This window comes from Mytilus edulis, chromosome 10, assembly GCF_963676685.1.
Source record: "Mytilus edulis chromosome 10, xbMytEdul2.2, whole genome shotgun sequence".
In the NCBI taxonomy this organism is placed as follows: Eukaryota; Metazoa; Mollusca; class Bivalvia; order Mytilida; family Mytilidae; genus Mytilus; species Mytilus edulis.
In genome coordinates, this window is record NC_092353.1 from 15,820,994 (window position 1) to 15,892,421 (window position 71,428).

General features: G+C 32.4%; 1 protein-coding gene and 2 long non-coding RNA genes across 3 annotated transcripts; 2 read left to right on the forward strand and 1 right to left on the reverse strand.

Annotated features, from left to right (window-relative positions):
- Positions 1–382: 382 nt before the first annotated feature.
- LOC139493509 (3'-5' exoribonuclease HELZ2-like) lies at positions 383–54,359 on the reverse strand. The gene is made up of 21 exons (XM_071281990.1): positions 54,216–54,359; positions 50,436–51,451; positions 41,009–41,288; positions 24,645–24,797; positions 24,035–24,091; positions 21,128–21,280; positions 20,573–20,662; positions 18,489–18,607; positions 16,131–16,173; positions 14,762–15,046; positions 14,153–14,304; positions 13,611–13,659; positions 8,735–12,557; positions 8,365–8,453; positions 7,553–7,678; positions 6,319–6,459; positions 5,257–5,858; positions 4,446–4,682; positions 3,606–3,777; positions 2,207–2,374; positions 383–662 (listed from the first exon to the last, which is right to left on the reverse strand). Exons 2-21 carry the CDS (start codon positions 51,399–51,401, stop codon positions 514–516), a joined length of 7,854 nt encoding a protein of 2,617 aa, XP_071138091.1. The 5' UTR covers positions 51,402–51,451; positions 54,216–54,359; the 3' UTR covers positions 383–513.
- LOC139493506 (uncharacterized) lies at positions 29,690–30,974 on the forward strand. Its single transcript, XR_011657018.1, has 2 exons — positions 29,690–29,822; positions 30,264–30,974. It is a non-coding gene; the product is annotated as an uncharacterized lncRNA (long non-coding RNA).
- On the forward strand, positions 35,622–39,104 carry LOC139492359 (uncharacterized). Its single transcript, XR_011656804.1, has 3 exons — positions 35,622–35,709; positions 36,663–36,758; positions 38,746–39,104. It is a non-coding gene; the product is annotated as an uncharacterized lncRNA (long non-coding RNA).
- Positions 54,360–71,428: the final 17,069 nt, after the last annotated feature.

The window sequence follows — 71,428 nt, forward strand, 5'->3', positions numbered from 1 at the left end:
TTTATCATTGCACACAAAGCAGACTCTTTCATTTACTTTTTTTTTATAGCGACCTGTTTCTATTCGCAAATGCACGTCTGTATCGTATTGAAATATTCCTCCTCAAATACATCTCTGTTTTAAAAATATCTTTTAACAATTTATAAGAACGTAATTTTTTTCCAACATTTTGTGACAATATTCTATTATGCTAATTTATCTTATACTCATATCTAACCATAAGTATAATCAAAACTAGAAAACTTATTTTCTAGTATACAGAAAAACAAGGACGTGAACTCCTGGAATGATTTGTATTTTATATAAAGAAAATGTAACAATTTAAGATTAAAATTCTCGAATTCATAAATGTAAACTCTCCTAATGAATTAGGAGTTCTGTTAATCAAAATGTGTATCCATTAATGCTTCATTCATACACCTTTTCAGTTGGATATAAACTGCACTCTAAGGGTGGATGAAATTATTTGAAAATGGTTGAAGTAAATTGTTTGGCAATGATTCCTTGTCCACCTCAAGGTTTTTTCTTACTAGCTTTCTTCTTTTTATTGGCAGACAAGACTTCTTTGGGAAAGTTGGCTCCATCTATAACGCAACCTTTAGATTCATATTCAGTAATTAGGTTTTTCCATACCTGATCACATGTCAACAGATGCTTGTTTCCTGTGAAAATGAAATCGTGTTCATTTCAGAAACAGAAATATGTTTCCTTTTTATGCATACTGATTTTAAGTCTTCATTTAAAACAATTACAACAATACATGTTTAGAATTCACAAAATAGTTGTTAGCGCCAATCCTCCCCTAAGCTGGGTCAATGGTACAAAGGCACCACACCTCAGAACAAACTATACAGAGCAATAAACGATATTTGTCTTTAGCATCACGGACTAAATATTTATCCAGTCGTCGGAACGCACATATGGAGAAATTGATACCTTTATTCAGTAACAAATACTAGGCCGATTTTCCTTGTCGCAGACTGTAAGACACCGAGGGTATTACCATTCCTGTAAGATGTTCTTTGGTACTTACATGAAAATACGGATATTGTCTTACACAATTTTTGGTTCCTTTCCAGGATTTTGTATTAAGTGTCATTTTGTTGTGTGATAGTGAAGTACCCTGCCATGTCCATGTGTTTTTGTTTCATGTCCTCTTTTATGAGTATCCATCTGATGAGGTAGGCCTTTTTCAACTGATTTTTTTTGTTTCTCATTTTGTACTGTTAAAGCTCTGTCCCATGATAATTTGTTCTGAAGTGTGGTTTTTACATCATTTGCCAAGCTTAGGGGAGGATGAGCACTAACAAACTAGTTAAAACCCTCCATATTATTTTTCTACTGATACACAAATATTAAAATATGACTATTTCTCCTATTCTAATATGTAATATCTTTTTTTCTCTTTTTGTCCTTCCAACTCAACATATATTGAAGGTGTGCATGTGGTCAGGGTTTTTATTTTTATTTATATTTGCTCTTTTGGGAGATGATTGAACTTTGTCATTTTTGGGGTATAAGCAGCTAAATGCTATAGATATTGTTTTAAATAACACTTTGCAAAAAGTAAAATAATAATACTGAACTTCGAGGAAATTCAAAACGGAAAGTCCCTAATCAAATGGCAAAATCAAATGCTAAAACACATCAGCGAATGGGCAACAACTGTCATATTCCTGGCTTCGTACAGGCATTTTCACATGTAGAAAATGGTGGACTGAACCTGGTTTTATAGCGCTGAACCTCTCACTTGTATGACAGTCGCATCATATTCCATTATATTTATAACGATGCGTGAACAAAACAGACATAATAGGTAAAGCTGTCAACTTCGGGGCATCAATTCAGTTGTGACTCCAATTCACAATAATATCTCAAAGAAAGTCCTACATTGACTTTGTTATAATACAGTTACTTCAGAGTGAAGTGCGGGGGCATCATTTTGTCCTAGTTTTTCTTTAAAGATATTTTGATAAAAAAAATTATAAGACGATAATTATATATGTATAAGATATTCTCTTTTTTTACCAAAATCTATTATCCTTTTAAAATATACATAATCATAAGATCACCAATCAGTTTATGAGATATCTACTAAACATTCTTTGCATAATACATTAAAAATTATAAAATTTAATATTTATTACATATTTTTTAATATATGCTTATAAGGTAGTTTCTATATTTTAAAATAAACAATAATTACCTATGATAAATAATCCTTTCCTTGCTCTTGTGAGCGCTACATTTATCTGGTTGTGATCTGTGATAAAGCCGAGGTTTTCTTTACACCATCCTTTAGTGGGATGAGGTTCTATTCTGTAATCAGGTAATGATCTCACAAGACTGAATATGACATAGTCCCATTCTCCTCCTGAATTACATAAGCATTTGATATTACAACTTACTCAGAAATATTGGATAAATTCAGGTAAAATGTATATGTTTTTTTATGTAAACTTCATGCTCATGTCATAAAAGGATTGTTTATCGTCAATGCAAGTCTTCTTTTGTAACGACAACAAAGTAGCTGAAACAGTTGGAAAAAATCCAAAATGTTACCATAAATAATTTTTCCATTTGCCTTTCTGGTAACATATATTTCCCAGAAAAGGTCTAAAACAAATAATATTTAATAATACAATTTGTTTGCAAATGTATCAACATGCAATGTTTAACGTTTATTCAGATGAGAAAAACCAAACCAAACTCATGGCTCATTAACTGCGACACGTTTCATTCATGGATATATGGATGTTTATGGTAATTCTTAGAAATAACAAAAATCGTTTTCAAGTAGTGTATCCTTTCAAAAGTTTTTTCATCTTTCTTATGTTTTCTCATTGATTTGTCTTTTTAAGTATATGAAATTTATTAGGTATATTTTATTCCATAGATTGCGTAATTTCCACACAATAGTGTACCCTGAACTTGAGCCGTTGTAAAACGTAATGTATTGTCAATAAAAAAACATTGTTTATTGAAATACAACATACGATGTGGCAAATCTGGCTTCCAACGATTGTAATATGAGAAAACAATAAATTTTCGTATATATTTAAGATACCTTTTTGGCATCAGTTGTGTTTATGTTTTATCGTAGACAGACTACAGAATTTGAAGGTTACGAAACATAAACTGCAAAGTTCGATTCCTTTATATATGGCAAATATATTTATATGTAAAGTCGTAAATGATTTGTAAGTAAGATTGTAAGTAAACTTCAGTTTAAAGTTTATACTTAGAACAAAGATACGATTAACACTTTAGACTTACATAAAATTAACCGAGAATTTAATACAAAATTATATTGACAATAAACTAACCATGTTTACCAAATTTTGAAGTTAGGAATTAGTGGCACTAATGTTAATGATAACGTTATCATAATAGAAATAATAGCAGCATATAGAAGAAGAATATTATCCGATATAGTATAAGACAACTTATACTTTATGTTGTCCACTGTAAAATAAAATTTCATTTTAATATCAATTGTTTAATATAAGTCATATGTATAACATCAGAGACAATTGCTGGCACTATATGCAATGTATTAAGTATATAACGATAAAAGATTTAGGCCTTTAATATAAAATGTTCACCTTGGCTTGACACCACAGTGTGAATTTCACTGTGATCTAGTTTTTCTCTCGCCAATGCTTGTTTGATTTCCTGACACTGTGCATTATACTGGGACATGATATTCAATGTACACGACTTTTCTCCTCTGTTAAAAATTTTCTCATTGTAACATAAGTGCTTGAAGATCTTGATCTGAAATTGAAAAAAAAACAAAAAACAATAGAATAGTGTAGCAAAGACCACTATTCTATGGTTTTAATCGTGATTAGGTAAAGTTCGTGATATTTAAAAAAAAAAAAAATACTCTATGAACATCATATTTCAATAATTGGACATGAATACACATTATCCTAATGGATATTTCCTGAATACATTTTGTAACAATAGAATATGATATTTAATGTTTGGATCCAAAAAATAATCTATATCAAATATTGAAACAAATTCACACCATCGTACAGTATCATAGCAAAGAAACAAGTTCTTTTATTTACAAAATGTAGAAGGTTTGTATAAATGTAATGTTGCACACCCACAAAACAACAATAACAGCGATTTTTTTTCAAAACTAATAAACAATTTAGTTCGTTAAAATTGTTTCCAATACGGGTTTCATCTTTGTATGATTTTGAAAAAAATCACTCTATGGTTTTGATTTTATTTTCACACCAATACAATGAATTATCCGAACACACTAACTTTAACTATCACCCACATAAATGTTTTTTGCATATCTTAAAAAAAAGAAGGTAAAGATACAAACATTTTCTTTTCTCGACAATAGATACACAAATAAATAATTAGACAAGATATTCTTATTTAGCAATAAATTAATAAAATATATATTACACTAAACTAACCACTTGATCAACTTCAATTTTATTGCTACACGAATGTTCGTTTTCTGACTCAGTGCTAACTAATACATATTCCTCAGTGCCTTCAACATGGCTAAAAATGTGTCTTTCTTTCCTGTGAAGTCCTTGATCATTCAGCCATATAGAAAGTCGTGGATTTTCTACATATGACGGCGATTCAGCTGTTTGCAATGATCCTTCATAAAACTCTCCAGACGGAAAATTACAAATACTGTCATGCTGTAAAATAAGGAAATCCTATTATAATATTATTTTCAAAGTATCTGCTAATAGTTCCTTGTTGAACAATCCTTTGTCATTGAAATCTTAACACTTAATGTAATTTCGATTGAGAGGTATTATCAGTTATAAAAAGGTACCAGGATTATTATTTAATACGACATAAAACTCACCATTGACGCTCAGATAAACATTGTTGTAAAGCCAATCAAGTACAAAATTGAAGAGCATTGAAGACCCAGTGGTGTTAAAAGGTACCAAGATTATGATATTAACTACATAATAATATGCGTTTATGTTGGAATATAAACCTATAATGTTCACTTCTAGACAATCAAAGATTCTATTATGTTGTAAATTGTATTTCTTCACTTCCAATTAGTGTGTATAAGTAAAAGAATAATGCAGGCAAAGCTGTTTCTGTCCTTTTTACAAATTCTATTTGATATGCATTAAAAATCAATGAAAGAGGCCAGTATCAACCCAAAGTCGCTACATAAAACAGATCTCTATAAAAAGAGAAAACACAAAGAATGTTTTTTTCTCTTGCATTGCAATTTAAATATAATCTTACCATTCTGTATTGCATATTTAACTGAACAAATCTTGCCGTTTTTGAGTATCGTTCGAACAGGGACCTTTCAAGTCCTAGATCAGCTGCTTGTTTACACATTACAATTGGTCGAAGTTGTTTGTGGTCTCCTATCAATACGACTTGTTCTGGTTTTGATGCTATTATTGTGGCCATACATTCCGGTTCAGTACACATTCCACATTCGTCAACTATAAGCTGCGAAACATTATTCCTTGTTGCTTTTATAAGTCGAGGACTTGTTACCATTGATGTTGTACAGAAAATGACGTCATGTTTACTAAGCTCTTCTTCGGTTGCTGTACTCAAAAGTTTCTTATACTCTTTAACTTTAGTAAGAGTAATGTTGCTAGCCTTTCTCTTAAAGTTTTCTTCATAAGCTGATATTTCTCTTGCATATTGTCCTGTAGTTCGGATAAGATAATGTAGTGAAATATTATTCATAGCTTCATCTGGTTTATAATCAGACCCTTTGTTATCGAACACGCCTTTTCCTGGAACTTCATAGACTAACTGTTCTATAGAGGTTCCGTAGAAACGTACAATACTAGGACCGCCTTTAATAGAATGTTTCATAAGGCGCCCTGTAAAAAAAATGATAAGAGCAAATATAATACTCGGCTGGCTTTTGTACATCATTTTATGGATATGCTTTTATATTTTAGAACATCAAAAATATTCACTTTTAAGAAAAATGGAATATAATATATGTGCTTCAGAGATAAGAATTGAGATAAATAACAAATACTGAACTCAAAACCCAGATGGAAATTCAACACGGAAAGTCCTAAGACATATGACAAAATCAAAAGCTTAAATATCTCAAACGAATTGAAAACAGCTGTCATTCCTGATTTGGTACAAATATTTTCTCAAGCTGAAAATGTTGAATAAAACCTGTTTTAGCGAGTCAAACCTCTCACTCGTATGATAGTCGAATAAAGTTTTATTACATTTACAACAATTTGTGAACAAAATAAAAAGACATTATAGTTAAAACAATTAGATCACATGTTAATATATATTGGCTTTAATTAAACTTACTTGCAACTAGGTCAACTGACTTATTAGATGGACCACAATATATGATTTTATAACAAGATTCCATGACATCTTTAAGACGTAACTGGTTGATTTTGTGAAACAGATGTATGAGCTTTATACCAGTATTTGTTTTCCCAGTACCTGTAATATACATCAAATGGTTAATCGTACAAACATTCTAAGTTAAATGTATGTCTATAAAAAATAAATTCAAAGATGTCTTAGTCAATATGTTTCTCATTTGAAAACATTGATTCATTCTTTTTTAATTGTTTAAAAATTAACATATCAGTAAACAGATAGAATTACAGTTCATTCAGATCTCCTTGTATTCATTCACAGTGTGAAAGTTTTCTCTCTGAAATCACCAAATATATTTGATTCATCATAGAAAAACACAAAACTAGACCATTATCAATCGAAAGTGAAGTTTAACTTATTCTTAGTGTATGCATACGTTATCCAATTCCAAAACCTTTTCTTTTGTAGTAAAGTTTTGTTCTCAAACGACATTATATAAGTTTCCATGTAAATCGATGTGTATAGATTATCGTTGGTTATCTCATCAAAATTGATTTTCTCACTTGAGCCGGTCACGTTGAAAGCAAAAAAAACAAAACAATCGAGTTGAGATGAACAATGATAATCAGTTTATTTCTATTTCACCTATTTTGTCAATTTCATGTCAATTTCATTAGCAATGCCACGTGGCTCCTTAGTATTAAGCGATAATTTTCCCTTTCAAACGAATAGCATGATATAAAAATTATCACCAAACAAAGATCAAAGGAAAAGTGCACAACAAAGTGATAAGTGAGATGTATCTTAATGTATCTATTATGGTCGATGCCACTGCTACTGGAAGTTTTGTCTCCTTGAGAGTATCATCAGCTTAGCAATCAGCACTACAGAATATCATTTATAGGGTAATTTTTATAAATAAACGTTTTGCAAAGTATGAATTATTCAAAATATTAAGGATTTTCTTATCCCTGGCATTGATCACCTGAGTTGTATTTGACAATTTATTTTGAAATTTGAGTCCTCAATGCTCTTTAACTTTATACTTGTTTTGCTTTCTAACTGTTTTGATCTGAACGTCAATGATGAGCCTTATGTAGTCGCATCGCGTGTCTAGCATATACAATTATTAGCCTGTTACCTTTAATATCTATTTAAAACGATTGCTTTGTAAAATAATTTAATATAATTATGTTCTCATGACTTGTCAAACCTGGTGGTCCATGAATCAGAGAGAAGCTTGATCGAAGAGCAATTCTGATAGCCTTTGTCTGCATTTTGTTATTTTCTGGAAGTCCAATTTCAATGTCACACTTCACCAAATTTGCATATTTTTCATCTGAATTCATGAATAATAAGAATTAATTATCAAAATTACAACCAAAATGATTTCATTTGAACCAACAACATAATGACGCTAACGTTCATAAAGCTTTTCATGTGATGATATAAAAAAAAACCTGCTGCATGGTAATCTGTTTTGGAGACAATGAAATTTATTTACAAATAGTCGTGTTAAATGTGAAAGACCACAATTTGTTCCAACTGTCTTAATCACAATCCCGTCGTCTTTGCCTTGAACAGGCACTAGTGAATGAGAATTATTATTGAGTTTGTTCTTCAATGAGCGACACGACGTTTGGCATATAAAGTTTAAGATCTGCATAACGTTTCTAAGTATCTGAAAACAAAGTCGATTTGGAGTTGGGCTCGTGTTACTCAGATTAGTTTTTCTGTGATTTGTATTTTGTTGGTCGTTTTTTGTTTTTTGTAATGGTATTGATATTTCGTTTTCTATTTTGTATCTTTCGTATTCTATTGAAATGACTATTGAATCACTGATGATATTCAAATGAACTACTATATGATAAACAAAAAGACACTACATAGGTACATATTAAAATGATAAAAAAAACATCGACCAAATTATATGCAATCAGCCAACAGAGATTGGTCTTCCAAAAGGGTACAATGTGAATATTTGTTTTTATAATGCATATACAATAAAACGTTAAAATATATTACCAATATCTGGAGGCTGTTTATTCAAAGCTATTGACTTTGGAAGAGTTATGTCTGCGCGGTTCAGATAGAGAAGAGAAGCTTCAACTCTCCTAAAACAAATTAGATGATAAGAGATTAAACAAAATATATAAGAAAAAAACAAATGCATGGTTAACTTTATAACCGCATGCGTTACGAATTTGCTTAGTAAAGATTAAAATTATATCTATTAACAAATATTCATTTCTTTTTAAATTCAAATGTTCTATAGATTGCATTAACTAGAAACTGAAAATATCACTTTATAAATATCATGCGTCTTATTGGCTTATGGCGTTTAACATAACATGAATTCATTATAAACAAACCGCCGGTTTTTGAATTATCTTACTTGTTTGATTCTATCCTTTGTAATATTTCAATGCTACACTTGACTCCAATATCTTTATATCGTATCGCCTCGGGAACAATATCCTCATTTGCAAGTTCAAAATAAACTTTTATTCGTTCATCAGGTGTATCTTTAGCAATCTTTATCACTCTTGTGATTTTTGCATGACCAAGCCAGAAATAATGACGACAGTGAAGTTTCTGTCCTAAAAACCTATCTCCTTCGCTATAATTTATTGGGCAACGTATACATAAATAGTCTGACACTCCAGTTTTGATATCACTTTCTCTCTCGTATATCTTTTTATGATCATCAAGAAACGATGTTGTGATAAGTTTTATATCTAAGCATCGTTCAAAACAAAATTCCGTTCTTAACGTGAAAAATCCATTTCTCTGCTGAAATCTGATATTTACATCATTTATCAATATTCCACTTTCTCTGACAACTGAAAAGGCCGACTCCATTAAAATGATTGGAATCCAAGTATCTTTGTACTCTTGTGATGTCGCATAGTTATCTTTTGATTTGACTGTTGAATAAGACTCAAAACAACTTACTGGGTCTCGCATATGTTTAAGACAGCATTTAATACCATGTGTCAAACTTAGGAGATCAACTACTGGTATCAATAACCCATTGCGCATGACTGCTGACATTTGAACTGCTAAACTTTGTCCATGACTAAACGAAAAACTGAAGAGGGAAAATTGCTCAGGAAACATCACGTGATCGTTTCCATTCTCACGTGTATTCGGATTTTGAAGTTCAGAATTAATATCCAACTCTGTATTAAAGGCACTTGGTAAATATCTGTCTCGAAATCCGGCACGTAACCTATCCAAACTTAATTCTCTCTTCAGCTGTGATGAATTTGCTCCAGAAGTAAGTAGTTTCAAATAGTGAACCCAAGTTGTTACTTTATGAAAATTTGCATTTTGATGAGGGTGGATTTTCTGATACTCATCAGTACTTCTTACATAACCGCTTTTAGGATTTCTACCCTTTGGTGCCATTTGTTTTATGGAATAAATACGCTTTTTCCATTTTAAGACTAAGCGATTTTTTTCAACTGTCCGCCTGACGATGTCAGTATCTGGAATTGTCTGTGGTGGAGCGCAAACATGAAGGTGGGATATTGATATAGATTTATGTTGACTTTGCACAAATTTTAGACCAGGAATGATTAATCTAATTTCATCTTCTGTAAAATCATCTACAAATCCATGAGTCATGAACGGTTCTTTGACAACTATACTTGCAAATACAAGCTCTTGGCATTTATTTCTATATATTTGTGCATTTCTAGACACATTGTTCACATATACGCACATGTTTTTAATTTGTTCACTGCTGTAGGGGGATTTTTCTTTATCAATTGCTGCATGGAAAAGTCTTTGAGCAACAATATCAATATACCGCCTAATTGGTGCAGTAAAATGCACATACGGGGTTAAATTAAGTGAGTAATGGCGTTCTGTTGTAATGCTTGTACCAGAGCATCGGTAAACAGCAGTTTCCTGAATTGTTTCCCAGTCATGTAATGCAAGTGCATGCATAGGATGTAGTTCATCGCTCCCTAGAAGAACTCTTGCTGCTGTAAAGTTTTCATCCCTAACTGAATATACAAATGAATTCCAAACCCAACTTTGTATTGGAAGAATATCATTTCGTACTGTTTCTCCGATATTTGCCATTGAAAGGCGTCTATCTTGAGCTAGAGAACGACCTTGCAGTTGTAATATGATATCTGAAATGTTTGGATATAATGTTAGCCAATCGTTCACTTTTTGAAACGATGGAGAATCTTGGCATCTCAGTGGAACACAATCTGGGAAATTACGTTTGATAAGAATGCCAACCATGTAATTTGTAAGAATCATAAATTCCTCTATTAGATAGTATGCATCAAATGCATCAGAATCTCCTTCTCCGGGAAGATTAAGTTCAACAGGAACAGATAAAGCTGCATTTCCAAGCCTCTTTTTTCTAATTGTTTTTGAAATTTCATACAGTTGTTTTATTTCCGTCTTTAGAGCATGTTCATATTCGGGATTATCAATCATATTCTGAACCTCTCTATAACTCAACTTAGCACGTGATGTTATGGTTGACTTACATAACTTTGTTTTGTCAAATAAGATTTCCTTATTTATATTGAAATATAAAAATACAGTTAAAGTTGGCCTCTCCTGCTCCGGCAAAAGACAACATATATCCTCAGATATTGGCTCTGGCAACATATGATGCGGAAGTAAAAACTGACCTGGGAAATACGTTGTGCCTCTCTGTAATGCCTCATTATCCATATCAGAATTAAGCTTTACAATAGATGCAACATCTGTAATGTGTACCCCTACTTCGTAATGTTCTGTATTGCGTAATCCTTTAGTGCAATCACCAGGGACTTCTCTTATATGTATTGCATCATCAAAAACCTTTGATTTCTCTGGATCTATTGTAAAGATATTCAAACCAGTCAAATCACGCCGATTGGATAACTTTGTACTCAAACTCTCTTCTTTGGTCATCTGTAGTAAATTATCGGTGGATTCCATAGTATTTTCTTCGTATTCAGAGGGTATTTTATATTGCAAATCTAGTATTCGCATACTTTTAATGTAATTTTGTGTCGAATGATGGACTTTGAAAATTGCACCCATTGGGTACTGTAGTTTTTCCCATGACAGGCAGACAACATAGAACAAGTAAGCTTTTATCAAATGCTTGTTTATTGTCAGAGATTCTTGAAATTCTAATATTCGCTTTCGCTTTTTGTATTTATAAATATCAACTGTATACGGTTTTAATTCTTTTTCATCACGAACTAAATGCAATTTGGGCATTGTTTTACAAATAGGCTTTGCCTTATCCATTTCATGTTCATCAATTTCACAAATAAATACAGGGTAGTCCATGTTCCTGCATCGAGTTCGTTTTAACAGACCAACTACTTTGCCATATGTTTTTCCTACCTGCTTTTTCTTTTCCATTCGTAGAGTGTTAGAGCTGCTAATTTCTCGACCTAAAATTTCAATTACGACCTCGTCTTCTGTGTATGCTTTTCCACATTTGGAACGGCCCGATATTTCAATTACATCTGTATCTGCCTTATCTGATACTGTGCATTTTGCCATATGTGATGCCTCAATTTCGATTATTCCTCGCTTGTACTTAGAGGGCTCATTCCTACAGAGAATTTGTAACTTATTATTGTCAAGTATCAAATCTTCATAATATTCTTTTTTGTGTCTTTTCATATGCGAAGAGAGATCATTTACGCAACTAGGTGACAGGTCAAGACCAAATTTTATAAGATTTAAATCATCTTTCAATTCGAAATCTAAACCTTTTTTAGATCTTTGATAAAAATTCAAGTCTTCATATTCACCGGTTTCCTCTGGCTCTGACAAATCAGTTGAACTTGCCTGAACTTTTGAACTTTCTTGTAGGACTTTGAGCGTTTTCTCATCAGCAGATGACATAGAGCCTTCACTATAATCTGAATTAATAACCATGTCTTCTGAAATATCTTGTGTCAAATTCGTTAATCGATCGGTATCAAAACCACTGTCAGTTGAGGAACTTATTGTAGAAAAATTGCTTTCGCTTCCCAAAAAGCTTGTATCTGAGTCATCTGTATCAGGTTTACGTGAGGTGCTAGGTTTCTTTTTCTTTTTCTTTCTCATTTGTCTGAGGACAACTTTTCCACTTTCCGATGGTTCAATGTTTTGAAGTTGTTCGTAATACTTTTTGGATTCATCAGGATATAAAGAAAGTCCGATTTCTATTGGGTTAGATAACTCCTTGGTTTTCAAAGGATCTAAAAATGTAAAAGTTCAAATACACGGTTGATTAGCAAATTTATCAAAATTCTATCATATTTTCAGCCAATAATACCTTAAGGTGAATTTATATTCAATATTCAGCACAAAAGAAGTTATGTTATATTCCTTATACAAACACCTGTCAAAAAGTTTAGAATACTAGTAATGAAAAGTATTACAATTTGGGTCTGTTTAAAATTCATCAAAACGTGATCCTTTAGATAAATTTCATGAATGTCCATTACTAGTATAACACTTGTTAAGGTTTAAATAGGTTTGGATACTTGATTAGATTTTCATATTTAATATTTCATCGATCGTTTCATTAATATAAGGAACGATTTCATCATACACTTTGATCATTTATTTATCTTATCCCTATTGAATCTAAGAGTGTTTTTTAAAGATTCAATCGTGATGGAGCCACCTCCGTTGTTTCCATGTAGCATATCGATTAATGTTTGATATTAGATCCCTGGCCCAGCCCAACGATTGACTTGAACGTTAGTGTTTGCTATTCTCCTATGTGCTGAGACTATTTAACAAAAACGTCAAGCTTTTAACAATGGCCGGCTAGGATCAGATGATATGTTTTTTCTAAAGATTGCCATACCTTGTTAATAAGCCATGGAAAAACTGTACTTAGAGTGTTGTTCTTGTAAAAATCATGATTATTTGCATTTCAGATTAACATGTTCTAGATCTGATATAGATTTAGTATTTACCATTGAACTATTTGAAACCAATCCGTCAATTTTCGGGAATATTTGATTTCTTGGTTTTGTCAAAGTCTGCATATAAGACCACAGGATTTTTTTGTTCGTTAAACATTTTATTTCTTTAATTTCGTGGTTCACTTATAACAACAAAAATTGATATCCAACGAATACTTATTAATCCGCACCATCAGTGTTATCAAACTACGTTTTTCTTATTGATCAAGATTATATGCAACAAGATAATTTGATTTCGTTTTTTTTTAAATAATATGATTTATTTTAACATTTATTGTCGAAGATTAACCATGATAAATCAATACATGCACCTACCTATAGTCTGTTCACTTGAATTGCATTGAGCTTCAACCGTTCGTGGTTTCTGAAACAAAAAATACAAAATGCTTACCAGGTTCATTATAAACTTATGTACATGTACTTTTGCTTTCTGTAACACTTTCACTTTCATGAAGTCTTAAATAATGAAGAGAAAACAGTTCTCTTTATTGATTTCATTGATTTCACTGCAGAAAATATGTATTCCTATTTGTCCTGGTCTAATTGCTATACAATTTGAAAGAATTAAGATAATGAATAAATTAAAACTTGATTTGCCTCAATTAGTAAAATATGTGTATTTTACCCATTCTACTGGAAACTTCTTATTTGTGAATAACGGGACAGTTCGAACTCAATTGAAGGGTCAACTTCGAGTATCATTAACATTTAATTCATAATCAGTATGAACTATTGCTGTTTTCAGTTGAACAAAAAGGTTATGTAAGCAAATATAAAGTTTGAAAAAATGCACATAACGTTATTAGAAATCTGCTTTATATTGATTATAAAACGATTTTCTTGGAAAAGAATCTTACTTCTCCTGAAAGCAACTCTTTTTGTCTGATGGTCCTTAAAAGTCTTGCTCTCCTGTTACATTCCTTTTTATGTGAACTAAATGTATCTATCCTGTTAAACAATTTGTTACATCTTCCGCAGCAAAACACGTCCTCGTCATCGTCTTCACACCCTACAAAAAAAATTATCGGATCAGAAAATGAGCGACGAAAGATACCAGAGGATCATAGAAACTCATAAGTCGAAAATAAATTGACAAGGCCATGACTTAAAAAGGTAAAGACAAACAGACAAATAATACAATGGAAGAAGAAAAAAAATCAGTGAGTTTTTCATTGCCTAAAGTTTAAAAAAAAAATTATATTCGACATTTTTTTTAGTTTTTGGTATTGCATCAAATATCGAAAATCTGTTCACATATATACTAGAAAACATAATTTAATTCCCGACTCTGAAACATTTGTTATAGCTACTCATTTCAACTTGCTGTTTTTGATATATGCTTGCAAACCCATATCCATTCAAATTCATCGAGTAGAAAACAGCCTACGGCAATTAATGGGTCTCATATCTAAAAGCATATTTCTCTTCTTGCATATATAAAAAAAAAAGGACTAGTCGTACTCTACCTTCTATTTCTTTCAATATATCTAGTTTCACGGTAACCTTTGTTTCCTTTTCTGAATATATCTGACAGTTTTCCAACATGTTTACCACAAACACTTCCATACATTTCTTTACTGACTCTCTATTCTTTGTGACTGATGTATTCATTTTCCCCCAAATCACCAAGCTACCCTTTTCGTAGAAGTCGTTGCCCATATTCGTTGTCGTAAATTTATCTGTGTTTTCTTTTATCATCTTTTGTATGTCATTCATAACGTGTTCATCATCAGTGCTAAGTGTATATCTAACTATCAAACACAACAAAAATACGAACAATGATTTGTGTATGGAAATATTTTGTAAATGGAATGTTAAAGCTCAAACATTAGTAAAACCATTGAAGTTAAAATTGGAAATGAATTTAAATTTCAATAGTTTTCTATGTAGATGTGTATATGAGACTTAATTGCTCTTTTTTCTTCTTTAAATACCAGTATAATATATCCCTCATACATAAGAAACCCAAATAATCCCTCTTTCTAAATTCAAAATTTTAACTACCAATATATTGACTTGCAGTTTTAAAATAGCTTAATAAATCTAAATTACTAGACACGATTTCTCTCGTTTGAGACATTTTTTCCAGATGATATCTAAAAACATTAAATTTGATGCAAATTTCCAATCAGCCAAACAACGTTCCGGCTAATGATTTTGACGGTTGACAGAACGTAGATTTGAACGTGAAATAAATTCGTTGACTGATTCAGGCCATAAAAAATCTGTTTTATACAGGAAAAAAATATACTTAACTTTTTATTTAACCTATAACATAAAATCAGACTAGAAAAATCAAATTGCACGAGATCGCATCGATTTATATGTATATTCATGTTGATATTGGGTTATATAACCATCGGTAGTTTATAGTTTATTAGATGGCGCCTAGGCTAAAATACACACGAAATTCTGATATAAATATATATATATTGTCGATTACATGCAGTAAAAATTGGGTTTCTTCAGACTAAATGTTACATTTTAGTATGTTATAAATCAAATATGAGAGTTTGAGTCAAATCGTTGAACATGAATTTGACAGCTTGAAAATTTCACGTTGTACCCTTTCGTATTCAGACCACACGACGCGAGGCTGTTGAATAACTTTCATCTGATATGCTCAATGTCAAACGCCAAATAAGCCATACAAATTTGTGAAAATCCACGTTCATTATATCCGAGTCGTCAAATAGGAAAATAACTTATTTTAGTATAAATCCAAGCATTTGTCCTGAAGAACTGAATATTGAGAGACAAACATTATGAACTAAAAATTGTTGTTACATCTATAAATGCTAGTCAGACTTTGTTACTAATATAGTTCAATCTTACACTGAGTTGTCAGGTCCTCAGAATCAGCATCAGACTTTGTCACCTGAATCATAAATAAAACAATGAATTAAAGGAAAAACTACCAATATCTTGAACAGCTATCGATATTTTTTACTGTTCACGTTTGATATTTTCATCGATTCGATTCGAATTGGTTACATCCTATTATTCATTCATTTTTTCAAAATAATCTATGAAATGCATATGAGATGAAGTGTGTGTCATTTTCATAATACATATCTGATACATGTTATCCTTCTATTGCAAACTTTAGTTAAACGAGCTGAAAAAGGTTAAGATACATTCAACATATTGTTCATGATATGTTTAAAAACAAGTTGGGTTGAATTTGAGTTATTTACCTTACCATAATTCTTTAGGAAAAGCCTTTTGGAATGCTCAGAAAATTAGCATAATAATGCAGAAAAAAATATTTATCAGTGTACAATAAACTGCGACATAAATTGTGCGATTGATAACTTCAATGCCGTGTTGGATAAAGAGGGACATGTTTTTATTTTCCATTTCTGTCTGTCATAAATGTAAGAACCATACAAACAACAAGTTCTCTCAAACTGATATTATCAAGATGCTTGATTTCTTGATTGACAACATATATGTGACGTTCGGAGGACGGGTTTTCAACAGATTGTCGCATTCCAATGAGAACAAACTATGCCCCTCTACTAGCCTACTTATTTCTTTCTTTACTACTATGAGGCTGACTTCATGCAGGAGCTTCTTAGGAAGAAAGATACGAAGTTAGCAATCTCCTTTAACTCTACTTTCCGCTATATAGATGATGTTCTTTCACTAAATAATTTAAAATTTGGTGACTATGTGGAACGCATCTATCCCATTGAACTATAGACTAAGGATACTACAGATACAGTCAAATCGGCTTCATATCTTAACTTACATCTAGAAATTGACAATGAGGGTCGTTTAAAAGCAAAACTTTACGACAAAAGAGATGACTTCACATTTCCAATTGTGAACTTTCTATTTCTAAGTAGCAACATTCCAGCAGCACCTGCATACGGGGTATATATTTCCCAATTGATACGATATTTCCGTGCTTGCATTTTCTATCATGATTTTCTTGATAGAGGGTTGCTGCTCACAAGGGAGCTATTAAACCAAGAGTTCCAAATGGTGAAGTTGAAATCATCCCATCGTAAATTTTACAGACGCCATCACGAGTTGGTGGACCGTTATGGAATAACCAAATGATATCGGATATGTTCCTTGCGTCGAAACTACAATCCTCTTCCCTTTCATGAATATGACCTACCGAATTAGACTATTTACTGGATTTGTTATCACATAAGCAACACGACGGGTGACACATGTGGAGCAGGCACTGCTTACCCTTCCGGAGCACCTGAGATCACCCTTAGTTTTTGGTGTGGTTCGTGTTGTTTATTCTTTAGTTTTCTATGTTGTGTTATATGTAATATTGTTTGTCTTTTTGTCTTTCATTTTAAGCCATGGCGTTGTCAGTTTGTTTTAGATTTCTGAGTTTGACTGTCCCTTTGCTATCTTTCGTCCCTCTTTTACAATGACATCAACTCATTCATGTAACTTATTTTTTTAATCAAAGTTTGAAACTAATTAGTTTTGTTGGTTTCGAACTGTTTTATCAGAACTATCTTATTAAGATAAAACGGTTCTAACCAAATTCATCATTTTTTTTTAATTTGTTTTATAGATATTCGAATTGAGAAAATTAAACAGGGAATGACATGTGAAACAATGAATGATTACATTTCGTATGAACTACCTGGGTATCAATCTAGATTAGTCGAATTCACCACATAACAGAAGAAAATAGTTCTCGAGTCATATGAAACGAGTTTCTGGTGGTTGTAATTAAATTATCAATGCAGACATATATGGTTTACTAATTTTTGTTTACGTTTTTTACAATGTATATAATATAATCATTTACGAATCCATAAAGTTTTATTGTCAAAAGTACTATATCATTCATAGATGTTGGAATAATGTGGCTAACGGATAACTTTTTAAAAGGTTTGTGCAAAAGACTACCGATAGTGACTTTAATATACAATCAAGATAGAATAAAGAAGTGACCTCTGCCTATTCTCCAGTACCCAATACATCGTGTTTCAGCAGTAATGAGTAGATACATTTTGAGGATTTTGATGAACAAAGAAGATGTTGTTTTTGTAAAAATGCTATTTGTTGTGTTTTTCGGTAAAACTTATCAATACGGGTATTACATAAAACTTATTCAACTTTTTTGTTAAACCCGTACTATCTAAATTATGAAAGTAAGTCACCAGGTAAATAAACTTATGCAAACGAAAAAAATCAATCATGAACCTAAGTTACCTTCTTTCCAGTTTTTTTCACTTTACAAGACATCTTGTGATTTATGAAAATGTCTAGACTTTGAAACTTTGCTTTACATCGCCCACATTCATATGTGTCTTTTATGTCTTCATCATCTGCTGTAAATACACATTGAACAAAATAGCTATCAAAATAAAATCGTCCAATTCAAATTATTCTAATACATTTGTAAGCAAAATGATTTATAGTCAAACTTAATAAAAATGACCAAAATTCCTTTGAATAAACATCATCAAATCGAAAGCAATTTAAAATGTCTTAAACTAACAATCATAGATATAATGAAAGCTCTTAGAGATATCATTAATATGCTATGAAATCCGTATTAATGTGCAATTATGTCTGTTATTTCGTTACAATCACATTTGCGATTTACCATGTTCACTAACACCCGATTCACAGTAGTTGACTTAATATGAAATACTTAGGCATAATTGCATCAGTTTATATGGTTTCACTTATTACATAACAGATCCAAAATAGTCAATGTAAACTTACTTCAATAAATAAAGTGGGTGTATGGTCAACTGCACAACATCACACGCATAACTATCAATAATACGGGCTTTAAGCAAATGTTTAAAAAGGAATACTGTTAGTATGGTAATTTTATGCAAACAAGGCTATCAATATTTCCCGCGTGACTTTTGTATATTTGTTGGATAATCTTTTTCCAATCTAACACGTCTTGTTTTTGTGTTGTATGTTAATATATGATATGAAGAGTCGGCAACAAATACAAATAAATCTCATATGTCAAAAATATACTGACATCGCTATGTTTAATAGTCATCAAAGGTATCAGAATTATAATTTAGTACGTCAGACGCGGGTTTCGTCTTCATAAGACTCATCAGTGACCCTCATATCAAAATATTTTTATAGCCAAACTAGTACAAAGTTGTAGGGCATTGAGGATCCAAAATTCCAAAAAGTTATGCCAAATGCGGCTAAGGTAATCTATGCCTGGGATAAGAAAATCCTTAGTTTTTCGAAAAATTTTGTAAACAGGAAACTTATAAAAATGACCAAATTATTGATATTCATGTCAACACCGAAGTGTTGACTACTGGGCTGGTGATAGCCTCGGGGACGAAAGGTCCACCAGGAGTGGCATCGACCCAGTGGTGTAAATAGTTATCAAAAGTACCAGGATTATAATTTAGTACGCCAGACGCGCGTTTCGTCTTCATAAGTTAGGAAAAATTACAAACCGAGAAACAACAATACACAAATTACTAATAGAAAATAAACAGCTTTTCAACCCGAACCCCATCAAAACCTGGTTGCTCCGGAAAGGGTCAGCAGAATATGCTCCACGTTTGTCACCTATCGTGTTGCTCATGATAGTGCAAACCCAGTGATCAAGTCTGAATCGGTTAGGTACATTTTGGTAAAAAGCAACCATCTGTCAGGGAAATAATGATAGGAAATACAAGGCCAGGAAAATTAAATCAGCTGGGGAATATGTACATCATATGCAGGCGCTGCAGTACAAGAAATGATTTTTCGAGAAAGTCGGCAACTACTTGCTCTAAGGAGCAACGGAATTTACCAATGTTGTGGAGATTTCATGTTGCACTTATTGCTTGTTTTTTGTCGTTTGCTGTTTTCGGACGGTCAGTCTGTTTTTCCAGAGTTTACTTTACCTTACTTTGATAATTGATTTACCGAAATGTATGATTGCAACAGGACACAAAATGTTTATTTCAAAATACTTGTTTAAGGCAAGATGATAGTCTAGATCTTTTCATATCGGTATTAACACTAACTAAACTATTACATTGCTACATATTTATGTAAAGTATTCGTCCTGAATCATGTTATCTCTCAGACTGTTAATGAAGTCTTTAAGAATAAATTAGTATGATGTGCACTGATGTATTAGTTAGTATCTCAGAACATGACGAATCATTGATTGGCTATTATTTACCATTCACTTGCTTTAAGTAACTGCGAGTACTCTTAATCGGTATTTGTCTTAATGTTAGTCTCTTATAGGCAAAGTGAATATTTATGCCAAAAGGCGTTCTTGGAATATAAACCTTTTTAAATTAACTTACTGTCATCACATGCATAGTTTCCCAAAGCATCGTTAACGTCCACGTCGTTCATTTCAGGGCTTTCAAGCATTTTTAGAGAAGCTCCTAAATCTTTACGATATCAATACAAATATTAAACATTAAACATAAATTAAAAGCTAAATATGGATAATGTAGTTTCACAAACTTTGTATTTGACAAACAGTTATGCTTGCAGTTGTTGTGCTGTCAGTGAGCAACATCTGATACCCCTGCACGTGTTATCTGTACGTACTTGATATAAGATGTTGTATATTCTAGGCTTTTCAACTGTTTTGTCACTAGTGTATCTGATGAGGTTTTAAATTCAAAATATTTAACTCATTATGAAATGGAACAAATAAAATAATAACTTTTATCGAAATGAATCGATTAAAAGCTGTATAAGAGTCGTTTATCCAATAATGCTTCGTTAAAAGTGTGTAACGCTGTTGCATTAAAAAATATGTTTTCAACAGATTTTTTTATTTTGATTTGAATCTAAATTCTGAGAATATGCATTTGCTTTCAATAGATAAGTCATCATAACATATTTACCGCTGCCATGCATGATTTCATGTTCTAACAGAAAATTTGTATACCAGCTTAGAACAGAAATATACAACAGGAAACCTTTCAATTCTTTGTAGAATATTCCGACTGCAAAATGTTCGATAACATTGAATGTTTCAGTTTGGTTAAAAGCCAAATCTGCAAAATAATGAAATCTCCATTAGTGAGAGAAATTAGTTTAGACGATGTATTTAGACATTAAAAAAAGAAGTATGTGAACTAATAATTACATACATATAATGGGATTATTGTTTAAAGCATTTACTGTAATTATTCAGTCAAATAGGCCTAAGTTAATGACTATCTTTCAAAATATTTTTTGTCAGACTAATTCGTGTTTTTTTGTAGAATTTCTAACTCAAGATTTTTTTGAGACAAAGGTCATTTATTCAGTATTTCATAAAGAAATTATACATCTGACAGTTACTTACATTACATAACATAACAATTTCTATATTAATACTTTTATAGTTGTTATAAAATACATTAATTAACTCCATTATAAATTTAATCCCGATTTCATATTCTGTGACGTCATTTTTTGTGGCGTCAATACAATCGTGTGACACACAGTTCGTAAAGTATTTCTAGGTGTCCATTGTTATTCTGCGGTTAGCGTGCCGAAATGTACTATTATATTATTTATTTTTGTGTTTTCTTCTCCTGAGTGTTCTTGCATTTATTTGTATTGTATAAACATACTGAATATAGGCGCTATTATCAAATTGTTTGCTTCTTATACATATTGCATTATCGTTTGTTTGGTGCACTTAATGTTACGTTGATTTCCTCTTATATATGTGTTTCCTCGGTTTTAGTTTGAAACCTTTTTTTTTCTCTCAATCGGTAAATAATTTTTGAACAGCGGTATACTACTGTTGCCTTTATTTATTAACAATGTAGTACTAAACACAAAACTGAATAAATGACATCAATTACAAAGTTGAGGAAGAAATATCGCCATCCTCCCATAAGAAAATTACAAAACATATACAAATAAATTTAATACAATGAACAGTATATAGTAATTGTAAGTAATCAGGTTGTTAGTTGGTTGGATCATGAAATAATCCATCCTTTTCTGTTAAAATAGAATAATGTTTAGTAGCATACAGTGCAATTGAGATAATGAGAACGAACCCCCACGCTTGTTAACAGTTAGCATGCACTTTATCCTCATTGGTCAATTAAAATATTTGATAATTAATATTGACCCTGATCATGCCATCACCATGCTGACATTGACTGCTCTTAATGCAAACCTGTAGAATTCTTAGACGGAGACCAATGATTTTTTTAGTTTCATACTAATACATTGATCTGGGGAAAAAGTTGTTAACTAGTGACAGAGTCCTTATCATTGAAAATAAGATTCCTGCCGAAATTGTCTTTATTTCCATAAAAAAATGATTTTTCTGTCAGCTTAATATTTCATTTATTAATGTAACAGAAATTGTTCCGCAGATATGTTGACAAAAAAAAGTTAATTGTACATTTACCTAAAGTAAGTATGTCGTCATTGTTTGCCTTACACATTCATAAAGAATTTACTTACAAAGTTAAGTAAAGTATGCAAAAAAAATAAATGTGGTATATATCAAAACACACATACGCACCAAATTTGAGAAATTCAGATTTTTTATGGTTTGATTTGGTGCAAAGGGGTTTCCAGTTTGTAAGTATTTGCACACTAAACCAATCATTTCGATTTGCTAATTATAATATTGAGTGCGGATTTGATTTGTGTGAAAATGAATCCATAAATTTCAATATCATTTAACCTATATTTCATCATTTAACATTAGCAGGTTCGGTTGAACTAGAGGCTTTTAAGAGCCTGAGTAGCTCACCTTGTCCTGTGTGCAAATCAAACAAGGGCACTCTCAAACATTGCAGACAAAAATAAACTTAATGAAAACAAATCTCTGTTTTGTTGATCTTAAATTTGAGAATGGAAACAGGGAATATGTCAAAATAAACAACATCCCGAACTTAGAGCAGAAAGCAGACGAAGGCCAACAATGGGTCTTCAACGCAGCTGTTTATCTGTTTAAGGACACAGTGGTAGCCTTTTTTCTCTGTTTTTGCCACGATTGCTGTTTCTGTGAATATGAAATATGTAGTACATATTTAGGATATAACACACCAGCGTTACGTAGATTATGTGAATTGTGAATTAATGCTGAGTCATCATAATTAAGGCCCAGGATGTATATTCTCAATAATCACGAAATATTTTTATAAAACTATATATTTGAGTAAGTTTCAATAAAATCTCTGAGATAAACCAAATTCGGTGAAATTCTATATGCTCTTTTTTCACCCAATATAGGTTGCACTTCAGTTCATATCGACAATGAAATTTTCATAGTAACTCCCTTTGCAGCTATCACTGTGCCACATTTACTATGAACTTTTGTAAGAAAATTATATCCTAGAAGAAAAAATTCATATGCACTTATATCTTATTCAAAGGTCAAAACAAAGGGTTGTGCCGCATATTTTCAACATTTATATGCAAATAACTACTAAGAGTGTAATCCTATACCAAAATTATGCACTATCCATAACTTTACTTTGAGTCTTCCTCGGAATTCAATTGTCGCCGCTACCATGTATTTTATCCTCACAATATTCCCAAAGTATGTCACTATGAGTTGAAACATAGAAATCAAATCTGGAACTTGTGTACGTAAACAAACTAATTATCTACTAGTATGAATATCATATACCTCCATAAAAGAAGCATGGTTTGTGAAACAGCATATTTACAAAGTGCAACTTAAAGATACATTTATATATGTATCAGATGCTACACACTAATATAGGTTAGATATTGCATAATTTTAAAAACAGTATATAATTATGTGGTTACATCATTTGCTTACTTACCATGGACTTCCCGAATTTGGGTTTTTACGCATGTTATTTTTAGCTCCACTTGCGCCACTGAAACATAATTTGAAAACTTAAGTTAAGTTAAGAAAAATATTTAATCGAATAACAGGATACTGTATGTGTGTATTTATAATAACCAGACAGCGACTCAGCAACAACAAAACCATTTAAACTGTTTAGTATCATAATTATTTCAACAAAGTCTGACGCAACTGGTGAGTAATTGTAGGAGTATTCAAAATACTTTTTTTATAGTGACCTTGTAAAAACGACAAATGAAATAAGAGCAACGGATACAGATTAAAAGGACAAAAAATAAACGTTAATTTCAAATAGCCTTCCATATTATCAGTTCTATGTACCACAAAGCACAGGAACTATTAAAAAAACAGTCGTTATAAAAAGATAGCTCTTGCATTAATGAAATTAAGCTCAAAGCACTCTTATAAAATGTACTAATATAGTTGTACAAAATGTATTGTCAGTTTTGCTGACCTTTTATCTCAAATTTTATGAGTTTAGAGCATTTGTTTTTAATTTCATCACTCCAAATGAGAAGCTTAGGACAACTGGCAAAAAGAACAACACATAAATGGAAAATTACCAATATAAACTCCTTTTTCATCGTTTGGTATCTTGGGAACTTGTAACGCTGCTTCAACTAAAGGACATGCTGAGGTGGAAGGTGATTTGATTTGTCTGCAAACTATTTTATCATTGTTGTTATTTTCAAGGATGTGGTTATTTAATGTTCCTCCTAAAATTAAAATAATACAAATACAAAAGAAATAAAAACAAACATTTTTTGATGTTACTCTTCATGTATAGCATCACTATCAGCAAAAAGTGCAACGCATGTTTTACGTACGTTTTAAAAAACGTCTGTAAAACGTACGTTTAACGTATGGAAAACGCATGTTTTAGCCAACATGCGTTAAACGCCTGTACCAAAACGGGTGTTTTACGCCCGTTTTGAAACGGGCGTAATACATCACGTACGTAAAACGTATGTTTTAAAAACGTACGTAAAACATATGTTTTACGTGTGTTTTACGTGCGTTTTCATTATATATTTTTGTGTTACACAGCCTTTTTTTTCTCTTATTAAAAAACTCATTTTATAACTTCAGAGGGCCCTCATGGGGTTTTTGATTATGTGATTACTTGGCCGTTTTTTTAATGATTATTTGATTATTAAGCCAAATATTTTATGATTATTTGATTACCTAGGACTGTATTTTTAGTTTATGATTATTTGATTACTAAAGATAAGCAAATATTTAATGATTATGTGATTATATTGGCCAAAAAATGGTGATTATGTGATTACTAGGACCCCCCCCCCCCATGAGGGGCCTCACTTCAAGAAAACTTTCCATCAAATTGAACATGTTTTTCACATTTTATTTTCCATCGCTTTTTATTTTCTAGAGAGTATATTTATAAATAGTGTATATTAAGCTGACAAAAAAATTAGAACAGCATAATGCAAACATGAATATTTGCATAATGGTTAAAATTATCTGTTTATGCTAAGCCTCTTTAAGCTGATAAAATGATAAAGCACATTTCCCTCCTTTAATAAGCTATATTGTATGTATATATGTCTCTGGTATTATTAAACTTAAAATTTACACATTAAATGTAGTCATGCATGTGAATCTAGAATTTTAAAAATGCATGTGCAAATTTTCTGTTGAACTCAGAAGTAATCTTATTGGCAATCATACCACATCTCCTTATTTTTAAATGAATAAAAAAAAATCAATGTGAAAAGGTGAAACATTCATGTATTTACAATGTATGTCTTTGATACAAGTATGAAAATATCATCTTATTATATCTTTTTGTTTGAAATGAATCATTTCCACTTAAGGTTAGATGTAACTGCTGAGTCAATGCAAGGATATATAGTCTTACTATACAAATCCTTGGTCAATGGGAGTTAATTTAAAATAATAGTTTCTATAACTGATTACAAAGTATACTCATATTTAGATACATTTTATTTATTTCCCTTGCCCCCCTCCCCCCTTTCCATTTTAAAGTATTGAGCAATTAGAATATGGCAATGAAGAAAGAATGGCCAAAACACTAAAACTATATGTACTATCATGACTTCAACAGACTGTAACACACAACGCATAGCTGTATAATACAATATATGTATCTTTTAAAAAATATATGTCTCTGATAAGTCAGGTACTACAACAGTTTTCACCCTCTTACAGTGTCTTAGCCTTACCCAATCCTGACCGTATGATTAAGCAACTGGCTTAATTACCATTTTAACAATATATTTATACACTCACTAATCAGAACAAAATAATGTTCACTGTTTTATGTAGGAAGCATGACAGAGAGCATCCCAACTTGAATTTTGTCTTTCAAAGGGATAAATTGGTACAGGGGAGCGAAACATAGCCTCTACCTATACATTTTTACATGCAGAGAAAAGTATTAGACGAACACAAAAAATAATTCGAAAAGGAATAAGTAACCAAAAATTAAAGGACATTCACAAATTATCGCCAAATTAATTACCATTTAAACCATATTTGAAAAAGATATATATTTGTAATAAATCACAGATGCTGTTAAAACCTGACTGACTGTGTGACCGGGCTGTGTGAATAAATGAATCAGATATTAATAAGTTATTATGAAATTTTGAAGTTTACGCTAAAGGTCTTATTCAATAAAATACGTTTCAGAATATATCTGTGTTGTTCAGTAAGCACTTTCTTCTAATCCGCCTTTGGTTTTTCAAATCTATTCTCATTTTACAGTAAAATGAGAATAGAAATACCAGCAGGGATCAGAAGGACACTCGGATGTGATATTTCCATGGTCATAAGTTGATTTAATCTGTTTATAATCACAGTTAGTAAATATATTTACCGGGGATGAGGGGAATGATTCATTGTTTACGTTGGCTGGTCTTCTGAAAGGTCTAAAATTGCTGGGACTATAGTCCCAGAATATTTTCAGTAATATTTTTTATTATTATGGGGGGGGGGGGGGGCTTCGGTCTCATTTACGTATTAACCACATATGATACATTGTATTTCCTTTTATTCATATTTCTAATGAAACTTTTATAATGGCAATTGTCTCACTTTCAGAAGAGTGAAGACAGTTGGCAAATGCATTGTGATATATATTTTCCTTCAATTTATATGTTAAGCGCTTAGAGTATTATGTTTATTAGATAGGCGCTATGTAAAAGCTATGTAATAAATAAATGTACAGAAATTATCAAAGTATTTGCAATTAAATAGTGCCCGGGCGGAAGGGGGTTGGAATCACCTTTTTGATGATCAATGAATTTGAATGGGACATATGGTTAGAACCCACCCCCTTTTATCCATGACTGGGCCTGAAAAAATTGGTTACATGGATCCGCCCCTGCTTAATCAGTCAAAAATAAGAGGATTTGAGGTCACATGAAACATTGTTTTGCCTTTCAGTCCAGTTCACTTTCATGACCATCCAGTAATTTAAACATATATATATATATATATATATAGACACTGATTGCTATTCTTTATTTTTATCTTTATTCATTTTGTCTCAATTAAAAACGAATGAGTGTGTGATTTTTTAAATAGTTCTTAATACGGTGGCATAGAGGTCATATATATGCCCCCTTTGATTTGAAAATAAAAACCATTTTTGACATAAAATCTGTTAATATTTTGTTCTTCTACAATGTCACCGCTTCTGTTCCTGTCATACAAAATATCCTGTTAATATTGATAGTAGACTTAGATGTCTCCATGTAGCCAGAAATTTTGGTCTTAATATTAGGCTATGGCTTTGACAGTCAAATAGCAATCTAAATCTCAATCATTTTGGTTTTAGGGGGTCGTTGTTATGAGCCCCATGTACCCCAAATGGTGAGTGATATTTGGGAGCATACACCACTCTTTTTATTCAAGCATATAAGATTATTATTTATATTTTCATCAGGAGACGTGTGTACGCCGGGCCATTTAAAACGCCAGTAGAAAAGGAGGATTTTTTTTCAGGATTGATAATTTTTGTTGTTGTTGCTACACATGCTTGCTTGTTCCTGTACCCCTTATTTTCAATTTTAATCCTCCCTTATTCTAGATATATGCTTCTTGATCTTATAATTTGACAATATGGAAATTTTGAAAGAAAGAAATTTTTCGTCTTCACTCCCCCCCCCTAAATATCAAATGGTAGCTCCCTAAGTATCATGATGCTTTTGACAAGTATTATGGTAATTGAACATCATTGGTTAAGAGCATATGGATTGTTAAAATCATAACATCGGATGGAAAAACTATAACGAACGCCAATCATACTGTTTTGCTAAGCATGAGTCTTCATTTCAGAATCTGGGATCGTGAGGGCTTGTTGAAAGTTATGTATCTTGGTGCATGTATATGTGAATTCAAAACTATATAAAGTCAATAAGAATGCATCTTGAGCAGTGCCAAAAAAACCACAGAAGGGTGTGACATTTTTGCCTAAAAATATACCCATTTTAATATAACATGCACTGACTTTCAGTACCTATAGTATACAAATATTTAAGAAAGAATGACCTGTATGCCAGAGACATAAGTATTTTTAATTAATCTGCACAACCTAAACAACTGACTTTGAACATGGATATTTCGTGCAAACCAGTCGATTTTTCTCGTCTTTTGCATTATAAGCAGTCAATCTGATTACAAACTATCATTATTCGAATTCCGTGTGGAAAGAGGTCCGTTCAATTTCGAGTACTATTTGCGATCTAAAGATATTTTAAAATCATTTCACTCGTTGATATAACATGATATTATAATTAAAAGTCGACTGACCGTGAATTATATTGCATAATATACAATTTAAAGTATTTCTGTATGTGAAGCCGTATGACGTTATAGTTATTTCGGTCTCAGTTATGTAAAATATGAAATTATCGTTCCTGAATAGGGTTCCACTAATTAAAGACAAGAAGCGTCAAAAAGTGATAAGAAGCGACAATAAAATTAAAATAGCGATAAGAAGCGACAATATAATTAATTTAGCGAGAAGAAGCGTCAAGAAGACTATATAGCGACTATACATAAATAAAAAAAATGTCATTGCAACAACTTATTCCCCATAGATATTAAAAAAACATGCATTATTTTTTATTATAGGGGCGGTTATAAAACATTTTTTATATTACTGTACATTGATACATAAAAATATGTTTTTATTAAGAAGAAAGGGATTAGTTTTTATTAGATATAAAAAAAATATATTTTATGCACACGCTAAAAATTGGCCATCAAAACAAAAAAAATTCAATTTCCTTTTAAAGAATTTATTGAATCAAAACCATGCAATATCATTTCCTTTCTAACAGAGAAATTCTTCTTTTTCATAGGGACATATTTGATAGGTGTAGCTTCACCCTATCACATCAAATGAGAATAGCCTCGTGAGAGAATTACGATTCGCTTGTCCCTTGTTAGTTATTGTCGCTTCGTCACTAAATTAAACTTCTTGTCGCTTTTTGTCTCTAAAATTCTTCTTGTCTCTTGCACTGCAAAACAATCACACAATTAACGATGCCTAGTCCTTGTTGGTGTGTACCTGAGTGTCATTTAAGAGGAGGAATTGCATTTCTAAATGACTTAATAAGGAAAAGTTGGATCAACGCCATGGCTCAAACGTAGATTGTCATGTGCGATGCAATCGTAGAACCCATATCAATCAGCTGTTGTTTGCAAGGCACATTTTACTGAAAACGACTACGTTCAGGAAACTATTCATGGTAAAACTTTATTTTCTTTAAGAAATATATACTGTTATTTATATAATCGCCATGCAAGTAAACCAAAGTCTGTTTGCAACCGCAATTATCGTTTTAGAATAAAAAAGGGGGGTGAATTCAAGACGTCATAACTTTTGGGATTATGATTCAATATCATCTGTTTGACATTTTTTGGTTAATACTACAATTGTATGGTTTTTCTGCAAGAGATATATTATACTGATAATTATTTTAGCAGTAATTATGTAAATTTCGGTTGTAATGACAAGAATTCATGAGCTATGCCTCGGGCTTTCTTGAAAAATATCAATGACAATGTAAACAGGAACAAAACATTGACATGAATGATGCTCTCCACCTATGTTATAGTTATTTAGGTATGTGTGTTGCACAAGTCTTTCACAAGTTTCAAAAAAGCTAATGTTATAAAACTTTTTTCAGGGCACATACCCACTTTATAGAGACTTGTCTACTGCCATGCATTCCCATCCTATTTTCATGCACCATTTGTAAGCAAGAGACTGAATGGTTTACAAAATTAAAAATCAGGACGGTGTCCCGTTAAACCAAAAGAACTAAACTGGATGAATATTGTAGGAGAAATCTAGAGGAAAGTTTTGATTTGTGAAATTGGTTTTCCTGAACAGATGTACATTCATCCTGCAGGAAAGATTTATAACTGTCCACCACCAACTGACGAGCTAATGTTGAGCTTCACAGATGGAATTACTCAAACACCATAAATGCCTATGTTTTCAGCACAGATTTCACAAATCATGACACAGCTGTGCATTTTTATGCCCCACCTACGATAGTAGGGGGGCATTATGTTTTCTGGTCTGTGCGTCCGTTCGTCTGTTCGTCCGTTCGTCCGTCCGTCTGTCCCTCTTCAGGTTAAAGTTTTTGGTCAAGGTAGTTTTTGATGAAGTTGAAGTCCAATCGACTTCAAACTTGGTACACATGTTCCCTATGATATGATCTTTTTAATTTTAATGCCAAATTAGAGTTTTTACCCCAATGTCACGGTCCACTGAACATGGAAAATGATAGTGCGAGTGGGGCATTCGTGTACTGGGGACACATTCTTGTTTATACCTGTTAAGAGTCGAAAACTAAATATTATTTTTATATAAATAAACATATATTGTGTCATTTTAGAACTTATATTTTTCCAAATGCATGAATGAAAGTAGTGAAATTCATTTTGCTTTGATATATAGATTTGAATTACAATTGTTCATGTTATTGTAATGCATATAAAAATAAGGAGATGTGGCACAATGTAAATATATGATATTCTGTGAGTTTATCAAACTAAAGGGGATAAGAAATGGGTAGAAGCAGTTACAGGACTGTACTACTGTACAATCTCCAACAATGAGAAAAACTCATACTGTAAAGAGAATTTCATATTTACAAGTAAGTTTTGTTTTTGCTTTGAATAATTTTCTTCTATTGTCTTAAAAGCAAATATGGGAAGTGGTAAAAATGCTAATGAAACAGCTTTTATGGCCACCAGATGTCATTGTTACCTTGATTAAAAACTCCTTTTTAGCTCACCTGACCTGACTCATCACTTGGTTTCGTCGTCCATAAACTTTTACAAAAAATCTTCTCTGAAACTACTGTGCCAAATTTAACCAAACTTAGCCAAAATCATCATTGCGGTATCTAATTTAAAAAATGTGTGGTTAGACCCGGTCAACCAACCGAGATGGCCACTATGGCCAAAAATAGAAAATACAGGTAAAATGTAGATTTTGGCTTATAACTCTGAAACCAAATCATTTAGAGCAAATCTGACATAGGGTGAAATTGTCTCTTCAGTGAAGATCTATCTGCCCAGGAATTTTCAGACAAATCTGACAACCCGTTGATGGATTGCTGCCCCCAAATTAGTAATTTGAAGGACATTTTGCAAAGTTTGGTTATTATCTTAAATATTATTATAGATAGAGATAAACTGTAAACAGCAATAATGTTCTGCAAAGTAAGATCTACAAATAAGTCAATATGACCAAAATTTTAAGTTGACCCCTTAAAGAGTTATTGCCCTTTATATTCAATTTTTAACAATTTTCATAAATTTTTGTATTTTTTGTTAATTTTTAAAAAATATTTTCAACTGTAAATACTGGGCCATGTTTATTATAGATAGAGATAATTGTAGCACCAAGAATGTTCAGTAAAGAAAGATCTACAAACACATCCCCATCATCAAAAACACAATTTTGTCATTTTATATGTGTCCGTTGTTTAATATGCACATAGACCGTCCAAGGTGAGCGACACAGGCTCTTGAGAGTCTCTAAGTCATTAATACAGGTAGATAACTTTATCATGTTTATACTGAAAAATAATTTTGCTTGGTGGGAGAATTTTAAAAAAGTTCTGTCTTCAAAAGAGTTGACATGTTACTATGTACATTAACCATTATGTTACTTGATGTTCTAGCAATACACACAGAACGGAGACTAGTCAATCTTTGTGAATTATTTTTCATAGGATAGGAGCTCAGGATAGGAGTAATTGAATATGTGTATATAATCAATAATTAAAAATAGTTTTATTTACATTAAAAAGGAAAAGTTCTTATGTCTTAAAAATGCATTTCATGGCGAGGTACAGAAAATATACTGTAAACAGTAGACTATAGATATAGGTGAACTAGGAACAAGAGAACTCTAAATCTTATATACTACAAACCACCTCTGTTCTATGGAAGATAATGATATAACTGGACTAGAAATACACACAACCTGTAATTAACTGCCTTTACAGCGCTTTCGCGCTTTGATTTTTCTAGGAGTTACGCTCCTTTGAACTTATTTGCTTCAATGTACTTCCATGACTTCTGCAACAGTTTGTCATCGCAACTCCTCTGAAACCACACAACACAATTTCATGAAACTTTGTAGATAATAAGGAAATACTATGTAGATGTGCATATTGACAGGAAATTATGATTCAATTTTTATACGACCGCAAAATTTGAAAAATTTTTCGTCGTATATTGCTATCACGTTGGCGTCGGCGTCGTCGTCGGCGTCGTCGTCGGCGGCGTCGTCGTCGGCGTCGTCGTCGTCGTCGTCCTGCGTCCGAATACTTTTAGTTTTCGCACTCTAACTTTAGTAAAAGTGAATGGAAATCTATGAAATTTTAACACAAGGTTTATGACCACAAAAGGAAGGTTGGTATTGATTTTGGGAGTTTTGGTCCCAACATTTTAGGAATTAGGGGCCAAAAAGGGCCCAAATAAGCATTTTCTTGGTTTTCGCACTATAACTTTAGTTTAAGTTAATAGAAATCTATGAAATTTTGACACAAGGTTTATGACCACAAAAGAACGGTTGGGATTGATTTTGGGAGTTTTGGTTTCAACAGTTTAGGAATTAGGGGCCAAAAAAGGGCCCAAATAAGCATTATTCTTGGTTTTCGCACAATAACTTTAGTTTAAGCAAATAGAAATCAATGAAATTTAAACACAATGTTAATGACTACAAAAGGAAGGTTGGTATTGATTTTGGGAGTTTAGGTCCCAACAGTTTAGGAATTAGGGGCCAAAAAGGGACCCAAATAAGCATTTTTCTTGGTTTTCGCACCATAACGTTAGTATAAGTAAATAGAAATCTATGAAATTTAAACACAAGGTTTATGACCATAAAAGGAAGGTTGGTATTGATTTTGGGAGTTTTGGTCCCAACAGAATAAGGGGCCCAAAGGGTCCAAAATTAAACTTTGTTTGATTTCATCAAAATTGAATAATTGGGGTTCTTTGATATGCCGAATCTAACTGTCATGACTGTGTATGTAGATTCTTAACCTTAGGTCCCCTTTTCAAATTGGTCTACATTAAGGTCCAAAGGGTCCAAAATTAAACTTAGTTTGATTTTGACAAAAAATGAATCAGTTAGGTTCTTTGATATGCTGAATCTAAAAATGTACTTAGATTCTTGATTATTGGCCCAGTTTTCAAGTTGGTCCAAATCGGGGTCCAAAATTAAACTTTGTTTGATTTCATCAAAAATTGAATAAATGGGGTTCTTTGATATACCAAATCTAACTGTGTATGTAGATTCTTCATTTTTGGTCCTGTTTTCAAATTGGTCTACACTAAAGTCCAAAGGGTCCAAAATTAAACTTAGTCTGATTTTAACAAAAATTGAAATCTTGGGGTTCTTTGATATGCTGAATCCAAAAATGTACTTAGATTTTTTATTATGGGCCCAGTTTTCAAGTTGGTCCAAATCAGGATCCAAAATTATTATATTAAGTATTGTGCAATAGCAAGTCTTTTCAATTGCACAGTATTGCGCAATGGCAAGAAATATCTAATTGCACAATATTGTGAAATAGCAAATTTTTTTTTAATTAGAGTTATCTTTCTTTGTCCAGAATAGTAAGCAAGAAATATCTAATTGCAAAATATTGTGCAATAGCAAGATTTTTTTTAATTGGAGTAATCTTTCTTTGTCCAGAATCAACTTAAATCTTTGTTATATACAATATACAATGTATATTCACTTTTTACTACCAACTGATAAATTAAAATAATCTTTACCATTCAGTGATAACAAGCAGTTTTTTTTACATCTTAATATTTTATGATGTATTTAAATGAGTAGTTATTGTTGCAAACTCCATTAGAAATTTTAATTGAGATTAGTTTTGGAATAAGGGAAAGGGGAATGTGATTAAAAAAATTGGGTTCAATTTTTCTCATTTGAAATTTCATAAATAAAAAAGAAAATTTCTTCAAACATTTTTTTGAGAGGATTAATATTCAACAACATAGTGAATTGCTCTAAGAGAAAACAAAAATTTTAAGTTCAATAGAACACATTCATTCTGTGTCAGAAACCTATGCTGTGTCAACTATTTAATCACAATCCAAATTTAGAGCTGAATCCAGCTTGAATGTTGTGTCCATACTTGCCCCAACTGTTCAGGGTTCAACCTCTGCGGTCGTATAAAGCTACGCCCTGCGGAGCATCTGGTTTTTTCTCATACTATTTTCTTTTCTTATTTAATTTCTCCAATGACAATGTGGGGACGTACATTTAGGGTATGTGGACCCGCTCACTAAGGTTCTTAATTCATACATGTTTCTCAATTCTCGTTTTTATATAGATTAAACCATTGGTTTCCCTGTTTGCATTGTTTAACACTAGTAATTTTTGGGGCCCTTTATAGCTTGCTGTTTGGTGTGAGCCAAGGCTACATGTTGAAGGATGTACCTTTACCTATAATGGTTTACTTTATTTTTCATAAATTGTAAGTTGGATGGAGAGTTTTCAGATTGGCACTCATACCACATCTTCCTATATCTAAAGATTACATACCACATCTTATTTATATATATTTATATGCTATGTAACTACTTGGACTATGGATATTGGATACCTGATTGATCATAGGCAGTCTCGTTATATTGTTTCGTTATCCAACATAAGTTTGTCTCGACTAAATATTATGAAAGTGCTACTACATATATATATTACAGGGAATTTGTAAAATCAGGGATTTTGTAAAATCACTGAAATTTCAGGGAATTTGTAAAATCACTGAACTGATTAGTGATTTTATAAAATCCCTGATTTCGACCAGTGATTTTACAAAATCCCTGAAATAATTAAGATCTTTTTTCAGATTCACTGATTGTTTTCAGGGAATATGTAAAAATAGAATCATTCTTTATTTTAATACCAAGTGAGCAGTTTTAATGCACTAAACCTGATGGTCAAGTAAATTTTGTAAAAATATTTGCAGATTATGCAAATTATTTGTACATGTATAATATTCATGTATACATGTATGCATGAAAATTAAGTATATTTTTTTTAATTTTTCAGTGCCAATCACTATTCCAACAACTGAATATAAATTGGTAAGTACATGAAGTATTAGATACTGTTTTGTAGCAAACAATTACATGTTTAAGCTGTAACTATCAATTTGTCATGTATGATGTACATGTACATTGTAAATTCTCATAATGACATTGCCACTTGGTGATTGAAAAATGTATGTCATTTTGCCTGCATCAGAAGAAGGGGTAAAAAAACAAGCCCATACTTGCCATGGCCTTGCATTGTGTTGGCAGGTCAACAATATAAAAAAGAAGATGTGGTATGATTGCCAATGAGACAACTGTCCACAAGAGACCAAAATGACACAGACATTAACAACTATATAGGTCACCGTACGGCCTTCAACAATGAGCAACGCCCATACCGCATAGTCAGCTATAAAAGGCCCCGATGTTTATGTTCAAAAAGACAAGATCAACAAATAGGTCATAAGGTCAAATAGCTGGAATGAAAATTACCTTAAAATCATGCATGATATCAGTAATTTGGGGAAAACTAGCGATAGACTATATACTGAAAAACTTGTTTAACTTCAAATTGGATTTTTCTGCAAAGTCAACCAACACTATAGCTTCCATGAGTTGTTAATCTTAAAAAGAATGGTCATGATGATACAGAAAAATTAAAAGAGACATTCAAAACTTACAAGTGGAAGTGAAACTTGTGTCTTACAAAACAAAAAAACAACCATAAGTCCACACACCACTATTTAGAAAACTAATTATAAAAGACTGAACAACAGTAAACCACCAAAAACAAGAGGCAACATGTTTAATAGCAGATTCACAATCACGTAAATAAGTATTTTTGACCTTGATTCCGCGCCATAGCCACACATATTAATTAAACATAAACTTCATAATCATCTATTTAAGGGAGGGTAAAAAGAATCTAAACTTTTTTTATATACTAATTTAACTTTTTTTATATACTAATTTATATAAAACTATTATTATTTTTTCTTTCTTAGGTTTATCAAATATGTTCTTTGGTGTATGATCAGATCCTGTATATACTATAGTATAGATCTAACAAGCTGTTAAAAGGATAGAAAATTATGTTTTAGGTAAATATAAATGATGCATACATTGTATATATGTATATAGGATACATTGAGTTATTCAAAGACAATTTCCAAACATGTCTACAAAATTTATCATTTACTATATATATTACTTTAAGGATGTTTGCTTGTCATGTTTTGTGATTTTTGTCAGATTATCAGAATCCTCAGGTTTTATTCATTTATCCTCTTTAAAAAATTCCCCCAATTGACCCCCATTTTTCTTTCTATAAATCTTTTAGATGTAAAATTATATGCCATCTGTCATGTCTGGAAAAGTCTTGTAAAATCTTTGTTATTTTTTTAATAGTTTTTTAGAATTTAAATTGTCAATGATAAAGCTATAAAAAATCAAAGAGAGAACATTTTCCTGCCAAAATTTAAATGGCTAATATCTGGAAAACAAGCACATTGGCCTATATATTTTTTTGGTCTTTTAGTTCCTTTATTGTTCACCTATCGATATACATACTATGTACTAGCGTTAAGAAAAGCTTGATATTTTGAAACTGGTAGGGAACTTCCATAAATTAAAATATATTTGGTGTGTCAGATGATTTGCATGTCTGTCCGGCAGTATTAATCTGAATCTTGGTCTGTCTTCAGCTGTTAACTTTGTAGAGTGTCCTTTGTTTGATAAGCACATATACCAAGGTGAGCGAGACACAGGTTCTCTAGTTTTTATCAACTGTACAGTTTTTCCTTATCTATTGTCTTCGTGCTGGCTGCTAGCATGTCTCATATTTATGGTTCATTTAATTTGTCAATATTAATTTTATGTGTGGTTTGGTTGGTTTCTCAAATACTGCATTAGCAATAGATCATCTGTATATATGGTTTATACTATGTTTGTAGGATGAATATGTCTGTCTGTTAGGTTTTATCTGCCCCTCATCCTTTATCATGGTTCATAGGACAATGTTATTTTATTTAGGTATGGTCTATTTATCAGATACTTCTACATTTGTACTATAAACAATTAGGTCAAATATATGTATTGTATGGAATATTGTAAGGTGTACCTGTGTCATCTGACCTTGACCTCATTATTTGTTCATTGGTTAGTGTTAGTTTTCATGGTAATGTCTTTTTCCCAGATACTATAATCAATCTATCAACTATATATGTAGCTAGGAATGATTGCATAGTGTAGGTGTTGTATGCAGTGTTTATCTGACCTGAACCTCATTTTTAGCTCACCTGGCCTTGGCCAAGTGAGCTTTTCTCATCACTTTGCATCCGTCGTTAACTTTTACAAAAATCTTAACCTCTGAAACTACTGGGCAAAATTAAAGCAAACTTGGCCACACTCATCATAGGGGTATCTAGTTTCAAAAATGTGTCTGGTGACCCAGCCAACCATTTTTTTACAATTTTCACAATATTTTTTTAACTACTGAGCCAAGTTCATTATAGATAGATATAATTGTAAGCAGCAAGAATGTTCACTATAGGTAGATCTACACACACATCACCATCACCAAAACACAATTTTGTCATGAATCCATATATGTGTCCTTCATTTATGATATGCACATGTATACATTTGTAGACCAAGGTGAGCGACACAGTCTCTAGTTATGATACACACTGATAAGTCAATGTACAGTAACTTGTATGAAAATTAGATTAGATGTGGTACAATTGCCACTGAGACAACTCACCACAAGAGACTGTACAGCCTTTAAGAATGACCAATGGTCAGTTACTCAGATACGATATTAGCAATAGGCTATACAATGTATTTGGTGTATTGGGTTACAGTACATGTAATTCACTGATACATGTATATTAGACTTTTTAGTTTTGAGATAAGTAGAGCAGACTTGTGTTTATAAAAAGGACATATCTCCATTCCTGACAAACATCTACATATATTCATGCTGGGATTTGAATAAAAATTATGTTTAAGTATACTTTGCTATTCCATTAAAAAAAATTATTTCCCACGGTCCACCAAACTACATTTTCTTTTGTTTTTACATTACAGCTGCTGAAGAAATCTTTCGAAGGATGGATTATTGATTATGAACAACAGGATTATATCATCATGACCTTGGAATCTTACAAGGAGAAGTGCAAGTAAATGAAGGAATTCATGTGCAAAAATTATAATATTGTAAACAGGAGAACAGTTTAAATAATACTAACAGTACTAGTTACACAGTTTTGTGAGACCAAGAGCAAGGCAGAGTAAACTTGGAGTGTATATATGTCAACCACAAGTACATTTAAATACCACATAATGCTAATGAAATAAGAACTATGGTACACACATTTTGTATGATTGTGAATATCAGGTCCCAAAATAAGTGTAGTTGTTAAATAAATAGAATTGAAATAACCAAATTTGTAGTGTTTATATGACCATCATATTTTGAGTTTTTTTTGCAAATTCTATCATAGAACCAACCAACCAACCAACAATCAATTCCAATCACAATTGTAGTGAAAAAAAATTCCATTGACCAACAGAAAAAGATGATGTTTAATCCTTAATACATGTACCTTTTCTTCTTCACATTGGCTTGAGTATAACCAATTCTTTTCAGTAGATTATATTCTGAGTATAACATAAATATAAAAAAGGAGATATTGCGTATACATCAATTAAACCAGCATAAAGACCAAAAGACATCTTTAACATGTTTAAGGCAAATAGTCCATTCTAAATGGTAATTGATAATCATTCTTATGAGGGTTTTTTCATGGATGTAGATCATTTGTATAGGCTGTCATAAAATATTGTGCTTCAATTCTAATTGTAAGATAGCGCACAGTAAATGTATGCCTTGCCAAAAACAGTTCTGGAAGGGAGGCAAAGGTTGAAAAGACAGACAACACCATCATATTTAAATGTTGTCATTTTGATTTCCAACTAAATACTACAAGGATATACTCATTGATTTATATACATACATGAAGATATTTAAAAGAATCAAATTGTTAGTGTTTACATAAGAAAAGACAAATATCTATGGTTTATCCATTTATACCAACCAGAAAAAAACTCCAAAAAATCATAAATATAATGTGTTTGGAAATTTTTTGGATGTTGTGGACAACAAAAAATGTTAAACAGATGATGCATTAACCCATACAAAAAAAACTTTCATTAAACTTGTGTAGATGCAAAAAAAAAACCAAGAACATACATATTATGGGTGCTGTGGAAAAAAAACCCCATGTAAAACAGGTTTTGAAGACTACAAAAAATGTATAAATAGTTGTTGCAGAGAAAGAAAAACATACGTAAAACAGGTGTTGGAGGACAAAAAACCATACGTAAAACGGGTGTTGAGGACATAAAAAAACATACGTAAAACGGGTGTTGAGGACATAAAAAAACATACGTAAAACGCATGATTTGCTAGAACTTAACGGGCGTTTAACATGTGTTTACCCGTAAAACGGGCGTAATACGTACTAATTTAACGCATGTTTTACGCTCACGCACGTAAAACGTGCGTTTAACATACGTAATTCATACGTTTCAAACGGGCGTTTTACATGCGTGGTCCTCAATATGCGTTTTACGTACGTTTTATAACATACGTAAAACGCCTGTTTTACGCATGAAAAACGGGTATGCAATTTTTGCTGTATACAAAAACACTATTCAAAGACTAATTAGTGTACATTATAGCCGTGAATGCGCACAGTAACACCTTGCCCACCTTCTGTAGAGTGTATCTGTTGAAATATCAAAGCAGATCTGATATAAAAAATCAACGAGACTTATTGTTTCTTTACAAGGACATTTGGTTTTTTTCAAAAACTCATGACAAGTTTACAATATAACACTCAAATAAAAATGAATATGTAAAACAAGTGAGAAATAAGATAAATTCAAATAAGAGTTGATAAAAGATTTTTACGGGACATTATGTCTTATAGATGTACGAGAATTCTGTTCCCCGAGGTTTAAATAATGAAGCCTTTTGCTTTTATCTTTTAATATGCAGGTAAATCCAGAACAACATTCCAAAAGTTGTAATTTCAATGAAACCTTTATAGAATAAGCAACGAGACTTTTACTTGGCTCATCAATGAATAACAGACAATCGCGTATTTTTTTGTGATCAGAATTATCTATCTATTATTATATGTCTATCTATGATGTGTACACTTTGTACAATATAAGGCATATTCGTATATTTTAAAAATTGACGTATGGTCAAACACATGAAATTTACATGAATAAATACGATACATGTAACATTATTACCATTTTATGCTAGTAGAGCTCTTACTTTTTACTCTTACTCTATTCTTGTCATTGACAATGGCGTCGATTGTTGGTCCATTCAAAACTGTTGTGCTGACCTGTTCGCTATGATTCAATATTTGGTCTTTCTCAAGTTCCCTTTGCTTTTTTCCCTGCTCAATACTTTGCATTATGCTATTACAGGTTTCTTTAATTAAATTCCGTAAGTATTTATCATTTTCAATACTTTTGTCTAATTTGGCATCTATTACTTCCAATCCGAATTGTACCATGTCTTTTGTGTCCTTTATTTCATACGCTAACTCCTGTATAATGAACAAAATCTACCAATGTATTATTTGAATACAAACGAGTTGTTGGACATGATATATACAAATATCATGCATTTTTAAATTTACGAAACGCTTCTGAGAAAGTGAAGTTTCTTTTTTTCTGATTGTGTTTTTGAAAGGCTGTAATTGGTATCAAACTTGTGTTCCATTTGTTTTCATATTAAGATTGATACAGGGTTATGTTTTGAACTTATATTACCGCAGTACGTTGACAATGTAAAATTGAAGAAGTCTAAATAAATACAACTTAAGAAACACTTTTGTTCTTGGCATCGTTATATTAAAAATAAAAGTCACTTTATATACACAGTATTTTGCCAGGAACAAAAGTTATGTATTGCCTTTCCAAAATGTGATCGTAAGTACTGTTTAACTCCTTCAACCACTAGCTTTGATAAATTATACATCTTTCTCATTTATGTTATGGATCTTAAATAACATGATTTATTTTACATGTACATGTATCTTACATAAACTATATACTAATAGTATCTAGCAGTGACAGTATGATTTGTAGTATGATGACACACAAATATAAGAATACAACATTTTACTCTTAACAAAATCTTTAAAAACCCTATTTCGCGTATAAAAAATAAACTAACAGGACTAGCTATGGAATTTGTTTTTGTCCCGGCTGATAAAGCTGCTAATAATATCATTGTTTTGGACGTATCAATAATAAAGGCGAGTAAACACAAAAGCGTCTTCAATGTTTCGTATGCTTTACTAGAGTCTAATATACAAGAGAGACGTCGGCAAGTGACGACGTTGCGGGCCTATTGTTACGTAAATGGCGGTAAAACGTTAAACAAATAAAAGTGATAAAGTGCTAAACTGAAACTAAAACTAATTCACAACATTCTGGGGGCCGCAAAATGCAATTACTGTTCATGTATTGGTCATAAAAAGGGTATTGAAAAAACACTTTTAACAATTAAAGTTCATATTTCCAGTGGCACCAGTTTCACAATTGGTCTCGTGGTAATCAGTCCATTTGGTGTACGTAGTTTGACTGCTCTTACGACTCCATCCTTCCCGGTGATCAAATCTTCTATAACAGCTAGTTTCCACATCATTCTCGGTGAATTGTCCATGATTTGTACGACGGAACCGATTTTCACATGTGCGCTTTGGTCTCCGGCGACGCGATGAAATTCTCTTAATCCGGTGAGGTATTCCATTCTCCATCGTTTTGCAAAGTGTTCAATTAAAGTTACTTTATGATTAAAACGTTTGTTAGCCTCTGTGAAATCTAAATTAAAATTATTGTCCTCTGAATCAGAATTGTTGTCTTGCGATAATCTTCTTCCCTGCAGTAGATGTGACGGCGTTAGCGGCTCTGGATCTCGGATGTCGGACGACACATATGTAATCGGACGATCGTTGATTACACGTTCAATTTCTATCAAAGTTGTTCGTAATACGTCAGAATTTACTTGTGATTTTCCGAGCACTTTTTTCAATGTTGTTTTCGTAATTCCAACTAGTCTCTCCCACCATCCACCGTACCACGGTGCTGCTTTCGGGATAAATTTCCAATTAATTTGAATGTTCATTTCTTTCGGAATGTCATGTGAGGCGGAAACAAAGGTTGGTGCATTATCGGAATACACAGTACTCGGAATTCCTCTCCTACTAACGAATCGTCTAAACGCTAATTTGAATGATTCGATTGTCATATCAGTAACTAGTTCTAGGTGTACGGCACGAATACAAGCACATGTGAATAGGCAAATATACGATTTTGCAACAAGTCCATTATCTTTAACGAATAGTGGTCCAGCGAAATCAACACCAGTTGTCGTAAACGGTATCATATCGGTGACTCTATCCTTTGGTAACGGAGGCGAAATTTGCTGTGGAAATGCTTTTCCGGTCACTTTTCGGCACTTTACACATTTCTGTACGATGTGGTTAACGCATTGTCTAATGGAAGGTATCCAATATGATTGGCGGATTTGCGTAATTGTCTGTCCAGCACCAGAATGTAACATCTGCAGGTGCGCGTTCAATATAACTAAGTCCGTAAATTGATTTTTCTTCGGTAGTAACACTGGAAACTTCGCGGAGTCGTCTAACTGTGAATTGTGTATGCGCCCGGCGCATCGAATAACACCTTCTATATCTATGAATAAGCGCAATTGTCTTACTAACGGTAGATTCTTGTCACGTGACGGGTTTACGAGTTGCTCCTTTTCACTTCTGAATTTCACATTTTGAATATCTGTAATCCATGTACGAGTTGCGCGGTCGATTTCATCTTTCGTAATATCTTTTCCGTGTGTAGCATATTTCCTCAAGTTATACGGTCGCTTACTTTTACATATATTCACAAATTTAAACACGTAGCATGTAACTCGTAGTAACTTCTTCAATGACGAGAATCTTGAGAGATCGATTATTTTCGAAATTCCATTTAAAGCACACGGTTTTGTCTTTTCGCTGTCATCTGTTGTCGTTAACAAAAGAGTCTCTTGTTTAACTTGTGGGGTCCATGTAGGCCAACTGTTCTCATCCGATATCCACGACGGTCCTTGCATCCACAAAGTCGATTCTTTGAATTGCGTTGATGATATTCCTCTAGTTTGAAGGTCGGCTGGATTTGAGTCTGTTGGTACGTATTTCCAGTCGTAATTTTGTGTCGTTTCTTTAATTTCTATCACACGATTCTGAACAAATCTTCCAAATGATTTTAAAGACGAAATCCAGTGCAGAACGATCTGACTGTCACTCCATAGTACTGTGCGTTGTGGTTTTAGGGTTTTCGTGAGGTTTTTAGCCATTCGAGCTCCTATTACTGCAGCCATCAATTCTAGCTTTGGTAATGTCATTTTGACGAGCGGAGCGATCCGGTTTTTTGCAATTACGAGAGAAGAAGTGTTTCCTTTACACAAGTAGGCACTGGCTCCATAAGCGCGTTGGCTGGCATCAACAAAGACATGTAATGTGATTTTCTCGTTACTTTCGTTCTCATTTTGATCGTTGAAATAATGTCGTGCGATTTTCGTATTAACTGTTACATCTCGGATGTCATCTAAAATTTCATACCATGATTTAACTATGTTGCTAGGCAACACCTGGTCCCAATCGTATCCTTCTTTCCATAATGTTTGTACCAGTAGCTTAGCTCTTACGGTCACTGGTCCAAGAATTCCGAGTGGGTCGTAAATTGACGATGATTTACTCAATATTTCTCTCTTTGTCGCTTGTGAATTATCAATACCTATACGATCTTCATTTAATTTCGCAAATGTCAATATGTCTGACTTCGCATCCCATCGCATTCCAAGAATTTTCGTCTCGCTATCTGTATCAAGTATGTTTGCCTTTGTAGCTTCGTTGCTAAGTTGATTGCTATTTGATTTCCATGTTCTTAAATTAAATCCTGCATTTGTCATGAGTTCTCTAGATTTTTCAAAGAAATTTAAGGCGGCTTCTTCCGTATTAAAACTTGTAAGTACGTTGTCTACATACAAATCTCGCTTGAGTATTTCAGCTGTGGTACTTGTAACCGTTGATAAATGTTTCAATAATGTAGCGTTAAGAATAAATGGCGAACATGTCGCTCCGAATAAAATTACCTTGAATCTGTAAGTCTCAAGTTCACTCTTGGGGTTGCTTGGATCTCTAAGCCAGAAAAATCGGGTGGAATCGCGGTCTTCTTCGTCTAGTCCAATCTGGAGGAATGCTTTCTCAATATCAGTTGTTAAGGCGTATTTCCCGTAGCGGAATCTTGTAAGAATATCTGTTAGCTTATTAAGCTGCGGCGGTGTAGAAGAAAGGCAATCATTTAAGCTGGGTGATTCTGAATCTTGACGACAACTGCAATCATATACTATACGTATCGGTGTAGTCGATGAATCTTTTTTCACTGGGTGGTGCGGAATATAGTGTACTCGATTAGTAGTCTCATCCGGGGTCTCAACCTTCTCTATAAAACCTCGATTTTCTTGGTCGTTGATAATGTTACCGTATATCTTAAGCATCTCTGGTTCTTTAGCAAGTCGGTTTATCACGTTGTATGCTCTCTTTCTGGCGATCATCTCGTTGCTAGGCAACTCCGGATGTTCTGGTTTCCATGGAAACTTGGCGATGTACCTATTGTCTTTCAAATGAATGTTATTCTCTTGGTAAGTGGTCATTTCTTGTAAGTCCGTTTTCGCTTTTACTTCGCTGTCTGTTTCTGTTCCTATGGATTCGATTTCCCAAAATTTATGTATTTCACATTCTTCTAGTCTGTGTGGGGTCAAAATATTCATAATCGATGACGTTGATTGATTATTACTGTTAGTGTTCAATTGTATAGGTCCTGATAGCAAGTATCCAACTTTGGACTGTACAGCGGTTGGTCCGGAGCCTCTAATTACTCTGTCTCCAACTATATCCCAATAATAATCGGCGCCAACTAAGACTGATATTTCAAAATCCTCGTCCTGTAAAGCTGGGTGGGCTAACTTCAATCCATTTAAATGAGTAAAACTCGACTGGTTCCTTGCGTATGTATGTATCGGATAAGCAATCTGTGGTACTATAAGAACTTCAATAGGGATAAGCGTATTCGTTAGGCCGTTTATATATATAGTAGCAATTTGTAAATTTCTAACCTTCTTGTTGGATTCACCGAAACCGGATATCGTTATCGCTTCTTTCCTATGTGGTCTCAGGTTCAATAAATCGGCCATCTCTTGAGTGATAAAGCTTCGCTGGGCTCCTTCGTCGAATAGTATATTGGCGGTGTTAAAATGTGTCTTGTCATACGTGATAGGCGCTATCGCGGTTTTCAACAATACCTGCGATCTAACTGATGATGTGGATGAATGCATACTTGCGACTGCGGCATCGGTATCTGGTTTTGATGTACTGCTATCTTTAGACTTGGTATACAGGTGTGATTCATTCTTTGAACAAATACTGGTATGGTGTCGTTTATTACAATTTTTACAAGTTTTATCGGATTTGCAATCGGCAACTCTGTGATTTCCTAAGCAATTAAAACATGCCTGTTTCTCCTTGACAATGCGTTTTCGAGCTTCAATTTCCGTAACAGTTTTACAAGCTAATGGGGCGTGAACTCCTTGACAAAAGATGCACGGCTTCTTGGTTATGTCTCTTTTCCCTTTCTGATTTACGAAGTTGCGATTTGTACCCGTAAAGAATGCTGATGTGGGTGTGTAATTTGGTTCTATATCATCACCGTTTACCGACTGACCCGCTTCCTTAATCGTTATCTCATGTTGAATAGCTTGCCGTAACGACGGCAAGTTCCAGTGGTCGCCTCCGTGGGCACGTACCATGTTTTCTCGTATATTCCCAGGTAATTTATTTAATATTATGGGCACTAAAAGGCTTCCGAACGACTCGTGAGACTCCCCTATACTTTCAAGGCCACGGATGTAGTTTTCCATACTGTCGTAGAATTTTTTCAAATGTGTAATATTTGACGTTGGACTAGGAAGGCTGATTAAACTCTGCATGTATGTCTGTACTATCTTATGTGGTTGACCGAATCTTTGTTTCAGTACATGTAATGCTTGTCCGTAATTTGTGTTAGTTATTTGTAGACCTGCTATGCATTGGGTGGCTTCTCCGAACAGTTGAGATTTCAAGTAATTAAATTTCTGTACATCGTTTAAAGACAGGTTATCGTGTACGGCAGCACTAAACGAATCCCAAAAGGGTTGCCATTCTAACATATTCCCACCGAACGTTGGTAAATTTAATTTGGGAAGTTTGTGGTACATGCTGGAGTTTGAAAAAACGGACGCTGATGTATTTGCGTGCATGAAACTGGGTTGTGGCTGACTTTCTTGATGATTTGTGTAATTAATAAACTCGTGTGCATTTGGGTTTAGCAATGACTTACTTGACTGTTTGACTGTGATTTCCGATTCCTTAATGATTTTTGAAAGTTTAGTTACACTCATTTCTATGTCATATGTGTATCTGTCGGCTTCCTCTATTTCTTCGCTCACTTCCTCTTCCGATAGTTCCTCCACAATCTTCTCGTTCAGTTGATCGATCGTTTCCTGCTTCTTCACAATAAGTCCTCGAATGGTTGAAAGTTCACTAACGTCATATTCCTGCAAAAGTTCCTCGGAACTCGGTTCCACTTTCTTCAGTAACTTTGTAAGAACTCCCCGATGTCCAGCTCGTCTGGTCTTCATCTTCGCGGTACTCATCTTTTAAATTCGTATTCTTCTGTTTTTGTCACGGCACCAATGTTTTGGACGTATCGATAATAAAGGCGAGTAAACACAAAAGCGTCTTCAATGTTTCGTATGCTTTACTAGAGTCTATAATATACAAGAGAGACGTCGGCAAGTGACGACGTTGCGGGCCTATTGTTACGTAAATGGCGGTAAAACGTTAAACAAATAAAAGTGATAAAGTGCTAAACTGAAACTAAAACTAATTCACAACAATCATGATTGTTTGACATAAATTTTATATAGAGGTTCTGCAAAAGTAAATCACGAATTCACCAACATTCCAACTGACTTCCTTTTCAGAAAAAGACATCTGTAACAAACATAAACTTTTAGCTACTTCTTTACAAGCATAACCAAACACAATGAAAGTCCCAACTATGTACTGGCTTCCGAAGCTGCACAAAACACCTTACAAATATAGATTTATTTCATCTTCTAGCCATTGTTCAACTACAAAATTGTCTGTTTTACTTACTAGTACACTTGGTACAATAAAAAACCTGATAATAAATTGTTCAAATAAGGCCTTTGAAAATAGCGGAATTAATTACTTTTGGAGTGTCAAAAACTCGTTGGAAGTACTTGATAAATTGCATGCATATATTGGTGATTTTGAATCTGTTCAAAGTTTTGATTTTTCTACACTATATACCACTTTGCTTCATATTCTTATTAAGAAAAAATTCACATCCCTAATTAACTGGGCATTTAAAAAGTCGAAGAACATATGTTCAAACTCTTATAGATCATTTTTTAGTAGCAATAAACAAAAGAACTATGTCAATTGGACATACTTTGATACTATTTATGCGCTTGCATTTTTACTTGATAACATTTTTGTTCGCTTTGGAGATTCCGTATATCGTCAAGTTATTGGAATTCCAATGGGGACTAACTGTGCACCACTTAATGCGGACCTGATTTTGTATTGTTATGAGTTACAATTTATGACTAAAATTAGCAAAGACCCATCAAAACAACATTTGATACTAAAATTTAAGAATACTTTTAGATATTTGGATGATATATTGGCTCTCAATAATGACGACTTCAGTATGTATACTAAAGAAATTTATCCTGTAGAACTTACTTTGAATAAAGCTAATGATAATAATGATCACTGCCCTTTCCTCGATCTTGATATCTATATCATAAACGGGAAGCTTAATACAAAAATTTATGATAAAAGAATTTTTCATTCCCTATCGTTAATTATCCATTTTTAGATGGTGACGTTCCCTTTTCACCATCTTATGGTGTTTATATATCTCAACTTGTACGATTCGCTCGTGTATGTAACAACGTATTAGATTTTAGCGAGAGAAATTTATGTATTACTGAAAAATTATTACACCAGGGTTTTCGATATCACAAACTGGTCAAAACATTTACTAAATGTTATCACCGGTATAAGGAAATAATTCGTAAATATAACTCAAAATGCAGACATCTTATACGTTCAGGTATTTCACATCCATTTTTTTATGGAAATATTCTTTATAAAGTACAAAAATGTCAGTATTCTCCTCAGAAACTAACATAACCTTTAAATAGACTTATTAGAAGGGGATATAGTTACGATACTGTTGTCAGGTCATTAAAGATTGCATATTTTAGCTTTAATATTGATTCACTGATAGGGTCTTTGCATCGGAACTAAACACATTTATTTCTAAAAAACAGTTGTTGGCATGACACGGGTTATGTTCTTCTCATATATTTTATGATAGTATGATACTAAACCCCTAATGGGAGGGATTGTGCCTGATATTCACATGATGAAGACATAATCTTTCAATCAGTTTAATTGAGGTCTGGAGCTGGCATGTCAGTTAACTGCTAGTAGTCTGTTGTTATTTATGTATTATTGTCATTTTATTTATTTTCTTTTGTTACATCTTTTGACATCGGACTCGGACTTCTCTTGAACTGAATTTTAATGTGCGTATTGTTATTCTTTTACTTTTCTACATTGGCTAGAGGTATAGGGGGAGGGTTGAGATCTCATAAACATGTTTAACCCCGCCGCAATTTTGCGCCTGTCCCAAGTCAGGAGCCTCTGGCCTTTGTTAGTCTTGTATAATTTTAAATTTTAGTTTCTTGTGTATAATTCGGAGTTTAGTATGACGTCCATTATCACTGTACTATTATGCATATTTTAGGGGCCAGCTGAAGGACACCTACGGGTGCGGGAATTCTCGCTACATTGAAGACCCATTGGTTGCCTTCGGCTGTTGTTTGCTCTATGGTCGGGTGGTTGTCGCTTTGACATATTCACCATTTCCTTTCTCAATTTTATAGAAGTGTACAGAGTAACATCCGTTAGACATCCGTCAGGTAGCATTATAGTGCGAATTGTACTTTATGGTTACTTTTAGAACTTTGCGTATGTTTTAATGTTTTTTTGAGAAAGCGAAAAAATGCAACATCTTAATTATGGCTAAACAATAATGTGCAATAAATTGAAAACTTTTCATGTTGTACATGTATAGCTGATATATAATAATGCCATACATATTACAGAAAAGCACACCGATAAAAATGAAAAACAGAAGCCTGCAGCCAAAAAATCGGACAGTGAGTTTACCTTTTAGTCATGTGTTCCTTCAATGAATAAGGATAATTTTGTCAAAGAAAAGTTTACAAGTTTTGTAACATCCGTATGACGTCCATTATCACTGTACTATTATGCATATTTTTAGGGGCCAGCTGAAGGACAACTACGGGTGCGGAAGTTCTCGCTACATTGAAGACCCATTGGTTGCCTTCGGTTGTTATCTGCTCTATGGTCGGGTGGTTGTCGCTTTGACATATTCACCATTTCCTTTCTCAATTTTATTGACTTGACTTGTATTCCTATATGATTGTAATATCTCTCTTTACTTAAATCTGTATCAATTTTACTTACTTCCTTCTGATTTATTTCAGCAAGCAGTTCTGTCCGCCACTGTGCAGACATTTTATTGTCTAAATGTGCCGTTTTTTGATAATCGATGCGTCTTTCTGTTTCTATTTTATTATCAACTGCTTCAGCTATTTCAAGTAAACATGAAACCATACTTCGCCATAGATCGTCAAAATCATCACAAGGAATTTTTGCTGATACTGTATGAGCAACAACATCGTTTCTGCGATCTCCTAAAGTTTCGATACATTTTCTAAGTGGACAAAAAAAGTTTGTCAAAGAATAAAACAATCTCAAATCTCTTTGTTTTAATTCCTTATATGTTAAACCTGGTTCTGCCTTATATATACATGAATGAAAATTATGACTTGGAGTAGAGCACACAGCCTGTGTTTTAATGAATACTTTTCTGAACTGGTGCTTGTCTATAAAATTCACATTTGGCCGTAAGTACCCTGTTCGACACATACAACATGCACAGTTTGATTGCCATAGATGAAACAAGTTGTGCCTCTGTTTGTCCAGGAAGGTTTCGAAACTGTCCTGACAAGAAACAAGAAAACAAAACCAAAACTCGTCTTCGCAAAAATTTATAAGCATAAATTTTAAAAGAGTAAAATCAAGATTGTCGACTTTAATATTTTTTTTCGCAAAGCAACAACATAAATTATTGTTTCTTTGATGCTTATGTCCTCTTCTGCGTTGTGATTTGTCGTCAGTATCGAATAATATCATTATTTGCGTCTTTCTGAGAATCGATTTGCCCGAAGGATTGTCTTTACAAAGGCAACACATTTTATCGGAATAAAAATGAAAAATGTCATGTTGATGGTCATCTATGAAGTCGGGAAATGATTTATTTATGCGTTTTAGGTGTTGTTCCATCAGTTTTCCACATATAGGCGTCGCATTGTCATGTATCAATCCAGAGATTCTTGTATAATTGTCTCTTTCATTGCTTTGATGCATAATTAGTCACTAAACATCTTTGTTTAACCCATCAGCAAGGCTTTGAAGGTCTGTAATATTTGTAAAAATTATTTATTATTTAAGTCGCACATGTACGATGACAATACTTTCTAAGGTAGCGAGGAAGATCCATCATATTACAAATGTATGAGTGTCCATTTAAAATTACGGGACCTAATTTGAACGCATATTTCTGTTCTAGATTCAGGTATCATTACAAAAATTTGTTGTATATTGAATGGAAAGCCCTACTGTAAAATGCTTATTTTCATTTACAGTCAATCAAAAAATAAATAATAACTGTCATTCTAACTGCGTGTTTACCAGCTGCAGTGAGTGTTTTGAAAATGGTAAAGGGTTCATCGCTATTTTTTTGAATAATTTTAAGATTCATATGCATATCATACGCTAGAAGAAACAAAGTTTTAATCTTTGTCTGCATTTACAACTAACATATAACAAGTCAAAACTGGTGCAGAAAGAAAATAGCCTTGCACTAATACTTCTGAAACAAGAATGTGTCCCTAGTACACGGATGCCTAACCTGCACTATCATGTTCTATGTTCAATAGATCGCGAGAATGGGGGAGGGGGGCAATCTTTTATTTGGTATTACAATTAAAAAGACCATATCATAAGAAACATGTGTACTAAGTGTCAAGTTAACTGGGCTTCAACTTCATCAAAACTTACCTCGACCAGAAACTTGAACCTGAACCAAAAACCTGAAGCGGGACATACGGATGGACGAACAGACGAACAAACGCACAGACCAGAAAACACAATGCCAATAAATGGGGCATAAAAAACCCGTGAAAACGAAAGGAAGGTCAGTTTTAAAGTCAGAATTGATCAAAATTTCATTTGCTATACACGTTACGAAAGACAATTAAATTCATCAAGTTGTTTTTCATTCTTTATGAACACTTGAAATGCTTGTCTGCTATATCATACTTTAAACTAAGACTCTTATAATTCTACATGCATATTCCTAAAAGGGAGTGCATAAAATGTGTATTTACAATTGAAACAGGTTTTAAGATTTTACTCAATTATGGTGACAACACAAGTACCGTTACTACACTAAAGTTCCCAGATTGCATCATTTGGCCTTGTTACAATTGAATTAACACAGTTTTTAATACCTTGAATAACTTTGCTAGTTGTTGCGACTTGTAGGGGCAAAAAAGACTCTTATTATGTCTCTTCAAATATGGATATTTTAGAACAGATGTGAAATCTCTGTACCACTGAAAAATTATAACACCAGAGTTGTCAGTGTCAAAACCTGGTCATAATATTTACTAAATTCCATGATTGGCACAAGGACATCATTCGTAATTAGAAATCAACATGGAGACATCCTATATGTTCAGATATTTCGCATCCAATATTTTATGGTAATATTCTTTACAAATTACAAAAAAAAGTCGGCATTCACCTCAAAAGCTGGACAAACCTTTTAACCTTTCAGAAGGGATATTGTTACAATACGGTTGTCAAATCATTAAAAATGGCATTTTTAGATATTAATATTGATTCCCTTATAGGGTCTTTGCATCGGAAAAAAACCCAATTTTGTTCTAAAGCCAGTTTTTGGCAGATACGGGTTATTTTCTTCTTTTATATTATATGATGTTATGATACTTTACCCCTAACGGGGTGGATTGCGTTTGATTTTCATTTGAAGAAGACATCATTTTTCAATCAGTTCTAACACTGTATCGAGTTTGGTAGGATATTAATCTACACGAGACAGCAATATATTTAAAACCAAAATGTCAAGAGTGGATAGATATCGTTTTGCACAAGATTGTGAAATGCACGTAACTGAATAAGATAATAAACGATACCAGAAAGTCCATGTTTACAATATAATATTTCTGGAGACAATAAGCGTTTTAGTTAAGCTAATACTTATTATCACTTATGTTCCAGGACGTTTTCACGATGGGTAGATAAATGTATTTGATGTAAGTTCATTGAAATCCGTAAACCGTGCTCACCATTATATATACTATATCTTAAATACATTGTCTCAACGTTATTAATGTTATTAAGTCATGTGTACTTTAGTTAGTCTTTTTAATATAATTTATGTTATTGGTAGCAACTTGTACTGCTAATCAGAATCTTCGCAACTATACCATTATATGTTATATAATGTGTAATTAGTTGTATGATTGTGAAGTGTATAATGACATTTATGTATCTTTTTACTACGAAAAACCAATATGAAAATAATCTATATGGTGTTTCATTATGAGTGAATATTAAATGAATAAAATAATTTAAAAGAACGATTACGCATCAAGTAGATCTATCTAAACCGTTCTGATAGATATTACTCTGTAATAACATTTATAGAATGAAGATAATAACATCTGTCTGAACTTTTTAATGTTTCATTTTAGTATATAAATTGTTTTTCAGTTACAAATCCTGATGTATTGTTTTATGCGAACATGTTATGCTGCCCATCAAGGGCCCTTGATTGAAATACTATTCTTATATAATGTTGATATTTAAATAATAGATATTCACATTAGAAGAAAAACAAATATTCTTCTTCTTATTCTTATTACTAGCTTTTTCAAAATATTATGTAATGTATTTTATATGTCTACAAATCCTAAAGTAAAGTTTTAAAGACACATAATGCAGTTATGAGAAACGAAAGTAAAACAAACAACACAATTCCGGGTGACTCAACACCGATCGGGTTGTTCCTGTTTACAAGTTGATAATTGACTGATTATTTATAAGTTTGTTTTTGTAGAAAGTCGTTTCTATATTTTAAAAGATTACACAAACCTTTGATGTATTCTTTTCTACAGTATTCCAACTACGTCCCGGTAGTAATGAGTTTACACAGGTATATCAAAAGAATGCGGTCGCTATTTCAAGCAATCTCTTTCTTACGCCATTAACACGTGGTTGCTTTATGGGGGTCTTAACGATGTCCAAATTGCACATTTTTAAGTATCTTATTAAATGTATCACTTGTACATATTCTTTCACAAACATTATGATATGGTTACATTGCATATATTTTCAAGAGTGTGTCGCTATGATAAGCGGTAAGGCAAATTATGTTTCACTTGTAAGTAAGATTTTCAAACATTTTAATTTGTCAAAGGATGAGGCAAACTGCATATCGGAAAGGCACGAGTTAGTTTGTATATAAAAAAGAAGATGAGGTATGATTGCCAATGAGACAACTATCCACAATAGACCAAAATGACACAAACATTAACAATTATAGGTCACCGTACGGTCTTCAACAATGAGCAAAGCCCATACCGCATATAGTCAGCTATAAAAGGTCCCGATAAGACAATGTAAAACAATTCAAGCGAGAAAACTAACGGCCTTATTTATGTAAAAAAATGAACAAAAAACAAATATGTAACACATAAACAAACGACAACCACTTAATTACAGGCTCCTGACTTGGGACAGGCACATACATAAAAAAAAGTGGCGGGGTTAAACATGTTAGCGGGATCCCAACCCGCCCCCTTACCCGGACAGTGGTATAATAGGCTTTCATTTCTTAGTGGTTTGTTTTGTATATGCGACTTTTTGTATTTCTTTTGTTCTTATATCATGACTATACACTTTAAAAGATCCCGTCAGTATGATATTGTTCTATTATATGTCATTATGATATATTTCTATTATGAATTACTATATACGTTGAACCACAAACGTCAAAATCATTCAATCGCGTTGTGGAATTAACAATTTTTGGATTCTTATAAATTCTATATATAACTTTTGGACTACTTTATATCTCGGTCTATTTCTGAAGTTTATTCTAACATACTTCTGATTTTTTAACCCTGTATTCTAACAATGCCTATGTAAATTGTTTGTATGCACTTTGAACGACAAATTCATGTGACGCATAAAACATTTCTGACGTCAGACACTCAAATCAATCAATGTGTTCGTAGATCATAGTAGATGTTTATTTGTTCTGTTAAATTGTTATACGATGATGACTGATGTACCCATATTTTGACTATTATTTATTGTGTCTGTATACTTAACATATCAATGTAAATATAACGGAATTTGATGAGACTGTCATTAAAGTGAGAGGGTTAGCGCTATAGAACCAGGCTAAATCAACCATTTTCTACATTTGAAAATGCCTGTAACAAGTCAGGAATATGACAGTTTTTGTCCATTCGTTTTTGATGCGTTTTGTTATTTAATTTTGCAATGTGATTATGGACTTTCCGAATTGATTTTCCTCTAAGTTCAGTATTTTTGTGATTTTACTTTTTGCGATACAAATCGAAAAGTGATCACGTTAAAATTTTTAAAGCATATAGGATTAATTTACTAGTGACCAGGTGGCCTTAGTGGTTTATTCACAGTATCAAATAACTATAGCCTGTAAACTCTAATATTTGTGATTTCGAATCCCGATGGAGACGACTATAACTTTACAAGGATTACCAGAAGGTCGTTCGTTCTTACGTAATAACCCGACTTCTTAATCAACAAAAAATGTCATAATATGAACAAGGCTGTTAAACACAAGAAACAAAGGACCAAAAAAATTAATACTATCATACATTTAAGTATTCTATCTCATTACAATTTCTTTTTCAAGAATTAAGGCTGATGATATTTCAATTTAGATCTACATCGTTCTGAAATGAAAACGTAACGCTACTGTTGTGAAAAATGGAGGGCAAAATATAACATCCCAAATCATCAACAAAATTAAACTGGCAACGCATTGGCTAAAACAGAAAAAGACCACCAATTGCAAACAACACTCAACATAAAAAACAAGTTTAAGGATGTTTGCTGCTCAGTTTCAAAATAAAAAACTTTTCATAAAACTAGTATGTATTGATAGGGAATAAATTGAGGAATCAAAAAAGCCAAAAAAAATTTGGCGGGAAAATGTTCTCTCTTGATTTTTCAAGGCTTTATCATTGACTAGTTTAAGTTCTCAAATACTATCAAACTAGAGGCTCTAAAGAGCCTGTGTCGCTCACCTTGGTCTATGTGAATATTAAACAATGGACACAGATGGATTCATGACAAAATTGTGTTTTGGTGATGGTGATGTGTTTGTAGATCTTACTTTACTAAACATTCTTGCTGCTTACAATTATCTCTATATCACAGTACTTTCTGTGGAAAATGTTATTGAAAATCTTCAAATTTTAAGAAAATTGTTAAAAATTGACTATGAAGGGCAATAACTCCTTAGGGGGTCAATTGACTATTTTGGTCATAGTGACTTATTTTTAGTTTTTACTTTGCTGTACATTATTGCTGTTTACAGTTTATCTCTATCTATAATAATATTCAAGATAACAAAAAAACAGCAAAATTTCCTCAAAATTACCAATTCAGGGGCAGCAACCTAACAACCGATTATCTGATTCATCTGAAAATTCCAGGGCAGATAGATCGTGACCTGATCACCAATTTTACTTCCTGTCAGATTTGCTCTTAATGCTTTGGTTTTTGAGTTATAAGCCAAAAACTGCATTTTACCCCCATGTTCTATTTTTAGCCATGGCGGCCATCTTGGTTGGTTGGGCGGGGCACCAGACACATTTTTTAACTATATACCCCAATGATAATTATGGCCAAGTTTGGTTAAATTTGGCCCAGTAGTTTCATCAGAGAAGATTTTTCTAAAAGATTACTAAGATTTACGAAAAATGGTTAAAAATTGACTATAAAGGGCAATAACTCCTAAAGTGGTCAACTGACCATTTTGGTCATGTTGACTTATTTATAGATCGATCTTACTTTGCTGAACATTATTGCTGTTTACAGTTTATCTCTATCTATAACAATATTCAAGATAATAACCAAAAACAGCAAAATTTCCTTAAAATTACCATTTCAGGGGCAGCAACCCAACAACAGAATGTCCGATTCATCTGAAAATTTCAGGGCAGCTAGATCTTGACCTAATGAACAATTTTACCCCATGTCAGATTTGCTCTAAATGCTTTGGTTTTTGAGTTATAAGCCAAAAACTGCATTTTACCCCTATGTTCTATTTTTAGCCATGGCGGCCATCTTGGTTGGTTGGGCGGGGCACCAGACACATTTTTAAAACTAGATACCCCAATGATAATTATGGCCAAGTTTAGTTAAATTTGGCCCAGTAGTTTCAGAGGAGAAGATTTTTCTAAAAGATTACTAAGATTTACGAAAAATGGTTAAAAATTTACTATAAAGGGCAATAACTCCTAAAGTGGTCAACTGACCATTTTGGTCATGTTGACTTATTTGTAGATCTTACTTTGCTGAACATTATTGCTGTTTACAGTTTATCTCTATCTATAATAATATTCAAGATAATAACCAAAAACAGCAAAATTTCCTTAAAATTACCATTTCAGGGGCAGCAACCCAACAACGAAATGTCCGATTCAACTGAAAATTTCAGGGCAGATAGATCTTGACCTGTTGAACAATATTACCACATGTCAGATTTGCTCTAAATGCTTTGGTTTTTGAGTTATAAGCCAAAAACTGCATTTTACCCCTATGTTCTATTTTTAGCCATGGCGGCCATCTTGGTTGGTTGGGCGGGGCACCAGACACATTTTTTAAACTAGATACCCCAATGATAATTATGGCCAAGTTTAGTTAAATTTGGCCCAGTAGTTTCAGAGGAGAAGATTTTTCTAAAAGATTACTAAGATTTACGAAAAATGGTTAAAAATTTACTATAAAGGGCAATAACTCCTAAAGTGGTCAACTGACCATTTTGGTCATGTTGACTTATTTGTAGATCTTACTTTGCTGAACATTATTGCTGTTTACAGTTTATCTCTATCTATAATAATATTCAAGATAATAACCAAAAACAGCAAAATTTCCTTAAAATTACCATTTCAGGGGCAGCAACCCAACAACGAAATGTCCGATTCAACTGAAAATTTCAGGGCAGATAGATCTTGACCTGTTGAACAATATTACCACATGTCAGATTTGCTCTAAATGCTTTGGTTTTTGAGTTATAAGCCAAAAACTGCATTTTACCCCTATGTTCTATTTTTAGCCATGGCGGCCATCTTGGTTGGTTAGCCGGGTCACCGGACACATTTTTTAAACTAGATACCCCAATGATGATTGTGGCCAAGTTTGGTTAAATTTGGCCCAGTAGTTTCAGAGGAGAAGATTTTTGTAAAAGTTAACGCAGGACGACGACGACGACGACGACGGACGACGCCGGACGCCGGACGCCAAGTGATGAGAAAAGCTCACTTGGCCCTTTGGGCCAGGTGAGCTAAAAATAAATAAAATTTTATAAGACTTTTACAAATGACTTATAATTATACAAATAAAAGATTTCTAAAAAGAAAAATGGGGGTTCGTGGTTAAATTGTTTTAAGGCATTCAAATGGATAAAACCAGAGGATTCTGAAAATCTGACAAAAATTCCAAAACATGACCAGCAGACATCCTTAAGCAATACGAACCCAATCACAAACTAGGGATTATCTCATGTGCTGCAAAAGGGTAAGCAGATCCTGCTTTATATGAATCTGTTGTATCCTCTATCTCAAGTTCGATTGGATAGATCAGTTCAAAATAGTCACTCTTTTAGTTATTTTGAATTATTAAGTGAGAGAACATCTACATGTCGGAAAATAACATTTTTCCTTTCTTCTAAGGAATTCCTGTATGAAGTCACTATCATAAGTACAAAGGATCAAGTCGGAAAGAAGAGGTGTAAAGTTGGTTCACATAGGAATGCCGATAGTTTTTTTGAAAAACACGTCCCCATAACGTAACAGATATGCTGTCAATCAAGAAATCAAGCATTTTGATAAAGTCAGTTTCCGCCACAAATTGTTTGAATAATGGTTATACTTTACAAATACATACGTAGAATTTATCCATCCCTATTACAAGATACTTGTATCTTCGTCGGTCATTCTTTTTTATGAAACAAAGCCATACCGACTCTTTAAATTTGTCTTTTAGTTTTTATGGATAATACCTACGTTAAGTGTTAAGCATAAAACAATGTTTTGAGCTTTGCAAACAATAGTACTGCATATTCTTTGTCCATTCCAGGATATGATTTATCCTGAAACTTCATAATAACAATGGCACACTTATTTTTACATTTACATAAGTGCAACATAAACTGGTAGAAATAAATTGAAGTAAAAGCTAAAAGTTTTGGGCAAACGACTTTCCGTTTTAAAGTTGACTTAGAGTTCGGTATTTTTATCATGTTAATTATGATCCCTTTCGATTTAAAAAAAAAAGTCAGATATTACGTTTCCGTGTCATGAATTTTTTTGCTTTTATAGTTGGGATTTCCCAGTTTTTTGGATGATCAAAAATGCTTTCAGCATTTAATGATAAAACTATGGTGACTAGTTAATATCTATTAAAAAAAAACAAAAAACCCTTTTTTTTTATATATAATTTCTGATTTGAAGTTGTAAACAGTTGTGGTATTTGTCTTCTGAAAAAATGTCGGAAATGGCCAAGGAAACTTATTTGTTGAAAAAAGTCATAATTTAAAGCATAAAGACAATGGGAGTTTCATGCGCTTCCAGCGCAGCTCTATATTTATCTATTTGATGAGTCAAGTCTTTTCAACTGATTTTATAAAAAGTTTTTAATATGTTGTTTATCAGCCATAATCATGGTTTAGTCCCACGTGGGGATTTTTCATTACTGCAACGAAAAAAATTTCTTTATGCCTGTTCAATAAAATTATAGAAATATCGATAAAATACAAAAATAACATGTTTTATAATAAATGAACCATGATAAAAAAAAAGAAATTGATGTAAAGAAGTAAAAACATAATATATTGATTAATTTTTATTAAAACTGTATATATATATAATCATGGTTTAATCCCACCCATACGGAAAATACTTCATTTAGCATAAGAGGTGGGACTAAACCATGATTATATATAAGATTCATTCTTTAAAAACTGTTTATATATAATACACATTTATTTCTTTTACTTCGATAGACCAATATCAATAATAACAACAGATGAAATTATTAAAAAATAAGTGATATATATTTCACGATTATTAAAAAATGCATTCTGACACGATGAAAGCAGGAAACGTATGGTACCATAAATACAAGCAAGAACCAGTTGCTCATTTTGATCAATAGATAAGGAAGAGAAACAATGAGCACGTTTTATACCAAGTCACGCTAGACCACTATTGCAGCACGCTCACCGCGATATAAAAGGTAAGGTCACGGTACGAGCAGGATGAAAGTTTGGATTTTTATTGTTTTCACGATGCTACTAAATCCTTATTACGCTTCTACAACGACCCCTCTTCGGGTCACGTTATCATCACGCTTATTCTGCGACTTCTGCAATTATAGAACGCGTTTATATCGATCAGTTTACGATCTTTCCACTTTCATATCGTGATCTAACTACGCTTTCGACAATATCGACAACATCATATTCCATATACTAGTACATACTGTTTATAAATACTGTTCCATTTAGTTCCTTCTAATTGTCAGTTATACGTTGATTTCTCGAAAACAGCATCAGCATACCAACAAAATATACCAGAACTAGTGGGCGTGATGGTAGGGATAGAGGTAGAATCAGAGGAGCATCTGATACGAATGCTGATCCAGTAGACATGTTGGATCAACTAATCCAACCTGAGTCATAACGCGTTGGTGATCCATCGAGATCGAATGACGATATTGTATTGAACAATAGAGGACTTGATATAGATAGTTCAAGCATGGTAGTGCTTATCAGACCTTGACCAAATTTCATGGTTCAGTGGGTAGAGTTAAGTTATTTATCTAACACTTTATATATGCAGTCAGTCTGGCAGGTTTTATCTGGCCTTGACCTCATTTTCACTGTTCATTTCCTGAAGTGTTCAGTTTCAGTCTTATGTCGCAGAAAGCTCGACATAAATGTACTGATCCGGCGGCGGCGGCGTTAGCTAACATCTGGAAGTCCTGGATGCTTCATACTTAGTATATGGATGCCTCATGTTACGAAGTTTTCGTCATTGTCACATATTCAATGTTTTTGACCTCATTTCCATGGGTCAGTGACTACTTGAAAAAAAGTTAAGAATTTTTGCAATGTTAAATTCTCTCTTATTGTCGAGCCTTCGACTTTTGTCGAAAAAGCCAGACTAAGCGATCCTACATTCCGTCGTCTTCGTCGTCGTCGGCGGCGTCCACAAATATTCACTCTGTGGTTCAAGTTTTTGAAATTTTAATAACTTTCTTAAACTATACTGGATTACTTCCAAACGTGGACAGAAGCTTGCTTATGATCATAAGATAGTATCCAGAAGTAAATTTTGTAAAAATAAAATTCCAGTTTTGAGTATTTTACTTATAAATGGACTTAGTTTTTCTGTGTGGAAACATTACATTCACTCTGTGGTTCAAGTTTTTAAAATTTTAATAACTTTCTTAAACTATCCTGGGTTTGTACCAAACTTGTACAGAAGCTTGTTTATGATCAAAAGATAATATACAGAAGTAAATTTTGTTAATATTTTGTACCTGTGTATCTGTATTTACTTAGAACAAAAAATATGTCTTTTCCGTATTTTACTTTTAAATGGACTTAGATTTTCTGCAGGAAACAACACATACACTCTGGTTAAATTAAAAAAAATTAATAACTTTCTTATGCTACTTTTAATTTGTACCAAACTTAGACAGAAGCTTGTTTATGATCATAATCTAGTATTTAGAATGAAATTTTGTTAATATTTTGTACCTGTGTATTTGTATTTTACTTATAAATGGACTTAGTTTTTCTTCCAGTTCACATTACATACAGTCTGCAGTTAAAGTTTTTAAACATTTATTAGATTCATAAACTATCCTGGATTTTTATTGTAATGACTTTAACCGCGCGTAACGTAACGCTATACTTTGGTGTTCCATATGTAACGTCACATCCTTCTTACAATCAAAAAATAGTATCAAGAAGAATATATTTATGGTTTTTTTCCTCATTTTGTTGAGCCTGTGATTTTCAGCAAAAGTAGGCGAGACACTGGGTTCCGCGGAACCCTTACAAATTTTTATTAGTAATATGATAACTATATTTGGTATGTGCGTACCTTGCAAGGTCCTCATAGCCTTTGAAGTTGGATGTAGAGAGGAGGTGAAGTTTAGGTTACAAAAAGGGGATGTTGGATATAGGATTATAAAAATTGGGGTAATAAAATCAAGGGGACAACACAGGTGGGACCTGGAGAACAAAAGAAAGAGGAATTCAGGAAAAGGCGCACACCGAGTCACTCCGACCGCATTCACGTGAATGAAACAAAATTCCATTTGTAATGTCGGAATATGATTTTAGTGTTTATGTATGAATATAAGAGTAATTAAGTATACGTTTACTTTTATTTTGGAGGGGGAGGGGCGGGCATTATGGGAAGATCTCCGACCTCTGACTAAAAAAATGGGTAATTTTATGTCAAGGGTTTTATTATTCTCCCTGACAGCTTCAGACATAAAAACTTGTACCATCTATTTTTTTTTAGAAAGACAATACACTTTTCTAATATTGAGAATAGAAATGGGGAATGTGTCAAAGAGAAAACAACCTGATCATAGAACAAACAACAGCAGAAGGTCATCAAAAGGTCTTCAATCTCGTTCTGTATATAGATTAGATCGTTGCTTTTCCCGTTTGAATATTTTACAATATTCATTTTGGGGAAACTTTATAGCTTACTGTTTGGCGTGAACCAAGACTCTGTGTTGAAGACCGTACTTTGACCTATACTGGTTTTTATTTAAAAAATTGTGAATTAGAAGGCGAGCTGTCTCACTGGCACTCATACCGCATCTTTTTATATCTAGAGAAACGTAAACTAGCTTTACATTTGAAGTTCATTTTCAACTGAAATGCCACCTCACATTCCAAATAATAGAAAATCTGTCTCAAAATGAACAACGTCATCAGCAATATCAGTGTTGACACCATCAAACCTATTTTGATTATACATTTACCAAAATTACCATACTATAAAAAAAACACCATAGGAACAATTATACACCTCAATTTTCAAAACGTGTCTCCCAAAGACAGTCGTATCTAATTACACCAATCACTGACTAAAAAGTCTGCTTCATTCCTGATTGGTTTTCTCAAAATAATGTATTTCAGTTAAAAACAGAAAATTGCTGTAAAATTCAACATCAACCTCGCGGGACCAAAATTTAGCATAAGTAATTCTGATTGAGATTCGGAGATGTGGACCAAGACTTGTTATAATTGTAAACAGAGACGATGGATGCCAAATGTTACACTATTGGTATCTAAATAGCTAAGTAAATAAAAACCAAAAACAGTGAAAAAAATATATAATTCATTTTACCTTGTTAAGAAATGGAGCATTCAATGACTTCCAAAATAAGCCGTATTTAGAAGGGATATGGCATATTCATCAATTTGATACAGGGAGACTGGGAAAAGAAAGAACAGCTTACCTAAGTGTTGTTTTTATCTTTTCAACTTTTTTTTAGGTTGACAACGAGGATATCACCAAACCGGTAGCCAGTGCATGAAAGTAAGAAATTTTATGTTATTTACTTTACATTCAGGAATAACTCTCACGGCTTGAGTTAAACTATTGTATCGTTTAGGACTTAATAGGGCATATTGTTTTTGCTTTCAGCTATGAATAATCCTTTGAAAGGTTACATTTAATACGTATTAAGAGCAGGCATAATTATGCTTTGATACTATAGACAACAAATGGAAGTTTTTAACGACTTTGACTGGCTATACAGCCCTTGTACGATCGTCTTACATAAATGTAGATATATATCTTATATTAAATGTACATTTACTTGTTATAGAAGTTTACAAATGTGTTTGCAATGATGCAAATACTAAACATGGGATTAAACATACCAATATCTATCTGATTTAACAAATAATTCTATATAGAAAATATTTAGTTAACCTGATTGTAAATAACAAATTATGGCAATGTAAAATTCATGGTTTTAAACAAGGGAAATAACAATTGCATAATAATCCTGCGCGACATCACAAAATTTTGCTGATGCGTTGTTGTTCTCCTATCTTTTTGGGGTAAGGTAATAAATGTGTATATACGGATTCACACATACACACATGTGTATTATATATATTTACAGCATAAAAACAAAACTTTTAAAGTGTAAACAACGAATGAAAAAATAATTTTATTATCAATTTTTTCAATATCTTTGATTTAAAAAAAATAAAAAAATGATCAGAAGAAGAACAATGAAGAAAATTCAACATTTTTCAACATTTTTCATTTTTCGTTATTGAGCATTTTTCATTTTTCAATTGTTAAAGACAAATTGAAAAATGCTCCACGTGTTAGCATTTTTCATTTTTCAATATTGTAGAGCAAATTGAAAAATGTTTAAGCTTAGAAATTTCAATATTTTGTTCTTTAGAAGGCGGTTGAATTATTTTTTTTCTAAAACAATCAAGTTGAAATGTTTTAATTTATTTAAACTGTTGATAAGTTGTAATCTATTAAAGACAAACTTATCGAGATCACCCTTTGTTTTTGGTGGGGTTCGTGTTGTTTATTCTTTAGTTTTCTATGTTGTGTCATGTGTAATATTGTTTGTCTTTTTGTCTTTTTCATTTTTAACCATGGCGTTGTCAGTTTGTTTTAGATTTATGAGTTTGACTGTCCCTTTGGTATCTTTCGTCACTCTTTTATCATTACTTTTTATATTATCTTCATGAAATCAAATAATTTTAATCTCATAAAAATTACAAATTTCAAATCTCATAACGAAAATGATTTTTCAGAAGTTACTCAACAGAAGTTTGGAACATTTATCAAACCAATTAATTTTCAAATTTGTAGAGTATTTGCAAAATATATTTTTTCAGCTTAAAATGACAAATGTTTGACGTAAATATACACGGTCTGGCATGGTTGGCTATCCATCCATAGTCGACCTTCCCATAGATAAAAACCAATGCCTCTGCAGTAACCTTTTTTCTATAATTGTACGCAACTTTTGAAAAACAATTCATGAAATAGAGACGGACAATATCGAAGAGGTATTGAAACGCACAAGTCAAAAACAAAAAGTCGATTTTTTACATCTTGAAATAATATGTCAAGTACATGTACGTAGTCAGTGACAAAATATTTAACAGGAATGAATCACAAGAAACATATGTAATGACTTTCATCGTAAAAGGGGAGAAAAAATAACAGAAATATATTCGTGTTTTTAAATACACAGTGGCTATACTCAGCTATGCCACTTTTACTGTTAAAGGGGCTAGTTTTGTCAAAAAAGTAAAAACACAAAAATACTCCGAGGAAAATTCAAAAAGGAAAATCAAAAATCAAAAGGCAAAATCAAAAGTCCAAACACATCAAACTAATGGATAACAACTGTCATATTCCTGACTTGGTACAGGCATTTTCTAATGTAGAAAATGGTGGATTGAACCTGGTTCAAACTGTAGTATAAAAGTTTTACAGGTGGTTACGGCCGTCCATAACGTATGCAGTAGGTTCGGATGTTATTTTCATGTAACTTTCTGCATAAAGCGGGAAACTTGTGAAATTATTTTTGATTAAATGTTCGGCTAAAAATATGGTCCCAGTAAATTTCAAACAACTGCATTGACCGTTTAATTATTGATTGTAATAAGATATACCATGTAACATAGTGACAACAGGTATGTGTTTTGTTGCTTATTCAAAAACGTACAAAAATACCGAATTCAAATGGTAATTCAAGGGTGAAATAAATACACAATTATCAACCTATGGAACACATTGAAAACAACTGCCATATATCTGATAGGAATTTTTCCTGCTTTAACGGGTGAATGAAGACACAATGAATGAAAGTTAATTAATTTACTCAATAAAACGTATTCAAATATCATAACAAAGATTTTTTCAAAATCTTATGTACAATAATCTAACACAAATCATCAATATTTGCAAACTACATTATAGAAATTGGATGACATCTAATATAAAAAGGGTCTGGAAGGAGGCCATAATTTCTCTTATATTTAATTTGCTACATAGTTTTCTCTATAATTAGTACAACATTATTATCTATTCTTTTTTTCTATTGTTTTTTCTACTCTTTATTTGTTTAGTCCTTTATGTTGCCCTGCTTGCCATTATTTTCTATTCTGTTAATCTTATTTTTAAATTTGAAAACCAAACAAATCCTTCATATATTGAATCTGACTTTACTGCACTTTGATCTGCCATTTTCCTTACAAGTAAGGATTATGACAATTGTTATCCATTCCTTTGATGTATTTGAGCTTTTGAATTCGCCCTAAGATTTTAACTTTTTCTTTAAGTTTTGTATTATTGTGACTTTACTTTTTGTGTTGAAATAAGGTGTTCATTAAAAACATCAGAAGGTGCTAAAAAGGTCAATTAAACATATCAAATGGAAAAAAAGCTGTTCACTTGAACTAGATTGGATAAATGGACAGGAAATAAAAATTGTCAACATAAACCATTTAAAGGTTATATTTACTATTCATTTGTCTTACCTGATTATTTTTACCAAACAGATAATCTTATTTCTAATCTCTGAAAGTATTCCAGGGAAATTGAAAAATAATGATAAGATTAAATCACTGCTTATTTGCAGTGATTATAAATAATCAGTAATGCTTCAAGGTAGATCATCGGTATATGTTTCCCGAGATAGAATTGTATTATACTTTGCCAATTGGAAATGAAGATTTTTCTATGCTTATTACAAAAATATAATAAAAAGGTTAGGTCGTTGTGCTATTTTGCAAGTTATGAGCCGTTGGAAATTAACTACATTGCTGAGAATGATCATGAACAACATATTTGTGAGCATAAACAGAAATTTATGAAATAGAATAGTTATTATCATCGTTTTGTTTGTTTATCATCTGTCAACAAAATCATGTTTTTGCCTATACACCCTAGATGGCGACGGTAAGCAGATTGATATATATTTATACAACACGTCTAAACATCAACCAAAAAATGCTAGATCTGTAAATTTGCTTTCGATTTTTTTTGTTCTTCCCTATATGTATACATATTTCAATTTCATGAATATTTCTTTATCATATCTTTTAAAAAGGCTGTAAACTGCCAAAATGCAGTCTTGTTGTTTAAAATATAATAGAAAAATAAATTATAAGACTGATAATAGCATCAAAATAGCAGGAAGAAAAATAAGAAAGAATTATCAAAACGTATTTAAGATGAAAGAAACACATTTTGTTTTATATTTATATTGAGATGACGGTAGCAATAACTAGTCCTTTGGGGACAATTCAAGTTTCCTCAGTGGTGTTCAAGGCAAAAGTATTAAAAAAAATCATGAGCTCAAAATACAGTTATATGTATCATTATTGTGTTTCCTCTCTTATAATTATTAATTTGTTACAAAAAGATACTTAAAACAACAACTTTAATAAGTCTTGCTTTGTCATACCGTTAATGCTAGATCTGCTAAAATTATTCCTTCTCTCATGCGGATATACTCCAATTGCTTTGTGACATCGTGAACATACCGCACTTTCTACATTGACATAGACCTGTCATTCAACTAGGTAAATAGAAAAAACTTTCGTTAGTGAAGTGATGTCTTTTTTGTGAGCTTTATTTAGGATTTTTATACCAACATGGGGTGAAATATAAATATGTTTTATTAACTTACCTAGCCCACAAAGCCAAATAAGCTTTTCTCATCACTCGTCATCCGTTTTCCGTCGTCGTCATCTGTTAACCTTTACAAAAATCTTGTCCTCAAAAAAATTTATAGGCCTTTAAACATATCTGGCAAAAATTATCCGTGGGGTTCCTGTTAATAAAAGTTACAGCGCAAGCCAACAACCAAAGTCAACATAATATAAGAGTGCATAGTAAGGTTTGTCTATTAAAGAACCTACTATTTATTTACATCGAAAATATCAGACGACTTCTCATAACGAGATTCTTCTAAAAAGGCGTATTTTATCATTTGTGTTGGGGGAGTGTTTTGTCAATTATTTTAAAGACTACTTGTATAAAATATTGATAGACACTTTAAAAACCTGAAATAATCAGCAATACTAGATCTAAGAACGAATAAATTTCAAATGAGTTGCCTGTAAATGACGGTTTTTGTATCTTTTTTCCGTTGAGAGCAAACACTTAAGAAGATAGAGAGAAATATAAACTGTAAAATAATCATAACTATAAGATAAACAACTACAAAGCAGACCTTTGTCATAAACTATATTCTAGTGAATGTATTTTGGAGATTGATCATTTGTGAAGATGCACATATGCTTAGATTAGCAAACATGTCATTAAGAGAGTAATGTTAACATTTACTAATATAAAGTTCTTATTCGACAACCTTACGACAGGCATCGGATAACATAGTTTATACAGGACTAACACATCAAGTTAAATATACTATGATTGAAATGTATTAACGAAACACTGCTTATAAGCGGAAACAATTATTATTCTTTCCCTTATAGGGATTTGTACCAATGAGGGTGACACCATGACAAGTCCATCATGCAATCTACACTATTCGACAAAGACTCTATAAATGTAACCTTTAGTGTATCGAGTGATGAATTATATCATTGAAATTATTACACAAGATATTGTGTTTTGTGTACTATTATTTTTGATTTTACTTATTTTCATTCGGAGTAGTAAAATTGCAATAATACCGCACTTCAAGGAAAATTCAAACAGAAAGTCCGTAATGTAATGGCAAAATCGAAAAGCTCAAACACATCAAAAGAATAGATAAAAATTGTCATACTATTGACTTGGTACATGCATGTTCCAATGTAGAAAATTGTTGATAACACCTTATCTCATAGCTAGCCAAACTTCCCACGTGTATGGCAATCGCATACAATTTCACTAAACAAACAGCGACGTGTGAACAAAATAGACACACTAGGCAAAATTATAACATGTAGGGTACAGCAGTCAATACCGTGATTCAATCCCAATCACTATTAACAAAAATAATTATGTAACAAGGAAACACAAAAAGGCATACCGACAAAGCACAGCCGCACACAAGACAAGCAAAATACTAAAAAATGTACTACAGCAAAACATCCCAATGACGGGATGTATGAGTAAAGAGACATGTCATATGTAAAATGAAACATAAAAAGGCATACAGACAAAACACATTAGCAAACATGAAAGACAAAAATTTACCAAATCACAATAACACAATGGCGGGATGCATAATTATACAAGTATAAATTGAAAACAATCTGAAAACATGTTGAATGCAAAAAATTGTACACCATATTCAGATTTCGACAATTAAGGTCTCGAAACGCGATATATGAAAGGCCATATAATTTCCCTCAATTTTGAATTTTTGCAGAGTCAAATAGGATAAATGGATTATATAAACCCGAAGGCAAAATGATACAAGCCCAAACTATATAATATAAACATGTCTAATTTGAATACAACGTTCAAACATTTAATTGCGTTGAATAAAAAACCGCAATTTAAATGTACATGAAAAGCAAATATATTAGTCATGTTGGTAGATGGATCTAAATACATCACAAACAACATTTTTCAAAAGGCCATAAATGTGAAAAGTACATTTCAAAAACGCATTTGACTAGCAGATCAAACAACGAATGTTCTTAAACACTGCTGACTGTCATGGCGATTGCAAAATACACAGATCACCAGATGTAATAAAATGAATCTTAATTATTGATTTAATACCAAACAGAAAACAATGAACTTGCGTAAACATATATAAATATGTCTCCATAAATATTTGAAGAAAACAATCAAATTGCTATAAAATGAAAAAACAAAAATTACAAGAAGGAATATGGTATAATACATTCTGATGAAAAAGAATTGTTGACATTGACAATGATATCATTATATCTTATTCGTATAAAGAATAGATTAGAATAGAAATAGTATACTCACCAAATAAGGGTCCCAGGAAGGCATATACCATTTTAACCAAAAACATATGCAATGCAATCTAGACAATAAATATACATATAACACATGTAATAACAAATATATAATATTTTATTCTATCATTATCATTGCATTAATGTTAGAACTGCAAATTTGAATCAATATACATTTTATAACATTTTTTGGCAAAATCTCTGATGAAGTATATGTTAACTGTCGTGTTATATTTAAACATTGTACCCTTTGACCTAATTTTGTTAACCCGTATTGCGATTGGATTTTTCGAAAATCATTAAGTTTCTGTTTCGAAATAATATTATATGTTATGTACACAAGTAGCAACAAACGGTATTTGATGTGTGTCATGATTACTATTTAAGACATAAGTCACAGACGCTTGGGAACACGTTACGGATACTGTATTATTTATTGTTATCTTTTAAAAGTCGATTATATATTTTTATACCATACATCTATCACTACTATGCATGTCTAATCTGGTTGCAAGATAATTTACTTACTTATTCTTATAAAACTTGAAAATTAAGCGGTCGTATTAGAGTAGGTAAGAAGTTTAAGGTCTATGGACTACAACCATATTACATACATTTTCTTTAATAGATATAGGAAGATGTGGTGTGAGTGCCAATGAGACAACTCTCCATTCAAATAACAATTTAAAAAGTAAACCATTATAGGTTAAAGTACGGCCTTCAACACGAAACATTGGCTCACACCAAACAAACAATGCATGTATAACAGATATCATTTCAATATCGATTCGCCCTATTCATTCGTAAAACACCTAATTACAATATGAATAGACAGTGACGTAATGTATCCATGACTATATAAATAACTTTCTGGATATAAAAGGACGATGAAAATGTCCGGAAATGGTAATATGCATTATATATTTTTAATTATATATATGTTTCGAAAGTATATAAGATCATTCCTGTTGTTTTCAAACTATTCGACTCTGTTTTAGTTAAAGTAAATTTAAAACCATTAGACCGAAGGATTGTTCGAAACATATTTCGA

Coding starts and splice junctions, on each gene's coding strand:
- LOC139493509 (XM_071281990.1), bottom strand. CDS start 51,401: ATGCATCAAAGCAATGAAAGAGACAATTATACAAGAATCTCTGGATTG. Junction 8,454..8,734: donor CAAAGGATAGAATCAAACAA/GTAAGATAATTC, acceptor AATTTGTTTTAG/GAGAGTTGAAGCTTCTCTTC. Junction 2,375..3,605: donor CACTGTGGTGTCAAGCCAAG/GTGAACATTTTA, acceptor TATGTAATTCAG/GAGGAGAATGGGACTATGTC.